This window comes from Triticum dicoccoides, chromosome 2A (assembly GCF_002162155.2).
Source record: "Triticum dicoccoides isolate Atlit2015 ecotype Zavitan chromosome 2A, WEW_v2.0, whole genome shotgun sequence".
NCBI classification, from domain to species: Eukaryota; Viridiplantae; Streptophyta; class Magnoliopsida; order Poales; family Poaceae; genus Triticum; species Triticum dicoccoides.
Genome location: NC_041382.1, coordinates 418,366,759 through 418,438,847, shown reverse-complemented (window position 1 = coordinate 418,438,847; position 72,089 = coordinate 418,366,759).

The window sequence follows — 72,089 nt, the reverse complement described above, 5'->3', positions numbered from 1 at the left end:
GCCGACCTCATCCCTGTGCCGGCTCATTGCTCCGGTTCAGCTATATATTGTCGAGCCGCTGCCACCTTTGCCGAAGGCCTCCTCCATCTCGTCGTCACATGAGTCGTTGCCAAGCCGCTGCCACCTTTGCCGAAGGCCGCCTCCATCTCGTCGTCACACGAGTCGTTGCCGCCCGCGCCTCAGGCCTCCTGACCCTCTGCGGCCGCCTTTCAGCTTGCTTCTCCACAGCCTCTGCTTTGCACGTCTGCAACCTTTTTATATAAATCTCCCTGCCGCCGCATTGAGCCGACCGCTCGACCCCCCAAATTGACACTGCTGCCTCGCCTCGCTCTGCCTTTACAAGACGCCAATGCATCCATGGGAAATAGGCATGAGGTGTTCTCATATATAACTTCAGTGGCTGTGTTTTGAAGAAATTACTTGACGAGAGATGTTCACATGAGCTGTTATCAACATCGAGAGAGTGGTTAAATCACCATGGAAATTACTGAAGATTATTCACGGGTACTATGTACGGATCATCAGTCATCCGGACAAGACAGGTGATATCTATCTAAGTCTATTTTATTAGCACAATACTATTTCTTTTCAAGAACAATTATTCTGGTCCATATTTTGTGCAGGACAATGATTTATTATAAAAGTGGTGCCGTGTCATGCCTGTGGAGTGTGTGTTAAGCGTCATCATGCACTGGCGTCCGCATCCGCTTGTTGTTAAACGGGTGTGCGCAAGCCGCCGCCTGTACAACTTGATCTGCATTGACTCACTGGGATTGGCCCTGAGCCACCTTGCTGCTCGCCTTCGCTTATATTATTGTGACCCGCTGAAGTGCATGCCCGTTTCTTGAGTCGGTTGCTCCATCTCCGATGTGGGTGAGCCGCCCCGTACTCCGTTGACTCGTCATGAGTCGTCACGATTAAATCGCCATTTCCAGTACCGCGCCTGCCGTGTGTTAAGCCGGAGTGATCAAGTGATATTTATCTAAGCTTATTTCATATTGTTTTCATCAAAAGAACAATTATTTTCGTCTATGGCATTTTTTTCACAAGACTATTGTTTATTACAAAGGTGTCGCACAAGAGGTGCACACCAGCATTATTTTTTCACTAGCGCTTGTCCGTGTTGTGCTGCTCAATGGATATGTGCGTAAATCGCCGCCCTCGCTACATCAACACACGTGACTGACTCATCGTCCGCCCCTGCGGCCGAGCCGTTTCCAACGTTGCGGGCAACTCTCTCATTCGCGCCGGCTTACAACGCGGCTACCGACTAACCCGTCTGCGTAGTTTACCGCGCCTGCAATTGCCTCACCCGTCTGCACCGGTTTATAATGTCGCGGCCGACTCATCTATCTATGCCTGTGGCCGACTCAGCCGTGATGGATTTCAACTTCACCATGGTGATCATCAACTCCGCGGTGGGTAATTTCTGGCTTAACATATCAGGTGAAATTCATCCAGTATATTTTTATATTACATATTGCTTTCTTTAAAAGAGTGATTACTCTGGCTTGTAAGTTCTCGAATGTAGGGCAAGTTGTCTACTGCAAAAGGGATTATTATATCACCGAGCTGATTGAATGACTTATGCCGGTTTATATCATCGTCAATATGGAGAATCTCAAAGCCAACTCCTCGAGTCGCCTTGAGACTCGGGGGATATGATGACAGGATTTAGTAAATGATTGCCGGTTTAAAGCAAATTCAAGAGCTCCGGGTCATTGGAGAGAAAAATAACCCGGCCCAGAGGCTACTGCCTTATTGGCGAATATTTAAAGGCCGTCAGAAAATTTCTGGCTTAAAAAGAAGGATTCCGGTTCAAGGGAAATTTGTCTCCCACAAAGTGCTAAAAGCTCTCAATATCCGGTTTAAAAATCCGGCTCAAGGTAAACCTGTCTCCCACAAAGCTTTGAAGCTCTCAATATCCGGTTTGAAATTCCGGTTTAAAAAGAATTCATCTCTTGCAAGTTCGAGTTTTTAGAAAAAATTACAGTGACCAAAGAGAGTTTGTTGCACAGCACAACTCAAACATAGGCACCCGGCGAGCATAGCTCAGAAATATATCACTTGGGGGCTTCCGGCTTATTGAGCTAAGCTATGATTACCCTTTGATCCGGCTCATAGCCACATTTACAGGTCATTTGGGGGCTTCCTGTTCAAACATAGGTCGTATTCGAACCAAAGAGAACATAGCTGTCGGTACCCTCTTGATCGGCACACTGCCAAACTCACTAGGGGGCTTCTTGATCGTATTTGAATCATAGCCTAACCCCTTTTGGGTATGACTTGGATCGTATTCAAATTAGGGTCGTTAAAAACCTCTCAAGGTCATTTGGGGGCTTCTTGTTCAAACATAGGTCGTATTCGAACCAAAGAGAACATAGCTGTCAGTACCCTCTTGATCGGCGCAGCGCCAAAGCCACTGGGGGCTACATGATCGTATTCGAATCCTAGCTTAACCCCTTTGGAACGGTTTACTGATCGTATTCGAATCAGAAACCTCTATTTTTATTTGGTTTAAGTTTTTGCAAACAATCTTTGGTTTTTTCTTGAGACTTTTTTGTACAGATCTAAGTATAAGTGTGGTTTCGTTTAAACCCGGCTTGGCTTTGGACGATAAGTCGCCAGCATGTGACAATCATCATATATTTGGAAGTATTGGCTTCTAAGGATTGGGTTATCACCCTTACTGCACAGGTCATGTAAACCGGCAGTACAAATTCAATATCACAATGGTTATATGTGGGATATTATGACCCGCCCTGCGGTAAACCACCAAGGGATCTTGTGATCTACTTGTGTGCAGGATAAGACTACATTTGGGTGGTTACCCGCCCTGGCTTTTGAAGTTAAGTCGCCAGGGCATATGTTGTTTAAACTCTATGCTGGATTTACAGAGCTATGACTTACATAAATGATTAAAGTTCCAGCCCATCGCCAAAGATTGAAATTGGTGTCTCAAAAGGGTTATCAATTCTTGATTTTCTCAAAGGCTATAAGCCGCCAGGTTATAAAAATTCCAGTTTACAATGGAGGCATATTAAATCGTCATCGGCCAAGAGCACGCCGGGTATTTCAACTCCGGGTTTACTTATCAACAGATGAGGTTTTCAAAGTCGCTTTAGTGCAATGTCTATTATATTATCAATGGATATGATTCATTCTACAATTGAAGGAATAGTCCTGAGTCACTGCAGGCTTACGACCGGCACTTGGGGGCTACATTATTCAAGTTGAGGTTATATCAAATATGCAAGTCTCATGTCATTGCAAGCATGCACCATGACACTTGGGGGCTAATGCAAAGTCATTTTAACTAGCCTTATTGAAGACCCAACTCATCACATTGTAATGAGCCGGCCCTTGGGGGCTACCAATTGCTCCTGTCAACAATTCAAGGTACACAAGCATTAATCCATTAATTGAACGGTCCGCTATTCAGATGGTAGAGTACAAAGCTCTTAACCTTGTGGACGTGGGTTCAAGCCCCATGGTGAAGATCATATTATATGATGTTATTATCAATAAATTATATACAAAGTCCCAGCTCAGTATTATCTTACTAACCGGCCCTTGGGGGCTACACGTTGATGTTCAAGTTTACATGGTTATATCTACAAAGTCTCTGCTCATTATTGCATAATGACTTGGCCCTTGGGGGCTACACTGGTTGAAGCTTTCATAAGCATAAGGCAATTACAAATCCCAGGTTGCTACAAGCATCACAACCCGACATTTGGGGGCTATAGGGGATATGCATATAAGGGGAAACAAATCTTCAAATTCGCAGTTTGGCAAATTTCCAGATTAACCCGGTGTCTGCAACAATCATGACCCGACATCATTTATTTATAACCCGGCAATTTTGGCAATCATAAATCAGCAAGATCTACATCTTTAAGACGGCTAAATATCAGTTGAATATTTCAAGACCAATATTTTTTCAGAGCATTGAAGACCGACTCAAATGGATTATTTCTTATAATATTTTTCTACAAGAGCCAATGTCAGCAAATTGGTTATGAAGATGGCCTATTGACCCAGATTTTTTAGAAGAAGTGCCTGGATTTTTTTGGCATGGGCAAGGTTTGGACATATCTGTTAAAAGAGATTTGCTATAAGATCTTGAGTATGCATCCAGGAGGAAATGACAAGGATTTAAAGATGATCAGGTGCCGGTTCAGGAAAATATTTAACCCAGAGCACAACCTATCAAGTTTGTTTTTGTGTTTATTTTACAGGACCAGTTTAACATGGATAAATCCAAATTAAACTGGGGTCTAATGTTGGGGATATACCCCGCGGTATGACCCGGCCAGAAGTATGACCCAGTCGGGCTTGGTGTTTTCATTGGTAACCCACCGTGGTGGCAACTCATGAACCTGGCGACTCACGGATGGCCATAATGGCGGGTCGGATAGAAGACTAGGACCAAGGCCCAGAAGGCCGGCTCACGTTTATGATGGGCCGGTTTAAGAGGAAAGGCATAAGGAATATTCTCCTACAAAGGAAGCAAGACTAGGACTCCACTTGTAATAGGTTAATCCTAATCCTACTAGGACTAGTCATGTAACCCGCCCCTTCAACATATATAAGGAGGGGCAGGGCTCCCCAAGGAGGAACGAGCAAGAAACAATCTCTAGGGCTAGACACAAAGGGGGGCCGGCTTATGTGGTGACTCTCTCATGAGCATAATGAGATCTAGCCACAAACAACATGTAGGGCTATTACCGGATGATGTTTCCCGGGGCCCGAAGCTGTCTAAATCCTTGTCTTGTGTGTTGATCCGCCCAGCGTCTCTCGTCCCGCTCAACCCCTCTCAAGCTACTACAAAGATGCGTTGGCCTCACGACTAAGTCCTCACACTAGGACATCTGCTGTGACAATTCCACGACAGCATCTGAGCCAGGTCTATGCGTAGATGTAGCGACCTGACCTCAAACAGTCCGATCTCTATGCATCAGTGTCATCCCTGGATCGGTAATGCTGACATGCACAGTACTTGAGGATTTATAACAAAGTAGCAATCACACACTTATTACATCGAATGTCTCAAAAGAGAACTTATTTCAATAAATATGACTTAAGGCCATCTAATACGATAACAACGGAAGGCTTGGAAGATAAAGTGAGTCCATCAACTCCAACGACATCACTGAGTGAAATACCACGACCTAAGGATCCTTACTCATCGTCTAAAAAGTCTGCAACATGATACGTTGCAGCCCGAAATGGGTCAGCACTTGGAATATGCTGGCAATGTAACACAAGAGAGTAATGAACAATGTAAGGCTATCACTACATGCATATATGGCTGATGGAGGCTGTATGGTTAATAGGTTTTGCGAAAATCCAATTTTTCCCTACTGCAAAGGAATAAATTTTATTTAGCTACCAAGTTGGTTGAAAACATTAAGAAGGTAAACCCCCTCTCAATCCCAATTAAAAGTAATCATTAACCCAATCAAATTATATTGAAGAGTGATGATATCCACATGATAATCCAAGAACTAGATACTCAAGATGTCCATAACCGGGGACACCGCTAACCATGATTACTTTGTACACTCTACAGAGGTTTGTGCACTTTTTCCCACAAAAATCGATCTCCTCCGTTGGATTTCTCGCACTACAAGGTGTTTGAGAAACGGATGACCGAGACACAGTCTTTCAGAAGCGTTAGCACCTTACGATGGGTAGACTGGTACACCTACATCCCCTACATTTGCTAGTCTACCACTGTAAGAGTTCACACGACTTAATCAACTATGCTAGAGCCCATAATGCCATGTGGCTGCACACGGAAGTTTCCAGCATGAATAATCTTATGATCCCTTTGAGCCTGGGTGGCGGTCCATAGGAAAATCACACGGTACGCCGGGATTTCCAAAAATACAGGCAATCACTGGGTTCCCCAGGTGCCTCAATCCACCCAGATGTGTATTAATGTTGCCACCTTAAGGTGAACCATTAAGTAAACAATCTCACAATTTGTCATGGAATACACTCAAACCAAACCACGTCTACGAACATAGCATGGAAATATAAGCATAACGTAGAAGTAACTCCCAAGGGTTTGATAATAACAGGGCAATAGATTCTACCTCATCAACTACTTCCCAAACCACATTTTTTTCAGATCCTAACCATGCAAGTGTTTGAGGATTGATCTAATGCAATAAAACTGGGTAGTAAAGAGGTATGATCAAACTGTTACTTGCCTTACTGATGATCCGTGAAACTTAGAGACTCGATGTAGCACGCTTCGCACTCCGGGTACTCTATCGCAATCAAACAAGCATACAATAAGCAATCAAGCAAAGGCACGGGTAAAACTCAAATAAGAGATCTAACCAGAAAGTTCAACTTAAGAATTCTGGTTTGCAAAAAGAATCAAATCAAACGAAGCGACAAAACTCAAACGGCGAAAGAAACAATCTCCGATTACTAATCTGGACTAAAGTCAAATTTTACTGTATCAAAATCTTGTTCAAGTTGATTAAACGGAAAGAGGGTTTCGAGACGAAACTCTCGGCGCTTGAATCGCCTGATTCCGATAAACGAGCGAAAAGATATACTAAAACAAAAATCGGATAAGAAATCGTGATCGAAAATAATCGTGGAAAATCCGATAAAAGAGAAAACTAACAAACAGGCTAACGAACGAACGTTCACTGTCTGCAGCTAAATGGTGAAAACCGTTCATTAAAACAAACATAAAAACGGGCGTTCGCTAATTAACTAAACCGAAGGAAAAAAATAAAGTGATCTAAATAAAAAAACGCGGATCTAAAAAACCGTATGGTTTTCCGAAGAAAACCGGTAGCGGCGGCTACCTCCGGCAAGTCCGGCGAGGGCGGCGGTGGGCGGCTCCGGCGAGGCGGCGCGGGGCGGCGGGTCGGCGGTGGGGCGGGGCGGGCGGCGGCGAGGTGGCGCGAGGCGGCGGCGGCTATGATGGCGGCGCGCTGCAGCGGCGGCGACGGGCTAGGGTTAGGGTTAGGTGGCGGTGGGCTGCGTCAGCTCGGGCTGGGCTTCGGCGGCTCGGGAGTCGTGACTTATAAAGGCCCCACGGGCGGAGCCCCGCTCGGGTACGACCCGGAGTCGGTTCACTTTTTTTAAAAATAATTTCGACGTGCAGAAAAAGAAAGAAAATAAATACTAAACGGACTCCAAAAATCCCGAAATAAATTTTCCTCGTCCTCTAAAAATAAGTCGGACAAGGTGAACATTTATTTGGGCGTAAAAAGCAATTTTGAAAAACGCATATTTTTCCTAATTCAAATAAAATAGCAATAAAACTCCGAATAAAAATCTTATTTGATTTTCATATTAAATCTTCGATATTTCTCTATTTTGAGGAAGTCATTTTATCCTCTATTTTTTATTTATATAAAAGAAATATTCTAAGAGAAAATAATTAAAAATCAAATGATCCTCTTTTCAAATTCGCAAAAACGCGGATATGAAAATAATGAAATCCCCAACTCTCTCCGTAGGTCCTTGAGTTGCGTAGAATTTCTAGGATCAAGCCAAAATGCAATAAAACATGATATGAAATGATGATCTAATGTATAACATTCCAAATTGAAAATTTGGGATGTTACAAACCTATCCCCCTTAGTTGTGGATGGTCCTTGCGTAGGTCTTCTTCTCGTTCCCAGGTGGCTTCCTCTTCAGTATGGTGGCTCCACTGAACTTTACAAAACTTGATAACTTTGTTGTGTGTAACTCGGCTGGCAAACTCGAGAATCTTGACTAGCTTCTCCTCGTAGGTCAAATCGCTATCTAACCGTATTGCTTCCAGTGGCACTGTATCTCTCAGAGGAATATCAGCCATCTCCGTGTGGCACTTCTTCAACTAGGAAACGTGGAACACATCGTGAAATCTTGTCAATCCTTAGGGCAATACCAACTTGTAAGAAACTTCTCCCATACATTTCAAAATTCTGTATGGTCCCACAAATCGTGGTGCTAACTTTCCCTTAACTCCAAAGCGCTTAACTCCTCGGAGTGGTGATACCCGAAGATACACTCTGTCTCCAACTTCGTAAGCTATCGCCTTGCATTTAGAATCTGCATAGCTCTTCTGTCTGGACTGGGCTACCTTGAGTCTATCGCGAATCAGTTTAACCTTCTCTTCTGATTCCTTAATCAAATCTGGTCCAAACAATTGTCGGTCTCCAACTTCATCCCATAACAACGGTGTTCTGCACCTCCTTCCATACAATGCTTCGAAAGGGGCCATCTTCAAACTGGCTTGGTAACTGTTGTTGTATGAGAACTCTGCGTAAGGCAAATTTTTGTCCCAACTAGATCCATAATCTAGCGCACAAGCTCTCAACATGTCCTCCAGAATCTGGTTGACTCTCTCAGTCTGTCCATCCGTCTACGGGTGAAAAGCTGTACTGAACTCCAGTCTGGTTCCCAAAGTTTCATGCAACTGATTCCAAAACTTTAAGGTAAATTGGGTTCCTCTATCTGATACAATTGTTCTCGGAACTCCATGCAAACATAAGATCCTGGTCATGTATATCTTTGCCAACTTAGCACTGGTGTAAGTGGTCTTCACTGGGATGAAATGAGCTACTTTCGTCAAGCAATCGACTACAACCCATATCGAGTCATAGCCTGAACGAGTCTTGGGTAATCCCGTGATAAAATCCATGCCTAGCTTATCCCACTTCCATTCGGGTATCGGCAATGGTTGCAGCAATACTGCTGGCTTCTGATGCTCTGCCTTCACTCTCTGACATACATCACAAACTGCTACATACTCCACAATATCCTTATTCATTCCGGTCCACCAGAATCTATCTTTCAGATCCAGGTACATCTTGGTATTTCCTGGGTGAATCGAAATGGTGAGTCATGGGCCTCCTACAAAATCAGCTTCATGATCTCCGGATCACTTGGTACATATACACGGTCCTCAAACCATTGGGTATCGTGTTCATCCTCCCGAAATCCCTTGGCTTTTCCTTTACTCATCCTTTCTTTTATCTGGTGATCTCCTTTTCCGTTTTCTGCGCTTCTATGATCTTATCCATCAAAGTAGACTGAATCTCCAAAGCTGCTACATAACCTCTCGGAACTATCTCCAAACATAGCTCACGAAGGTCTTCTGCTAACTCCCTGGGTAACTCTCCGGTCATGAGTGTATTGACATGACTCTTGCGGCTCAACGCATCGGCTACTACGTTAGCCTTTCCAAGATGATAGTGCAACTTCATGTCATAATCCTTAATGAGTTCCAACCATCTCCTCTACCTGAGATTCAACTCCTTCTGTGTGAAGATATACTTCAAACTCTTGTGATCCGTGTATACCTCACAATGGTTCCCGATGAGAAAATGTCTCCAAGTCTTCAACGCATGCACTACGGCTGCTAACTCCAAATCATGCATAGCATAATTTAACTCATGGGTTTTAAGCTGTCATGAGGCATATGAAACAACTCTTCCTTCCTGCATAAGCACTACTCCAAGTCCTCGACAAGAGGCATCGCAATACACTTCATAATCCTTGCGTTGATCTGGCAGAATCAACACTGGTGAAGTAACCAAACATTTCTTCAACTCCTGAAAACTGGCCTCACATTCCTCTGTCCATTTGAATTTGGTGTCCTTCTTTAACAACTCAATAATAGGCTTTGCAATCTTCGAGAAAGTCTCAATGAACCTCCGGTAGTATCCTGTGAGTCCAAGGAAACTCTGGATTTCTCCAACTGACGTGGGTGCTTCCCAATTTGTCACGGTGACGACTTTGTTGGGGTCTACTGCTATTCCTTCTCTGGATATAACATGTCCAAGGAATCCAACTTCCTTCAACCAAAACTCACACTTGCTGAACTTGGCGTATAGCTGATGTTCTCTTAGCTTCCCAAGTACCAAACACAAGTGCTCCTTATGCTCCTCTTGATTTTTCGAGTAGACCAAAATATCATCTATGAACACTACGACGAACTTATCCAAAAACTCCATAAACACCTTGTTCATCATGTTCATAAAATAAGCAGGTGCGTTAGTCAACCCAAATGACATAACGGTATACTCATATAGCCCGTACCTTGTGGTAAAAGCTGTCTTAGGTATATCCTGCTCTCGTATCTTCAACTGGTGGTAACCTGATCGCAGATTGATCTTGGAAAACACCTTAACTCCTTGTAGCTGATCAAACAAATCATTGATCATCGACAGTGGGTACTTGTTCTTGATCGTTACTTCATTCAATCCACAATAATCAACAACCATCCTTAACGATCCATCCTTCTTCTCCACTAGAAGTACTGGTGATCCCCAAGGTGACGAACTTGGGCGAATATATCCTTTATCCAGTAACTCCTTAATCTATTTCTTAATTTCCTCTAAATCCTGTGCGGGCATCCTGTACGGTCTGTTAGATATTGGCCTTGTGCCTGGCAAAAGCTCAATCAAAAACTCTATGTCTCTATCCGGTGGCATGCCTGGTAACTCTTCTGGAAATACATCCGGGAAATCCTTTACCACCGGTACTTCCTCCTGTACAACTCCTGTTAAGGAATTTACTTGAGTCCTAATCGGCAAATGCCGGGATACATACTTGATCCTTCTTCCTTCTAGGGTGGTGAGCAAAATTGACTTACTAGCGCAATCGATGTTTCCTCCATACATCGATAGCCAATCCATACCTAGAATCACATCCAAACCTTGCGACTCCAAAATTATCAGGCCTGAAGGGAAAACGTGCCTACCTATGGCCAATGGTATCTGAAAACATCCTTGGCTTGCCATATACTCTGCTCCTGGCGAGCTTACTAACATAGGTGTACTAAGAACTTTGGTGGGAAGTTTATACTTATCCACAAATCCCCTTGATATGTATGAATGCGATGCACCAGTATCGAAGAGTACGATTGCAGTAAAAGACTTAACCAAAAACTTACCTATTACTACATCTGGCTGGGCTTCATCCTCCATGTTAACGTGGTTTACTTGTCCCCTGTTGAAAGGGTTGGGCTTCTTCCCAGAGCTTGCATTATCATTTCCGTTCTTAACTTCAGGACATTCTTTGGCGTAATGTCCAGTCTTCTGGCACTTGTAGCAAGTAACGTGGCTTAGATCTTTCTTGGCGGGCGTTGATGGGTTGGAACGGTTATGTCCGTTGCTTCCTCCATTACCATTCTTGGAGCCACTATGGTTGTGAGAACTTCCTCCATTGTGAGTGTGGCCTCCAGGGTTATGCACAAGTCCTCCCGAGTTCGGGGTGAAACGGGGTCTCTGCTAAGCTCCTGAATTATGCTTCCCTTGTCCATACTTCCTCTTGCGGTTATCAATCTGCTGCTGCTTCCCTTCAATCATGAGAGCTCTTTCTACCAACTGTTGGTAGTTATTAAAGGTTTCTACCATCAACTGCATGCTTAGCTCATCATTCAATCCTTCTAAAAACTTCTCCTGCTTAGCTGCATCCGTAGCAACATCATCTGGGGCATAACGGGCTAGCTAGCTAAAGTCATCCACATACTGGCTAACTATGCGTCCTCCTTGGCGTAATTTGCGAAACTCACGCTTCTTTATGGACATAGCTCCTGCTGATACATGGGTAGTGCGAAAAGCCTGCTGGAACTGGTCCCATGTAACAGTGGCTATAGGATAGGTGATAGTGTAATTCTCCCACCATGAGGCTGCTGGTCCATCCAATTGGTGTGCGGCAAAACACACCCTCTCAGCATCCGTGCATCCTGCAGTGGTTAACTCCCTTCCAATCCTATGGACCCAATCATCTACCACTATCGGCTCAGTGCTACTGGAAAACACCGGCGGCTGCAACCTTAGAAAACAGGCTAAGTTGTCCACTAGTGGTGGTGGTGGTGGGTTGTTGTTGTTGCCTTGGTTCTGAACTAACAACTGCATCAGGGTATTCTGCTGCTGGATCAACTGAGTGAGCTCCGGTGGAAAGGTAAATCCGGGGTCACGTCTTGGAGGCATCTGAGGGTTTAGAGGGAAGAGAATAGAATATAATGAGGTCTGGTGAGAAACACTACCCATATGCACATGAGGCAACCACAATCATATCACTCAATCAATCAAGCAAAGGCATACAATCAGTCTAGAACTATTCGTTACAAAGTGCTTGGACTATACTATTTACATGGTAGACTACTACTATTGTTTTGGTGGTCAACTCGAAACATTGTTCGGTCGAAGACTCCATGATATCTGCTGCATCTTCGTCTTCATAATCATCATCACTATCGTTAGGGTCCGAGTCGGTGTCGTCGATGATGACGTAGTCCTCAGAACGAATCTCCTTAGGTTCATCGTCTTCTCCTCCTGGCGCGGGGTCTCCCATGAATACTCCTAGCTTCTTTTCCAGATCGTCATTCTTCTCCACTAGTACGACGATTTCCTCCTCATAATCTTCGCGAGTTGCCTTAAGTTCTTCCTCAAGCTCCGTGATCCTTGTCATCGCCTTCTTCAGATCTATCATGCCTGCGCACATCTGGTTCTCCTGGCGATGAATGTGCTGGTTTAACTCCTGAATGAAAGCTGCAATTAATCTATCCTTCCTGGTGCTGATCATCTCTCATTGCTCATCTCGGCACCCACAAATCTGGTAGATAGTATCCTTGTGGCAAACTTCTCCAATGTGTCCCATGGTGATGTGAGCTGCCATACTCTTTCCTAGACTCCAGGTTGGTGCATCACAGGAAAACTCTATGGGTTTGGTGACTGGCGCGAATGTCCTCCCTGGAACTTGAAATTGAATCATCCATCGCCCCTCTTCTGGTAAAGTGGCGTTATAAGTCCCGGTGAAGCTTGGTATTCCAATGTTCAGGTACCTAGTGACTTCCTTCAAGTGTCGTCCAAAGGGTGTTTCTTCATCCGGTTGTGCAAACTTGTTCCTTGGTCCGCCATCATAAAGAGTAGAAAATGGAGAGAAGTCAGAAATCAGAAGAGAGTAGTGATCTAGGGCTTTAGCTAGTGGTCATGTCCTACAGTCAGCGTGTGCTCTGATACCATCTTGTAGGACCATACCTCAAACAGTCTGATCTCTGTGCATCAATGTCATCCCTGGATCGGTAATGCTGACATGCACAGTACTTGAGGATTTATAACAGAGTAGCAATCACACACTTATTACATCGAATGTCTAAAAAGAGAACTTATTTTAATAAATATGGCTTAAGGCCATCTAATACAATAACAACGGAAGGCTTGGAAGATAAAGTGAGTCCATCAACTCCAACGGCATCACTTAGTGAAAGACCATGACCTAAGGCTCCTTACTCGTCGTCTGAAAAGGCTGCAACATGATACGTCGCAGCCCGAAACGGGTCAGCACATGGAATATGCTGGCAATGTAACACAAGAGAGTATGAACAATGTAAGGCTATCACTACATGCATATATGGCTGGTGGAGGCTGTATGGTTAATAGGTTTTGCGAAAAGCCAAGTTTTCCCTACTACAAAGGAATAAATTTTATTTTGCTACCAAGTTGGTTGAAAACATTGAGAAGGTAAACCCCCTCTCAATCCCAATTAAAAGTAATCATTAACGCAATCAAATTTATATTGAAGAGTGATGAGATCCACATGATAATCCAAGAACTAGATACTCAAGATGTCCATAACCGGGGACACGACTAACCATGATTAGTTTGTACACTCTGTAGAGGTTTGTGCACTTTTCCCCACAAGACTCGATCTCCTCCGTTGGATTTCTCGCACTACAAGGTGTTTGAGAAACGGATGACCGAGACACAGTCTTTCAGAAGCGTTAGCACCTTACGATGGGTAGACTGGTACACCTACATCCCCTACATCTGCTAGTCTACCACTGTAAGAGTTCACATGACTTAATCAACTATGCCAGAGCCCATAATGGCATGTGGCCGCACACGGAAGTTTCCAGCATGAATAATCTTATGATCCCTTTGAGCCTGGGTGGCGGTCCATAGGAAAATCACACGGTACCCCGGGATTTCCAAAAATACAGGCAATCACTGGGTTCCCCAGGTGCCTCAATCCACACAGATGTGTATTAATGTTGCCACCTTAAGTTGAACCATTAAGTAAACAATCTGACAATCTGTCATGGAATACACTCAAATCCAAACCACGTCTACAAGCATAGCATGGCAATATAAGCATAACGTAGAAGTAACTCCCAAGGGTTTGATAATAACAGGGCAATAGGTTCTACCTCATCAATTACTTCCAAACCCACAATTTATTCAGATCCTAACCATGCAAGTGTTTGAGGATTGGTCTAATGCAATAAAACTGGGTAGTAAAGAGGTATGATCAAAGTGTTACTTGCCTTGCTGATGATCCGTGAAACCTAGAGACTCAATGTAGCACACTCAGCACTCCGGGTACTCTATCGCAATCAAACAAGCATACAATAAACAATCAAGCAAAGGCACGGGTAAAACTCAAATAAGAGATCTAACCAGAAAGTTAAACTTAAGAACTCCGGTTTGCAAAAAGAATCAAATCAAACGAAGCGACAAAACTCAAACGGCGAAAGAAACAAGCTCCGATTACTAATCTGGACTAAAGTCAAATTTTACTATATCAAAATCTTGTTCAAGTTGATTAAACAGAAAGAGGGTTTCGAGACGAAACTCTAGGCGCTTGAATCGCCTGATTCCGATAAACGAGCGAAAAGATATACTAAAACGAAAATCGGATCAGAAATCACGATCGAAAATAATCGCGGAAAATCCGATAAAAAGAAAAACTGACGAACAGGCTAAAGAACGAACGTTCGCTGTCTGCGGCTAAAAGGTGAAAACCGTTCATTAAAACGAACGTAAAAACGGGTGTTCGCTAATTAACTAAACCGAAGAAAAAAATAAACCGATCTAAATAAAAAACCGCGGATCTAAAAAACCGTACAGTTTTCTGAAGAAAACCGGCGGCGGTGGCTACCTCCGGCAAGTCCGGCGAGGGCGACGGCGGCGGTGGGCGGCTCCGGCGAGGCGGCGCGGGGCGAGGCGGTGGGTCGGCGGTAGGGCAGCGTGGCGTCGGCGGCGAGGCGGCGTGGCTGCGGCGGCGAGGTGGCGCGGCGGCGCAAGGCAGCGGCTGCGCCTGCGGCGCGCTGCGGTGGCGGTGGGCTAGGGTTAGCGTTAGGCGGCGGTGGCCTGCAGTGGCTCGGGCGTCGCGACTTATAAAGGACCCTGGGCGGAGGCCCACTCGGGTACGGCCCAGAGTCAGTTCACTTTTTTTTAAATAATTCCGACGTGCAGAAAAAGAAAGAAAAGAAATACTAAGCAGGCTCCAAAAATCCCGAATAAATTTTCCCCGTCCTCTAAAAATAAGTCGAACAAGATGAACATTTATTTGGACCTAAAATGCAATTTTGAAAAACACATATTTTTCCTAATTCAAACAAAATAGCAATAAAACTCCGAATAAAAATCTTATTTGATTTTAATATTAAATCTTCGATATTTCTCTATTTTGAGGAAGTCATTTTATTCCCTCTTTATTATTTATATAAAAGAAATATTCGAAGAGAAAATAATTAAAATCAAACGATCCTCTTTTCAAATTCACGAAAACGCGAATATGAAAATAATGAAATCCCCAACTCTCTCCGTAGGTCCTTGAGTTGCGTAGAATTTCTAGGATCAAGCCAAAATGCAATAAAACATGATATGCAATGATGATCTAATGTATTACATTCCAAATTGAAAATTTGGGATGTTATAGTAGATGTTATATGCACGAGTAGAACACAAAGAGTTGTGGGCGATAATAGTCATACTACTTACCACCAACGTCTTACTTTGATTCGGTGGTATTGTTGGATGAAGCGGCCTGGACCGACATTACTTGACCGCGTTCATGAGACTGGTTCTACTAACGTGCTTCGCACACAGGTGGCTGGCGGGTGTCTGTTTCTCCAACTTTACTTGAATCGAGTTTGATTACGGCCGGTCCTTGTTGAAGGTTAAAATAGCACACTTGACGAAAAATCGTTGTGGTTTTGATGCGTAGGTAAGAACGGTTCTTGCTAGAAGCCCGTAGGAGCCACGTGAAACTTGCAACAACAAAGTAGAGGGCGTCTAACTTGCTTTTGCAGGGCATGTTGTGATGTGATATGGTCAAGACGTGATGAGATATAAAATGTTGTATGAGATGATCATGTTTTGTACAAGTTATCGGCAACTGGCAAGAGCCTTATGGTTGTCGCTTTATTGTATGCACTACAAAAAAATACACTTCCGTGATGATATGTGTTTGTCACAGTAGGTCGCGTTTTTTGTCATGCATGTACATCCATGACGATTTTATGACAGAATCAAGATAGTCATACCTATGCTGTCGTAGAAGTGTTCCATGGCATTACCAAAATTATCATCACGGAAGTGTGCACTTCCATGACGATAAATCGCGCATCACAGAAGTGCTTTCGTCAAGGGTGACCAACACGTGGCATCCACCATAATGGAACGCCGTTAAGCTATCGGGTCAGCTTTTGGATCCGATAACCCGTTAACAGCCCCGACCAATGGAGATTTTCCACGTGTAAAATCATCATTGGCTGGAGGAAACACGTGTCGGCTCATCGTTGGGACAGATGTCATCCACTCATTGGACAGAAGGCGCCTATGATACGTCGACACGTGGCACCGCCCAACAGAGGCCCATTCCTGTGAAAAGGCCGGCCCATTTGACTTGGTCAAAAGGTGGTGGGCCGGCCCATGGAAAGCCTGTTAACGGCCTATTCGTATATAGCCCATTTACAGCCTGCTAACCCAAGGCCCATTATGCCCTATCCGAATTAGGCCCAGTAGCGTCATCTGGGCCATCCAATATGATTCTAGCCCGTTTTCACTTCTGGCCCATGTATGGCACATGACGTCTTTCGGCCCATATGAGGCCCTATGTAACTCTTGGCCTATTAACGGCCCGTGGTGAAACTAGCCCGTAATGAACAGTGTATCACTTTACACCCATTAACGACCCGTGGTGAAACTGGCCCGTAATGAACAGTGTATCACTTTATACCCATTAACGGCCCATTATTCCATTGGGCTGTTTCCAGCCCATGTTATCTTTCGGCTTTCTCAGAGCCCATTTATTCTTGGGCTCATTTCCAGCATTCGTTTACTTACGGCCCGTTACTGTCATTTTCTGCTTTTGGGCCAAATTCAGCCCGTGGTTACAGTCGGCCCGTTTGTGGTCCGTTAATACGTTGGGCCGTTTTCATAGCGTCATCAAATACGGCCTATTAACGATGGCCCGTTATGGTTGGCCGATGAACGGACAATTCCAACTCTAGCCCGTTTACGACCATAATGCGGCCTGTTATTGGCCCATGTTTGGCCAATCGATCATACGGCCCGTACAAGGCCCATTGATGATACGGCCCGTAGAAGGCCCATTGTTTCTACAGCTCGTAGGAAGCCCATTGTTTCTATGGCCCGTACAAGGCCTACTGTTTCTATGGCCCGTAGAAGGCCCACTGTTTTTACGGCCCGTAGGAGGCCCAGTGTCACTACAGTAAATATTAGCCCATGGTTATTGTGGTCTAGTTTTAAAAAATAGGTTATTGCAGCCACTAGCAAACCACGGAAAAAGAACTGCACTGACTACAAGCAAACAAATAAACAGGACAACAAGGAAATAAATAAGCGAGCAACTTATGCTAGGCTATCATGGCTATTACACATATTACATCCACTGGGCATCAAAGTTCGCCACCAGTGCAAATATAGGGAACAAAGCAGCATATAAACGCCGCAGCAAAACAAGTCTAGAACTGAAACCACTTCAGAAGAGTTCAAGAAACAATATCCTGGGTACCCATAATGCTGGCAAGATGCTTAGAATGCTTATTAACTTTCTCTTGTTTGGCGCTTAAATCCTCCAGCGCGTGCTGTTGCACAAGAAAGTACGCATCTGAATTCTGCAGGGACTTCCTCAGTCCTTCGGCTTCTTGCCGCAGCACAGCTGACTGATGCCTTTCATCTTGTAGCTGAGACTGAAGAAGCCGAAGTGATTCAGGCAGCGGGTTCGAAGAGCTTGTGCCAGCGGTACTGGCCAGTAACTCGAACACTACATCAACACAAAACTGTGGGGTTTTCTCACTGTCTACAAGATCGTTTTTATCACCTTTCTTGGAGACCAACAGGGTTGTCTCACTATCTTGAACCTTATCTGCATTACTTCTCTACCATTGCATAGTGGGGTGCTCTTCTCCAATATTTTGTTTGCATACTACAAGAGAAACAAGCAGACACATCACAGGTATAGCTTGTAGTATACGAAACTCATTTTGGTAAACCGGTTCAGTAGTAAGGTGGACATGATAACAGCATGAAACAAACATATATCTATGTACTATGGTCACTGTATTGTCCATATCATTCTAGTTTATGTTCCCTAATCAAGATAGAGACACAGTTCAACTCATATATTTTTAAGACACAGAAGCATAGACAGAATATAAGTGTGAGAAACTACACAACATTGGCAGCACTTGTAATGTGCATCACATGAGAACATAACTGTTTATACAACTTAAACTGAAATCAACATAGAGCAAGAAGTTAGAACAACAATCCAGTTAAAGAAATAGGTTTAAAACATACCTATTGCGCCATTGGAGTTTCAATTGGATCCTTCAAATTCGAAAGTAGTTGGTATGAGAAAATAAAGTGATGCAACAGCAAAGGAGTATGGACCATAGCTACGGAATCTGACATGAGAACAGTTGCTCTTCTGCTTTAAACGTGGAGTTTGGGTTAGCTGTGGTGGTCTTCGTGCTTTGGGCACTGCAATAGCTTTACAAACAGCTCGTGTGGGGGTACTCTGTGGTGGACATGGTGCTTTGTCAACTATAAGTGGGCTACTATCCGCTAGGGTTGCGGTTAGATGGGTTGTAGCTGGTTCTCTGCCCAACAGTGTAAGTGTGCAATCTGGAAGAGTCTCGATTATGTGTGGTGGGGCTAGTTTGTGGGCCAGTACAACCATGGTTCTATCTGCATCAACAGGTAGCACTGTCTTTTTTGAAGAACGGTTTTTGCTCCCTTAGATACTGCCATCACCCCCTCCAATTCAAATGGCTGATAAACAAGAAAATAAATTGAACGTACAGACATTGTATGATAGACAGATGTGGTAATTCACATATATGTTGTCTAACCAAACAGGACAGCATGACACAGTTTCACATATATGATGCCTAACTAAACAGGATAGCATGACACAGTTTCAGATATATGATGGATAACTTAACAGGATATAATGGCATAATTCAACATATGATGAGTACCTAAACAGGATGACATGACAAAACTATATGATGTCTTTCTAAAATAGGTTGGGATGAAATAATTCACATACATGTTGTCTAAGTATACAAGATGGCATGATATAATTGACATAATTGATTCATATACTAAGCAGCTGGCACTCGCATGTATGATCTCTAAACTAAGCAAATAGAATTCAGTATTGTGCATATGATGTCTAAACTAAGCAACGCAAGACACCATATGCATCATATGAGAAATATAAACATCGCAACTTAGAGCATACACCTCAAGTGGGATATAGGACTGGTCATCTGTCTCTGAATCCTCCTCTGAGGAGCTCCCTGTAACCATCGAGATATATGGTTCAACAGGTACCATTACCTGCTCTGAAGACCTTGTTTTCACTCCAGATTTTTCCATAACCGGCTCAAATGGCTGATACACATGAAGAGTAGTTCAATATACACAGATTGTCGACAAATGGAATACGTAATGAAAAAAAGATGGCATGAGATAATTCACATATATGATGCCTGGCTCCATGGCGGTGCATAATTCACATATATGATAACTGGCTGAAAAACATGGCATTGCATAATTCACATATCTGATATAGAAAGCAAACAGGAGGCATTCACACAAAGCATGTCTAATCTAAGCAGATGGCATGGCAATGCAAGACACCATATGCATGATATGAGCAATATAACCCAGCCAAGTTAGAGCATGCACCTCGGGGGGGGGGGGGAATACGACTGGTCATCTCACTCTGAATCCTCCTCTGAGGAGCTATCTGTAACCAGCAAGAAATCTACATCGATAGGTAGCACTAACTGCTCAGAAGATCTTGTTTTCACTCTAGATTTTCCCATGACCGACTCAAATGGCTGATGCACAAGAAGAGTAGATGAATGTATAAACATTGTTGACAAATGGAATACATTATGGAAAAAATATGGCACGATACAATTCACATATACGATGACTGGCTAAACAGTATGGCATTGCATGATTCACGTATATGATGCCTGGCTAAAGAAGATGGCATTGCATAATTCCCATATACTACCTTCGTTCCTAAATATTTGTCTTTTTAGAGATTTCAAATGGACTACCACATACGGATGTATATAGGTACATTTTAGAGTGTAGATTCACTCATTTTGTTCCGTATGTAGTCACTTGTTGAAATCTCTAAAAAGACAAATATTTAGGAATGGTGGGAGTATGATATAGAAACCAAACAGGTGGCATTCACACAAAGCAAATCTAAACTAAGCTGATGACATATAAGATGTATAATGTAAGCAATGCAAGGCGCCATATTCATGATATGACCAACATCAGCATGCCAGGTTAGAGCAAACACCTCAGGTGGTAAACAGGCGTGGTCGGCTCCTTCTGAATCTCCATCTGAACAGTTATCTTCCTCTGGAATACAATCTGGAAATGCAGGAGGGGGGGGGGGCACTTCGCCCACCATGGAGCGGCGTCTGCATGACATTATATTCGCACGCAACAGTCTTCTCTTTTTCTCTACATGTTCAGTACGATTGTGTACAATATCTGACATGCATAATAAAAAAATAGTTAGATTTTGTAAGGCCTAAGGGGTGCATGCAAAAAATCAAGACTGATGGTAGCAAACGAGTGGATGAATCCAAAACTAATGATAGCAGGTAGATTATAGCTTCAGTTTAAAAAGATAGACAATGGATCATCTATTGTTTGTTGCCCACCCAACATGAACCACATAGAAGAACCCAGATGAACCAGATAGTAGACATATACTATTCGTTGCTGGCTCGATATGAGACCCATGGGCAATTCAAAACTCAAGATTGAACGATAAAGTAGCAGGTAATAATAGCCGATGTATAACGTAAGCAAACACGAAAGACAGCGACCTCTCTTCCGGAACTGTGTAGTCCTCAGGTTCATCTGCTCAGTCGATGATGGTAATGCAGTTGGCGTGGCTACTGGCAACAGGGAAGATGATCTGAGGTGGTGAAAGGAAGTTTGCAGGGGGGATCTCTGTTGCAGTGAATGTTTCTGTCGATGGTGCACCTCAGGTGGGGTGGATGACGGCACGGCAGGAGCAGGACATAACACACAGAGTTTTCTTTGACGCCTATCTGAAAATGAAGTAAATCTTTAAGGGCTCCTTAGAATTGGAGGATTCTATAAACGCAGGGACAGGAAAAACACAGAAATAGGATAGGAATGCACATGCAAAATAGAGCATTTGGAAACATAGGATTTCAGTCAACCTGGGTGTTTGGCTCACATGAATTGGAAGAACAGAGGAATGGAGAAACAAAGTGATGCGACGAGTGTACAACCTCTTTGGCATAGCCTTGTGCACCTCAGCATCATTGGGTTGGATGTGGAGGATGGTGATGATGCTGGTGTGACTATCGGAGGCGGGGAAGAAGATCCGAGGCCTCTGGAAACGGTGCTGAGGGTACTGCTCTGCTGTGATGGACGGTTCCGTCGTTGGAGCAGCTCCGCTAAGGTGTACGGCAATGAGGCTGAAGCATGACAAGACAGACAACGTTAATCTGAAGTGGGACCCTAATATCATCTGCAATAGATGATGTAAAATACATCACCAAAAAGTGCTAGATGTAAAACGCATCAGCCGCACCACGGCCGCTCTGACAGATGTTATAAGTACTGTTCACTTCGAACTTAACTGAAGAAAATGAACTTCACAGTCGAAACTGAATTTTACTGTCGAAACTGATTAAACTAGTAACAGAGCATTGCAATAGATGTTTAGGGTGTTCGAGCACTAGTAGCAGAGAAGCAGTGATCTAAATCAGTAGACGCTCGAGCAGGGAATGCACTAGTAGAGAGAAAGTCGTGCAGTAGCACCGCGAGCGAGTGCTAAAGCAGCAACTCCTGTAGCTGCCGGAGGTCGTGCAGTAGCAGCAGCGCAAGCGAGAGCAAGAGCAGAGCAGCAGCACGAACGAAAGCAGGAGTAGTGCAGCAGCACGACCGACAGCAAGAACAGAGCTGCAACGCGAGCGAGAGATGGAGCAGCTGCAGCTAGTGCCATTGTGGAAGTCGCTGCCAAGGAAGCAACGACATGGGGGAGAGACACCGTGGATGATGTGGCCAGCGACAGCACCGTCGATGGAGACACGCCATGTCTGCTCGGTATCGAGCACCGGCAGCCCAGTGAGATCGAATAAAAGATAAAATGCAGCGGTGAGTACAGAACCTCCTTGGTGGCGCCGAGTTGGCCTCAGCTTCATCGGAGGAATTGGTGAGGGTGATGCGGTTCTGGTGGGGCAGGTCAAGACGGCACTATGGGGATTGAGGTGGCGCGATAGACGAGGCGAACATCGGGGCAGCTCCTTGGAGGTGGAGGACGGGGCGGCTGATCCGGCGGGACGACGAGATCGACAATGGATCCTCATCCGGTGCAGTGGATGAGGGACGGCGAGCTGTTGCGGTGGACGACGTAGTCGAGGAAGAGTCTCCGGCTGGGCGGCGGTCGGTAGGCCGACGGAGGAGCGTGGGGTTTCGCGGGTTATGGCGGCCTCGGTGTACGAATGGGGGGCGAAGGGGGAGGGGCAGCCAAGCTTAGGGACGCGCTTGTCCGATATGTAGGGTAAGTTACCAGCGTACCCCCACCGGTTTTGACACCGCGACGTGGAGCTTCATTTCCGGCTGAGGGGTAGAAGGGGGATTTCACGTGTCTGGGCTGCAGGAGCGATTTCGGATGAGGAGGGAGTTCTCGCGTGCGTCCAAGTTTCGGGATAACAAGGCGCGGCGCGGGTTGAAGAAGCCGGAGTTTCAAAGCAGGTGAGACAAAAGATACTCGAGCTTGAAAATTTCGGGATAACAAGGTGCGGATTCCTTGTTCGGGAGAACAAACTTAATGTGTAAAAAAACAATTCATACAAGACACAAGAGAGTCATGTCCCCTTTTACTATATTGCTATAGATGCCATTGAAAAAACCACAAGAAAAATGTAAAAAAAATCAGGAGAACAAGATTACCCTGCACAGTACCAAATCGATTCGCACTTCCCTCAACAACAACAAAAAACAAATCAATTCCCACCAAAGAAAGAGTAATGTCCCTTTTTATATGATTACAGATGCCATGATCTCGAATTTCAATTTTTGAATCCACATTATGTTGAATTCGAATATATCGTTAGGTGACCTTGCAGTTTATAATTGATGTAGTCGTACATTTTGATCTTCCATCATATATGAACATTTTACTCCACCATGTGAACATATATATTGTCGTCTACCATATGGACTAAATTTGAATCAATTTTCCTTATTTGAATATGATTGTTGTCAAGTTACACAATAATTTAAATATTATCTTGATAACAAAAAACATACATATAGCAGTAATCATATTTCACTACGAACTACATGTACCATACGCTCTCCAATTCAAATATTTGTATCCATTTTATGTTGAATTCAAATCATAGTACATTATTGGTCTAGGTAGCGAGATGTTTGGGATAATCTAAACCCTGTTTTCATACGTATATTTTTTGGCTGAATTGGGACAAGTTTTGATATAAGCCTCTTGCAAAACCAGAGATTCTCTCAACAAGCCTCGTGGTTCCGAGAGGGAACGTGTCACCTTTGTGTGCGAAAGATATACGCTGCCTCCCCCCTGATTTTATTTACAGAGGCAACATAGAACTATATCAGTGCCCTATTAAATTTTGGAATTATTTCGGGTTCATCTGGCTTTTTTATACATTAATTGAGTTTCTGGACTTTTAATGTGCATAATCTAAATATGAATTGCATGCACACGCTCCGGTGCACCAAAGTGGGTTGAAAAATCACATGTGTGTCCTTAGTTGAATTTCTAGGTCCCATGGAAGAAATGACAATGAAATTCAAACATCTGGGCGTCATGACTCGGCCGAGAACATCGAGAAACTTTGATTTTAAATTCATGTAAATCCAAAACTCGCCTGGAAATCATGAAACTTGGCATGGTGTCATGTCATGGCACTAACATGTTCTGGTAAAAAAATTGGGCCGATTTGGAAGCTCATGGTTCTAAGAGGGAACGTGCCACCTTTGAGTGTGAAACGATATACGCTGCCCCCCCTTGAGTTTCTTAACAAAGGCAACATAGACCTACATTAGTGCCCTGTTAGATTTTGGAACTATTCCGGGTTCGTTTGTCGTTTTTTATACATTAATTGAGTTTCTGGTCATTTAATGTGCATAAGTCAAATTTAAACTACAAGCACATGCTCTCGTGCACCAAAGTTGGTTGAAAAATCACATTTGTGTGCTCGGGTGAATTTCTAGGTCCCATGCAAGAAATGAGAATAAAATTAAAACATCTGGGCATCGTGGCTCGGCCGAGAACATTGAGAAACTTGGTTTTAAAATTCTTGTAAATCCAAAACACGTCTAAAAATCATGAAACTTGGCATGGATGTCATGTCATGGTACTACCATGTTGTGGTAAAAAAATTGGCCAAATAGGAACAGATTTTGGTATAAGCTTTTGCAAACTGAAGCTTCTCTCAAGAAGGCCCATGGTTCTGAGAGGGAACGTGCCACCTTTGAGTGTGAAACGATATACATTGTCCCCCTTGAGTTTATTTACAAAGGCAACATAGAACTACATGAGTGCCCTGTTAAATTTTGGAATTATTCCGGCTTCGTTTGGCCTTATTTACACATTAATTGAGTTTTTGGTCATTTAATGTGCATAATTCAAATTTGAACTACAAGCACATGCTCCCGTGCACCAAAGTTGGTTGAAAAATCACATTTGTGTCCTCGGGTGAATTTCTACTCCCTCCTTCCATCTATATAGGTCCTAATGCGTTTTTCGAGGCTAACTTTGACCAAACATTAGAGCAATAATATATGACATGCAACTTACACAAAGCATACCTTGAATTTTGTATGTCAAAGGAGCTTCCAATAATATAATTTTCATAGTATACATCTCATGTGCTATTAATCTTGTCAATAGTCAAAGGCTGTCTTGAAAAACACATTAGGCCCTATATAGATGGAAGGAGGGAGTAGGTCACATGCAAAAAATGAGAATAAAATTCAAACATCTGGGCATCGTGGCTCGGTCGAGAACATTGAGAAACTTGATTTTAAAATCATGAAACTTGGCATGGTGTCATGTCATGGTAGTACCATGCCGTGGTAATTTTTTTTGGCCAAATAGGAACAAATTTTGGTATAAGCTTCTTGCAAATCGGAGCTTCTCTCAAGAAGGCTCGTGGTTCTGGGAGGGAACGTGTCACCTTTGTGTGCATAATTCAAATTTGAAATACAAGCACATGTTCCAGTGCACCAAAGTTGGTTGAAAAATCACATGTGTGTCCTCGGGTAAATTTCTAGGTTCCATGCAAGAAATGGGAATGAAATTCAAAATTCTGGGCGTCGTGGCTGGGTTGGAAACATTGAGAAACTTAGTTTTTTAATTCCTATAAATCCAAAACACGCATGAAAATAATGAAACTTGGCTTGGTGCCATGACATGGCACCAACATGTTGTGGTAAATTTGCAGTCCGATTTGCGAAGGCGCACACATTAACAATCAACAAAGTCGTTTTGGAACAAGTGATGTCACGTTACAATCGGAAACACAAGTATTATTGAAACCGTGGGCGTTCTACTTACTAGTACCGTTTACGTGCCGCCATGCGTCCCCATTTTTTATTAGCTAGGATGCGCCGTGCAGGGTAGCTATTTGAGTACGAGAGGCGTGCGATCAGACCCCTGCGCGTGCTTATCGGGAGGAGAGCCCTTTCACCTCCATCTGCCGTCCACCTCTCTCCCAAGGTCTCCATTAATGGTGACCGAGCCTCTGTTTAATGGCGTGGCTATGTCTCACTCGACTGAGATTTAGGAGAGAGAAAAGAAAATCTGAAAGCACAGATCTTGATGTAAGATCCGATGGACCTATATAGCATCTACTGCGACTTATAGCAAGACTGATGAATATATAAGGACGATTAATTTTTTTTTGATCAAAGAAGGGCTTGCCCCTTCCGATTTTCATTACTGAAAACCACCACAATTCACAAGAAGTTTAGCACAACTCCAGCCTAACACGAAGGACTAAAAGCTACCAGATTGAAATCGCAACATCCCAAGAGGCCAATAAAGGCCAAACATCCGCGCTAGAACCCAACATTTCACAACCGACGACACAATCCACATCCTAAACGATTATTACATCAAAAGAAACCAGGAAACTAGTCTCCGCGACGAGCTGCGGTGAGCTCTTTCGTGTCCTCAAGACGCTGCTTGAGAACATCCACAGATTCCTACACTAGCCTTTAGCGCTCGTTGCGGACCATGTCATTCTCGTCCATAAGTTTCTTCAACAAGGCACTGGTCTCCTCCTGCAGGTCTGCACTTCGGACGATCTTCTCCCTCAGCAGGTCGCGCTCGGCCCGGAGCCTCTCATTGCCCTCCCTTAGTTGCCGGATGATGCCGGTAGCTTGTTCAAACGAGGCTATCATGTCATCCTGCAACCTCGTCGAGCCGGAGATCTGATCCATATGGCTATGGACGATCGCATGCATGCACCTGTAATAGTCGTTGCCTGCCCGTGAGAAATTTTCCTAGGCCACCGCGGCGCGGCGGGACATCGCTGCTGCTTCCGTGGCGCGGCCGGACCAATCTGCTGCATCGACGGCGCGGCGGGACCTCCGTGCTACTTCAGCGGCGCGGCGGGACCTCTGTGCTGCTAATTCCGCGTGGCGGGACATGTCGGCTACTCTCGCAGCGAAGCGGGACATCTCTCGTGCTTCCGCTTCCATGCTTGCCTCTCCCTGGTGGCAATTTCTCGACCCAGAACTCACGCTGGCCATGGCAGACAGAAGGGAAGGATGTTGAATGACTTGTTTATTTTTGTGGATGAGGAGTTGAGGAGGAATGTGCAGTCATCTTGGCATACTAGTATTTATAACCGAGTACTAATACGCTCCTAAGTGGGAAACCGTTTAGGTTGTGACCGGTGTGAATAGGTTTGCAATTCAATATAGCATGGAGTAATTTGGAATGTGACGAGACGCAAGCTCAAAATTTATTGACGGTTCTAGTTTCGAAGTGCAGCACTATTCCCAGATGGAGTACTTCTTTTGCTACTCCCTCCTTCCCGATTTTATAGGGCTTATCTCAAAATTTTAGTTTTTCCATTTTATAAGGCTCAATTTGGTTGTTCCCCAACACATGTTCAGATTCCAAGGTGCATTAAATCATTGCATGCAAGTATTAAGAGAAAATTGACCAATGCATGTACTTTATGCATGCATGCATTGCAACTAATGCATTAAACCTATCTCTCGGGACTTCTCGCACGCACCATCGTGCCACCCACAAAAACTTGTACTCTGAGTTTAGTAGTACGTTATACAGGAAGAGAAGAGGTGCACACACGCACTCGTCCTCTCACACACGCGTCTGTTTTTTCTCGAAAAGGAGGATGATGACCCCGGGCCTCTGCATCTAGGAGTCACACACGCAAATTATTGAAATATATCGAGTGCAGTGCTTTGATGTGTCGTGTCAACTCATACATCAACGAGAAGTTTGATTATCCTCTCCCTCGCGGACTTAACTGCACCTGCCTTTGGCTGTATGACAGGTTGGCCACACAGCTGTAGGGCCCACCTGTCATACACACAAAGGCAGGAGCGTCCCTCCCTCGCCCATGAGCATGGTGGCTGGCAAGACTAGGAGAAGCTTTCGCTACACGCTCTCCCTCCCGCACGCGGTGGACATGCAGCAGTTCAATCGGTGTCAGATGGCCATAAGCGTACTGTACTCCTCCTCCAGTGCAGTAGTATTCCATCATTGTTTGACTTCCCGAAGAGGCGAAGAGCCAAGCGCAGCTCAGACGCGCGTGTGGCAGTTTCATGTGTATAGTAGTCTAGGATAGCGTGTACCGTGCCTGTAAGCTTAAAATCATTGGGGTCGGCTCCATGCTATGTGGCCGTCTCGAAGTTTAAAATAAATAAATTAAAATAGTCTTCTGGCCCTAACCAAAAACTGCCGCGCGTACTGCCCGGGAAAAGCCCCGCCCTCAACTTTTAACTACACGAAAATAGTTCGAGCTTGTTCGTACTATATAAATACAGTACTTATTGTATGTTTATTCACCCGTGGGGTTGTTCAATGAATGGAGGGGCAGGGAGCACAAGTGAACAATATTGTAGTACTACTAGTAGTAAGTAGGAGTCGTATAGTAGTCACCTTAAATAGAGAGTTTCTTTTCTTTAATGCCACGTACACAAATTGAAACGCTTGTTGTGGAGAGAGAAAAAGATAATCACTCCACTATATATGGACGCAGGGGCCTGATCGCTTGCTTTACTAGGGTTGCTCTCTTCATTCTCTCATCCTCTCCAGATATAAACAAGATGGCAGTAGCGACATTTTCTCGCTGCTCACCGCTGGTCACAGATCCGGCCGGATCCCTTCGGCCGGTGTGTGTAGAGGACTAAAAGGTGCATCATTCATGCGGTCATCACCGCCGAGGGAGGAAACCCACAGCTGTCGGAGGGGCCCGATCCTCTACCCGTGCCGTTCTCTTCAACACATGGCCGGCTCGGGAGGTCCTCCGAGCCTTCTTCCTCCCTGTCGTATTGTCCGCAGATCCGACCTGCCGCCGCCGACATCCCGGTGACCCTCAGGTATAAGTTCTTCGAAAGCGGCCTTGCTCTACTGCCCCAGCTCCCCACGTGTCCGCATGTGCATCTTTTTCTACTCCCATCAGCTCTTCCAAAGCCACCTAAATCTTTAGTATTATTAGAGGTAAAGCTACTTCATGTATTCGAATCTAGGGCTTTGTTCAAACAACAAAGAAAGGGGGGAAAGTTGTAGCATGAATCTAGGACTTGATTCAAAGAGGAAATAATATGGTGAAAGTAGTAGAGACCGGATACCCAACCGATCTCTTGGTTGAAAAGGGAAATAATGGGAAAACGCAGTACAAACTGGAAAAGGAACAGATCTATTATTGGTTGAAAAAGGGATAGAAAGTGGCGGCTCGTGGACAAGTCAACAGAGTATGTCCAGGATTAGATTTGCTTCCATCACATAGTAAAAGGTCTCCAGGATTAGATTCGCTGCCCTCACATAGTAAAAGGTCTCAGGATTAGATTTGCTGCCCTCACATAGTAAAAGGTCTCCAGGATTAGATTTGCAGCCCTCACATAGTAAAAGGTCTCCAGGATTAGATTTGCTGCCCTCACATAGTAAAAGGTCTCCAGGATTAGATTTGCTGCCCTCACATAGTACAATGGCACTCCTGTTGTTTTCCCTAGTATGATAAGTAAGTTGCTCCTTTACGCTACTGAGTGTCCTGGTGTCCCCACGGTCCCATGCCCTTAAACCAACTCTTTAGCTGCTATTGATTTACTGTGTCTAGTAAACAAGCAATGCCACCATTAAAGTAATCCCATATTTGAGGAATCTCATTGTTGATCGTAATGCTTCTGGTAACATGAAGCATTGCTGACGTTTTAAAATTTCTACTGTCCTTGCGTGATTGCCATGAACATAATTAAGATGCTTCTTTTCATTTTGTATATGTTTCGTATATTCTTATTGACCAGCAACTGCTTACTTTCTATCTTTTTGTGCAGATAGGGATATCCATGTTGCTATTGTGACCTTTTGGTGAACTGCACAAAACAATTTTTTTGGAATGAGTGTCTTGTGCAGTTCAACTAAAATGTCACATGGGCAACATCTCTCAATTTTGGTGGAACTGCACAAAATGGTGATTGGAGTTTCCAAAATCTCCGTCAAGTTCTGCTGGTAATCTCGTGCAACATTTTATTAGCCTTTGCAAGATGGAGCCGTCACTGTCACCACAATGGAACTTTATTTTAGTGGAACTGCACAAAAGGATAAGAAAATTATAGTTGCACCTTACATGAGTCGGACAATCAACCTTAATGTTCCTCAATTTTAGTGCAACTACTAAAGAAGAACCTGACAGCTCACAAGAGCAAGTACTTCTTGCTAGCTGAATGATGCAATCTTTGCTTCATTTCAGGTGAACTGCAGAAAAAGGCGCATGAATTGAATCATGGAACTCCAGGCAAACCTCATCCAAGTAGAGCTAGAGGTTGAGTTCAAGGAGGCCGCTATTAAAGCGAAATCATGCTCTCCTGTCTCCTTGTTTGTGCTGTGCAAACATGCTGTGCAAACAGGAATACTCAACTACAGATGTTGTGACGGTCAAGAGCATTCGCCAAGTTCTTTGATTGTATGACATGGCTAGCCAAGATGGATTTAATCCCGATATTCACTTTATCAAAAGGCTCTAATGGGTTGGTTCTGAATCTTGCAAGCTGGGAATCAGTGAGATGTGTAGGCATCTTTGTTGTACTTATTATTTGGATCTTATTTGTTGGTTCTGAATCTTGCAAGCTGGGAATCAATGAGATGTGTAGGCATCATTGTTGTACTTATTATTTGGATCTTATTTGTTGGTTCTGAATCTTGCAAGCTGGGAAACACGGCATGATGATGCAGAGGATAACAACCATAACAAACAGTTCAAAATTGGTAGTATTATCTTTGTGAAAGTGCGACAAATGTGCTGATCGTGTGCGTCCTGAGAATAATAATTCTAATTGTTGTGCATGTTGATCCTGTGGCACTGATAGAATGAGCGAATGCATTGCTTGTTTTAAGTACAAATTTCTATTAAAGCTAATTAAATTTAAGTAAACTGACCACTAACTCAAGTTATTACAGTACCAATACAGACCCGCTCATGAACCGACGTGTGGCCGAGGGTGAATCTTTTGCTAGGCGTGCAGCGGACGAGGGAGGGGTAGTAACTGTTGTCGCATGTACCCACTCAGCTTACTGTTGAATCCAGTTCCCCAAGAGCTGAAAAACGAACTGCTGCCGCCGCCTACACACTCGTTCACTCGAAGAGACTCCAATGGCGACCCGAGGGGTGAGCCTGCTGGATATGGACTTCAGCAAGGAGTTCCCCTTTGAGTTCGCCGTTCAGTCCTATGGCTGCACCAAGTTGAATGTGATGTACACCAACGATACGGACTCGGTGAAGCTCTGCCTCGCCTCAGTCCTATGGCTGCACCAGGTTCTGGAGCATTCGCCCGTTTCATCAGCAGCGCCGACTGCACCTTTGCTATGATGGAGATAAGGAAGAACGTGACAATTCGGCCATCTGGTGCAACAAGCTTGTCGACATCCAGAAGCAATACAAGATCATCAGCAACAGGCAGGAGAAGGACTCCGTGGTTGACCTCACTGAGACCATCATCGACCCCTGATACGCCAACATGAAAGAAGATGACCTGAACACATGGGAGGTATCTCTGGATCTAGCCTACATAACCTACGCGGCCAAGGACGCATACGCATGCTAAGACATGTACATGCAGATCTTGGACATGAGGGCGTGTCTGCTTCCCGTAACCGACGAGTACACGGACAGCCGCAACGTCATGATCAAGCGTGCCAGGAAGGTCTAGATGTTGTACTTTATCTGTTTATAAGCACCTTTATCATCCGAGTGTTTCATGCATTAGCCTATGTATCGTAATTATCTGTTTTGTCCGAAATATTTATTTTAAGAACCCATTAACCTGATTGCTTTTTTTAGTGGCTATTTGCTTATGTATGTAAACTAGTTCACTTGTCCGTAAAAAAACTAGTTCACTCGACTGCGGTGCTTTGAATCTCCTTCCTCCCAACATATTCCCCTCCTCAGGTGGACCCAGCAGGTCTCTGAATTTTCTCCCACTTTCTTTTTCGATGTAAACTAAGTTTTATCCCAGTACTTTCCCCTAGAACCAACTCAAATGTCCCACGTCTAGCCTAAAAAATAATAATACCCCACGTACTATTAACTCATCAAATTAAAATGATATTTTATTTCGTAAGTTGAAAGTTCTTACAAAATAATAATAATAATTGTATATATATAACTTGGCAAGTTAACTCCTAGTGATTGCGTACATAAGCTTGCAAAGATTTTACTGACGTGCAATCATGTGTTTATGTTTTTATAACATTTCTCCGTCTAGCCCAACATGATATTTTCACCCAGCCCAGCGAGTCTACGGATTTTGAGAAAAATGCAAATGGGATTTAAACAGGCTGCATAGATGCTACATCATTGTTTCACCAAGCCCACCAAATGGACTAAAAAACAAATGGACTAACAGCTGGGTCCACGGCTACAGCCCAGTTTTTTTGTGATTTGCCAAGTAAGTCACTTTGTCACGCCTGTTGGGCTGCAAATCTTTCAAGACGAGGAGAGCTTTCATTCGGCTGGCCGACAAAATGGCCCATCAGTAATGAGAAATGGGTTGTACATTTTTAAAACACATCAAACCGGCAATTAGTTTCAAATATCTTTTTTTTCATTTCGAGATTTTAAATTACATTAATTTTTATGCGTGGAGAATTTGTTGGATTTTATATTGATATACATTTATTTTTAAAATCAGTTTGAATGTGAGTCAAAATTTTGGGATTAAAAACAGTTCAGACCGCACCGAAATATGCAAAATTTCGTATAATGTTTTAACAGTGGCCACAATATGGGTTGTAATGCTAACAAAAAGAATATGGGATCCAAAAAAACCTTAAGAATTAGCAAATGGGATGTATGCTGTTTTCCACAGATTTGAGGCTTTCCTAAAAAAAGGTTGACGCACAAGCAGTGACTGTTGGATGTCCATCGAATGGCCGTCGTGCTTCTTCAATCTCTGCTCTTCCTGCTCCAGCTGCTCAAACAAGCGTCGGTGGGAGGACTGCCTGCTCCCTCCTCCCCGCGACCGGCTGTGTTGCCGCGCAGGCCTCACCGCCCCACCGTACTCCCATCGTTGGCCTAGCCATCCCTCTACTCAACCACACCTGCTGTTATTCTTCGGCGACGGCAGACGAACCAGTAAACCCTCGTACAGTCGTACTCCCCTCCGCGTGGGAAACAACTGCCGAGTCTTCCCTGCCTCCGTCTCGTTCCCTTCCTAGGCCTCGCTGTCGTCCACCGCCCTGGTGCTCTCGGCGCGGCCTGGTCAACATGGTCAACGACCGACATGCATCTGAAGTGGACTGTACGTGGAGAGGCCAACAGCTGGGTCCACGGCCGCACGCAAGGAAATGCCTCCTTATTACGCGCAAAATAATGATTCCTCCACTTGACATCTGGGACCCATCGAAAGGGCCTCTATATTTCGTGAAAAAATGTTACCGCCGTTGATAGCTCGGACCCACCAGTTATATCTTCGCACGCAAGGAAGTGCCTCCTTATTATGCACAAAAAAATGAATACTCCCCCTGTTAGCTGGGACCCAGTATAGTGGCAGGCTGACTTGTGGGCCTACTAAGTTGACGGGGACAGAGGGCTTTGTCAACTTAGTCAATATATGCACGATTCTAGCTCCAGTGACCGTACGATGCCCATCCAACGGCCGTAGTGCTTCTTCAACCTCTGGTCTTCTTGCTCCAGCCGCCCAAACCAGCACCGGTCGTGCCTCGTGCTCCTGCCTCCCGTGGCCGGCTGCGATGCGGCGGAGGCCTCACCGCCCTACTACTCCCACCGCTAGCCAGGCCATCCCTCTACTCACCCACACCCCCTGTTATTCTGCGGCGACGGCAGCCTCACACCGCAGCGAACCACTGAACCCTCGTACTCCTCTACGCGTGGGCATCCACTGCCGCATCTTCCCCGGCTCCGCGCCGTCCCCTTCCTAGGCCTCGCTGTCGTCCACCGCCCTGGTGCTCTCAGCGCAGCGTGGTCAATGTGGTCAAGGAACGGCTTCCATCGGACGTGGACTGTACGTGGAGAGGCTGACAGCTGGGTCCACGGCCGCAACAAGGAAGTGCCTCCTTATTACGTGCAAAATAATTATTGCTCCACCTGACAGCGGGGACCCACCGGACGGGCCACCGTATTTTGCGAGAAAAACGTTTCCCCCTGACTGCTGGGACCCACCAGCTACACCTTCGCACGCAAGGAAGTGTGTCCGGGAAAAAAAACGATTCGCCCCCCTGACTGCTGGGACCCACCAGCTACATCTTCGCACGCAAGGAAGTGCCTGATAGTCGGGACCCACCTGGTCGAAGCGTACGTAGCGTTGTCATTCTGGTCGCGAACGTGTACGTACATATATATTGGTCGATGTAGAGGCGCGCACGTATCGTAGTAGAGGCGCGCACGTGTTTTAGTAGAGGCGCGCACGTAGCATGTACACGTACGTACATACGGGCTGGGTCTCGAACGCCTACTCACGCATACGTACGGCTAGGGCTCATGTACATGGCTGGGTCGGAACGGAGAAACAGCGTCGTCGTCGTGTTCATCGGGAGGCAGCATCGTCGTCGTGTTCATGGGGAGGCAACAAAATGCGTCGTGTTCATCGGGAGGCAATGAAACGCGTAGGAGCCAACCGGATGGGTCGGAACGAAATGTGTGGTCGTGTTCATCGGGAGGGCTTGGACGGAATAGGCGATGGAAACGAGGCCTGAACGGGGTCCTGTTGATCGGGAGGGGTCTGGCGTACCGCAAAACGGAGGAAACGGACCTCCTACGGTCGAAACGGGGGTCCTGTTGATCGGGAGGGGTGTGGCGTACCGCAAAATGGATGAAACGGACCTCCTACGGTCGAAACGGGGGTCCTGTTGATCGGGAGGGGTGTGTCGTACCGCAAAACGGACGAAATGGACATCCTACGGTCGAAACGGTGGTCCTGTTCATCTGGAGGGGTGTGGCGTGCCACAAAACGGGACTCCACGGGATACTGTTCATCTCCACCGTCGACCTCCTCCAGCCTCCACGGGCTACCGTTGACCTCCTCCAGCCTCCACGGGCTCCTATTCATCCAGCCTCCACCTCGCGCTACTCCACCGGCTACTGTTCAACCACCCCTCCACCGTCTACTATTCATCCAGCCCTCCACACCACGGGTTCCTATTCAACCACCCCTCCCCGGGCACCCCTCCACCGTCTACTGTTCATCCAGCCCTCCACCACACCATGGGGTCCTGTTCATACAGAGGCAATGCCACCGCTCACTGTTCATCCAAACCCCCCGCAATGCTCACTGTTCATCCCAGAGGCAGCATCGATCGGCTTCAGTTAGCAGCAGTAGCGAAGGAATCGCTCGATCAGGTTCAGTTAACAGCCATCGATCGATCGCTCGGGTTCAGTAATGCATAGCCTGCAGTGCAATCGCTCGGGTTCAGTAACGCATAGCCTGCAGTGCAATCGCTCGAGTTCAGTTAGAGCCCAACGCCTCGCTCGGGTTCAGTTAGAGCCAACGCCTTGCACACGCGCGCGTACGTGTACGAGAGAAACACGCATCGCTCGGCCCCCGACCTCCCACCGTAACCGGGAACTCCCCGAAATTTTCCTCCCCCTCGCTTCTACCACGGTTTTTCCGTCATGGACGGCCCAAAGAATGTCATGCAGCTGCGTCTCCGGCCCGCCCAGGACGAAAAGCCCATTTTCTGTCATGATTTTCTGTCATAGAAGTAGGAGCCCACCACATCTATGATGATACCGGGTTTTGTCACAATTATCGTCATAGAAGTGTCATGTGTATGACAAAAAAATTCCGTTCTGCCCAAAATGTCACAGATGTGTCTTTTTTTGTAGTGATGAAATGCAACCGCCATGTAATTGCTTTACTTTATCACTAAACGGTAGCGATAGTCATGGAGGCAATAGTTGGCGAGATGACAACGATGCTACGATGGAGATCAAGGTGTCAAGCTAGTGGCGATGGAGATCATGACGGTGCTTTGGAGATGGAGATCAAAGGCACAAGATGATGATGGCCATACTATGTCACATATTTTGATTGCATGTGATGTTTATCCTTTATGCATCTTATTTTGCTTAGTACGACGGTAGCATTATAAGATATCCCTCACTAGATTTCAAGGTATAAGTGTTCTCCCAGAGTATGCACCATTGCTATAGTTCGTCGTGCTGAGACACCACATGATGATCGGGTGTGATAACCTCTACGTTCACATACAACTGGTGCAAGCCAGTTTTGCACATGCAGAATACTCGGGTTAAACTTGACGAGCCTAGCATATGCAGATATGGCCTCGGAACACTGAGACCGAAAGGTCGAACGTGAATCATATAGGAGATATGATCAACATAGTGATGTTCACCATTGAAAACTACTCCATCTCAGGTGATGATCGGGCATGGTTTAGTTGATATGGATCATGTGATCATTTAGATGACTAGAGGGATGTCTATCTAAGTAGGAGTTCTTAAGTAATATGATTAATTGAACTTTAATTTATCATGATCTCAGTACCTAATAGTTTTTGCATATCTATGTTGTTGTAGATCAATGGCCCGTGCTACCGCTGTTGGGGAACACAGTATTTCAAAAAAATTCCTACGATCACGCAAGATCTATCTAGGAGATGCATAGCAACGAGGGGGGAGAGTATGTCGACATACCCTCATAGACCGAAAGCAGAAGCGTTATGAAACACGGTTGATGTAGTCGAGCGTCTTCGCAGTCCAACTGATCAAGTACCAAACGCACGCACCTCCACGGTCTGCACACGTTCAGCTCGGTGATGTCCCTCATACTCTTGATCTAGTTGAGGCCGAGGGAGAGTTTCGTCAGCACGGAACGAGGGGGGAAGAGAAGGAAGGAGGGGCCGCCGCCCCTCCCCATAGTCCAATTCGAACAGGGCTCATGGCGGGGGTTGATACGTCTCCAACGTATCTATAATTTTTGATTGTTCCATGCTATTATATTATCAACCTTGGATGTTTTATATGCATTTATATGCTATTTTATATGATTTTTGGGACTAGCCTATTAACCTACAGCCCAGTGCCAATTTCTGTTTTTTCCTTGTTTTTGAGTACCACAGAAAAGGAAAACCAAACGGAGTCCAATTGACCTGAAATTTCACGGAGATCATTTTTGGACCAGAAGAATCCCACGGAGTACCGGAGATGGACCATAAGAGTCCCGAGGCCACCACGAGGGTGGGGGCGCGCCCTACCCCCTGGGCGCGCCCCCTACCTCGTGGCCGCCTCGGGGACCCCCTGACTTGTTCCCAACTCCAACACCTCTAATATATACCCAAACTTCCAGAAAGAAACCTCAATCGGGAGTTCCGCCGCCGCAAGCCTCTGTAGCCACTGAAAACCAATCTAGACCCATTTCGGCACCCTGCCTGAGGGGGGAATCCCTCTCCGGTTCCCATCTTCATCATCTCGGCGCTCTCCATGACGAGGAGGGAGTAGTTCACCCTCGGGGCTGAGGGTATGTACCAGTAGCAATGTGTTTGATCTCTCTCTCTCGTGTTCTTGATTCGGCACGATCCTGATGTATCGCGAGCTTTGCTATTATAGTTGGATCTTATGATGTTTCTACCCCTCTACTCTCTTGTGATGAATTGAGTTTTCCCTTCGAAGTTATCTTATCGGATTGAGTCTTTAAGGATTTGAGAACACTTGATGTATGTCTTGCATGTGCTTATCTGTGGTGACAATGGGATATCATGTGATCCACTTGATGTATGTTTTGGTGATGAACTTACGAGTTCCGTGACCTCGTGAACTTATGCATAGGGGTTGGCACACGTTTTCATCTTGACTCTCCGGTAGAAACTTTGGGGCACTCTTTGAAGTTCTTTGTGTTTGTTGAATAGATGAATCTGGGATTGCGTGATGCATATCGTATAATCATACCCACGGATACTTGAGGTGACATTGGAGTATCTAGGTGACATTAGGGTTTTGGTTGATTTGTGTCTTAAGGTGTTATTCTAGTACGAACTCTAGGATAGATTGAACGGAAAGAATAGCTTCTTGTTATTTTACTACGGACTCTTGAATAGATCGATCAGAAAGGATAACTTTGAGGTGGTTTCGTACCCTACAATAATCTCTTCATTTGTTCTCCGCTATTAGTGACTTTGGAGTGACTCTTTGTTGCATGTTGAGGGATAGTTATATGATCCAATTATGTTATTATTGTTGAGAGAACTTGCACTAGTGAAAGTATGAACCCTAGGCCTTGTTTCAACGCATTGCAATACTGTTTTTGCTCACTTTTATCATTAGTTACCTTGTGGTTTTTATATTTTCAGATTACAAAAACCTATATCTACCATCCATATTGCACTTGTATCACCATCTCTTCGCCGAACTAGTGCACCTATACAATTTACCATTGTATTGGGTGTGTTGGGGACACAAGAGACCCTTTGCTATTTGGTTGTAGGGTTGTTTGGGAGAGACCATCTTCATCCTACGCCTCCCACGGATTGATAAACCTTAGGTCATCCACTTGAGGGAAATTTTCTACTGTCCTACAAACCTCTGCACTTGGAGGCCCAACAATGTCTACAAAAAGAAGGTTGTGTAGTAGACATCAAGCTCTTTTCTGGCGCCATTGCCGGGGAGGCGAGTGCTTGAAGGTATATCTTTAAATCTTGCTATCGAATCTTTTAGTTTCTTGTTTTATCACTAGTTTAGTCTATAAAAGAAAACTACAGAAAAATGGAATTGAGGGTACCTCATATGCTTCATCTTTTTAATATCTTTCGTGAAAATAAGGATTCCGATAATTGTGTCCAAGTGTTAGAAGAATGCATTAAAATGTTTGGCACTAAATATTTGAATGATGAGCATGATTGCAATGTTGTTAGTACGAATTCTTTGAATATGCATGATGCTAATGATATGCAAATTCACAAGCTTGGGGATGCTATGTTTGATGAAGATGATATTTTTTGCCCCCCTAGTTTTGATGAGCAAATTTATTATGATGAAAGCATCCCTCCTATCTATCATGATTATTGTGGTGACACGTATGCTAGAAAGAATAATGATATCCATGAAACTTGTCATCACGATTTTAACTTTCAATTGGATTATGCCTCACATGATAGTTATTTTGTTGAGTTTGCTCCCACTACTATTCATGAGAAGAAATTTGCTTATGTGGAAAATAGTAAATTTTCTATGCTTGTAGATCATGAAAAGAATGCTTTATGTGATATTTATATTGTTGAATTCATTCATGATGCTACTGAAAATTATTATGAGGGAGGAATATTGCTGGTAGGAATTGCAATAATATCAAGTTTCCTCTCTATGTGTTGAAAATCTTGAAGTTATCCTTGTTTTACCTTCCTATGCAAGTTGATTCTTGTTCCCACAAGTTGTTTGCTCACAACATCCCTATGCATAGGAAGTGGGTTAGACTTAAATGTGCTTGTCATATGCTTCATGATGCTCCCGTTATGTTTCAATTCTTATCTTTTATGTGAGCATCATTGAAATCATCATGCCTAGCTAGGGGCGTTAAACGATAGCGCTTGTTGGGAGGCAACCCAATTTTATTTTTGTTCTTTACCTTTTTTACTGTTTAGTAATAAATAATTCATCTAGCCTCTGTTTATATGTGGTTTTATGTTTTAATTAGTGTTTGTGCCAAGTAGAACCTTTGGGAAGACTTGGGTGAAGTCTTTGGGATCTTGCTGTAAAAAACAGAAACTTTTGTGCTCACGAGATTAGCTGCCATTTTTTTACTCGAGAGTGAGTTTAGGTTGATTATTTTTGAAGATGATTAATAGACAAATTCCTCGGGTCCACCAATTTATTTCAGAATTTTTGGAGTGACAGAAGTATTCGAAACCTCCAGATTGCTACAGATTGTTCTGTTTTTGACAGATTATGTTTTCATTGTGTTGTTTGCTTATTTTGATGAATCTATGAGTAGTATCTGAGGGTATGAACCATAGAGAAGTTGGAATATAGTAGATATTACACAAATATGAATTTAGAATGAGTTCACAATAGTACCTAAGTGGTGATTTATTTTCTTATACTAACGGAGCTTACGAGTTTTCTATTAAGTTTTGTGTTGTGAAGTTTTCAAGTTTTGGATAAAGATTCAATGGACTATGGAATAAGGAGTGGCAAGAGCCTAAGCTTGGGGATGCCCAAGGCACCCCAAGGTAACATTCAAGGACAACCAAGAGCCTAAGCTTGGGGATGCCCCGGAAGGCATCCCCTCTTTCGTCTTCGTTCATCCGTAACTTTACTTGGAGCTATATTTTTATTCACCACATGATATGTGTTTTGCTTGGAGCGTCATTTTATTTTCTTTTGTTTTGCTTGCTGTTTGAATAATATACCAAGATCTGAAATTCTTAAATGTTAGAGAGTCTTCACATAGTTGCATAATTATTCGACTACTCATTGATCTTCACTTATATCTTTTGGAGTAGTTTGCCATTTGCTCTAATGTTTCACTTTATATCCTTTTAGAGCACGACGGTGGTTTTATTTTGAAGAAATAGATGAACTCTCATGCTTCACTTATATTATTTTGAGAGTCCTAAACAGCTTGGTAATTTTCTTTGGATATGAATTTAGTCCTAATATGATGGGCATTCAAGATGTGTATAATAAAAAAATTCATATAAAGTGCATTGAATACTATGAGAAGTTTGATTCTTTATGATTGTTTTGAGATATGAAGATGGTGATGTTAGAGTCATGCTAGTTGAGTAGTTGTGAACTTGAGATATACTTGTGTTAAAGTTTGTGATTCCCGTAGCATGCACGTATGGTGAACCGTTATGTGATGAAGTCGGAGCATGATTTATTTTTTGATTGTCTTCCTTATGAGTGGCGGTCGGGGACGAGCAATGGTCTTTTCCTACCAATCTATCGCTATAGGAGCATGTGCGTAGTACTTCATTTCAATGACTAATAGATTTTTGCAATAAGTATATGAGTTCTTTATGACTGATGTTGAGTCCATGGATTATACGCACTCTCATCCTTCCACCATTGCTAGCCTCTCTAGTACCACACAACTTTTACCAGTACCATAAACCCACCATTTACCTTCCTCAAAATAACCACCATACCTACCTATTATGGCATTTCCATAGCCATTCCGAGATATATTGCCATGCAACTTTCCACCATTCCGTTTATTATGACACGCTCCATCATTGTCATATTGCTTTGCATGATCATGTAGTTGACATCGTATTTGTGGCAAAGCCACCATTCACAATTCTTTGATACATGTCACTCATGAGTCATTGCACATCCCGGTACACCGCCGGAGGCATATAGAGTGATATTTTGTTCTAAGTATCGAGTTGTAATTCTTGAGTAGTAAGAAAATATAAGTGTGATGGTCATATTATTAGAGCATTGTCCCATGTGAGGAAAGTATGATGGAGACTATGATTCCCCCACAAGTTGGTATGAGACTCCAGACGAAAAATGAAAAATAAAAAAAGAGAAAAAGAGAGGCCATAAAAAAAGAGAAGGCCCTAAAAACAAAAAAATGAGAGAAAAAGAGAGAAGGGTCAATACTACTATCCTTTTACCACACTTGTGCTTCAAAGTAGCACCATTATCTTCATGATAGAGAGTCTCCTATGTTGTCATTTTCATATACTAGTGGGAATCTTTTACTATAGAACTTGGCTTGTATATTCCAATGATGGGCTTCCTCAAAATGCCCTAGGTCTTCGTGAGCAAGCGAGTTGGATGCACACCCACTTAGTTTCTTTTTGAGCTTTCATACACTTATAGCTCTAGTGCATCCATTGCATGGCAATCCCTACTCACTCACATTGATATTTATTGATGGGCATCTCCATAGCCCATTGATACGCCTAGTTGATGTGAGACTATCTTCTCCTTTTTGTCTTCTCCACAACCACCATTATATTCCACTTATAGTGTTATGTCCATGGCTCACGCTCATGTATTGCGTGAAGATTGAAAAAGTTAGAGAACATAAAAAGTATGAAACAATTGCTTGGATTGTCATCGGGGTTGTGCATGATTTAAATATTTTGTGTGGTGAAGATGGAGCATAGCCAGACTATATGATTTTGTAGGGATAACTCTCTTTGGCCATGTCATTTTGAGAAGACATCATTGCTTTGTTAATATACTTGAAGTATTATTATTTTTATGTCAATATTAAACTTTTGTCTTGAATCTTATGGATCTTAATATTCATGCCACAATAAAGAGAATTATATCGAAAAATATGTTAGGTAGCATTCCACATCAAAAATTCTGTTTTTATCATTTACCTACTTGAGGACGAGCAGGAATTAAGCTTGGGGATGCTTGATATGTCTCCAACGTATCCATAATTTTTTATTGTTCCATGCTATTATATTATAAACCTTGGATGTTTTATATGCATTTATATGCTATTTTATATGATTTTTGGGACTAACCTATTAACCTAGAACCCAGTGCCAGTTTCTGTTTTTTCCTTGTTTTTGAGTATCGCAGAAAAGGAAAACCAAACAGAGTCCAATTGACATGAAATTTCGCAGAGATCATTTTTGGACCAGAAGAAGCCCACGGAGTACGGGAGATGGGCTAGAAGAGTCCCGAGGCCACCACGAGGGTGGGAGGCGCGCCCCCTACCTTGTGGCCGCCTCGGGGACCCCTTGACTTGTTCCTGACTCCAACATCTCTTATATATACCCAAACTTCCAGAAAGAAACCTCGATCAGGAGTTCCGCCGCCGCAAACATCTGTAGCCACCGAAAACCAATCTAGACCCTTTCCGGCAAACTGCCGGAGGGGAGAATCCCTCTCCGGTGGCCATCTTCATCATCCCGGCGCTCTCCATGACGAGGAGGGAGTAGTTCACCCTCGGGGCTGAGGGTATGTACCAGTAGCTATGTGTTTGATCTCTCTCTCTCTCTCTCTCTCATGTTCTTGATTCGGCATGATCTTTATGTATCGCGAGCTTTGGTGTTATAGTTGGATCTTATGATGTTTCTCCCCCTCTACTCTCTTGTGATGAATTGAGTTTTCCCTTTGAAGTTATCTTATTGGATTGAGTCTTTAAGGATTTGAGAACACTTGATGTATGTATTGCATGTGCTTATCTGTGGTGACAATGGGATATCATGTGATCCACTTGATGTATGTTTTGGTGATCAACTTGCGAGTTCCGTGACCTCGTGAACTTATGCATAGGGGCCGGCACACGTTTTCATATTGACTCTCCGGTAGAAACTTTGGGGCACTCTTTGAAGTTCTTTGTGTTGGTTGAATAGATGAATCTGAGATTGTGTGATGCATATCGTATAATCATACCCACGGATACTTGAGGTGACATTGGAGTATCTAGGTGCCATTAGGGTTTTGGTTAATTTGTGTCTTAAGGTGTTATTCTAGTACGAACTCTAGGATAGATTGAATGGAAAGAATAGCGTCATGTTATTTACTACGGACTCTTGAATAGATCAATCAAAAAGGATAAATTTGAGGTGGTTTCGTACCCTACAATAATCTATTCGTTTGTTCTCCGCTATTAGTGACTTTGGAGTGAGTCTTTGTAGCATGTTGTGGGATAGTTTTTTGATCCAATTATGTTATTTGTTGAGAGAAGTTGCACTAGTGAAAGTATGAACCCTAGGCCTTGTTTCAACGCATTGCAATACCGTTTTCGCTCACTTTTATCATTAGTTACCTTGCTGTTTTATATTTTCAGATTACGAAAACCTATATCTACATCCATATTGCACTTGTATCACCATCTCTTCACCGAACTAGTGCACCTATACAATTTACCATTGTATTGGGTGTTTTGGGGACACAAGAGACACTTTGCTATTTGGTTGCAGGGTTGTTTGAGACAGACCATCTTCATCCTACGCCTCCCACTGATTGATAAACCTTAGGTCATCCACTTGAGGGAAATTTGCTACTGTCCTACAAACCTCTGCACTTGGAGGCCCAACAACGTCTACAAGAAGAAGGTTGTGTAGTAGACATCAGGGGCGTGGGGCCAGCCCTTGGCAGCCCCTCTCTCTCCCCCTAAGCCCAATAAGGCCCATTACTTCTCCGATGGTTCCGATAACCCTTCTGGCACTCCGATATATATCCGGTGACCCCCGGAACTCATCTGGTGTCTGAATATAATCATACAATATAACAATCTTTATGTCTCGACCACTTCGAGACTCCTCGTCATGTCTGTGATCACATCCGGGACTCCGAACTGCCTTTGGTACATCAAAACACATAAACTCATAATACCGATCGTCATTGAAAGTTAAGTGTGCGGACCCTACGGGTTTGAGAACTATGTAGAGATGACCGAGACTCATCTCCGGTCAATCACCAATAGCAAAACCTGGATGCTCATATTGGTTCCTACATATTCTACGAAGATCTTTATCGGTCAAACCGCATAAGAACATACGTTGTTCCCTTTGTCATCGGTATGTTACTTGCCCGAGATTCGATCGTTGGTATCTCAATACCTAGTTCAATCTCGTTATCGGCAAGTCTCTTAACTCGTTGCGTAATGCATCATCCCACAAGTAACTCATTAGTCACATTGCTTGCAAGGCTTATAGTGATGCGCATTACCGAGAGGGCCCAGAGATACCTCTCCGATACACGGAGTGACAAATCCTAATCTTGATCTATGTCAACTCAACAAACGCCATCGGAGACACCTGTAGAGCATCTTTATAGTCACCAAGTTACGTTGTGACATTTGATAGCACACTAAGTGTTCCTCCGGTATTCGGGAGTTGCATAATCTCATAGTCATAGGAACATGTAAGTTATGAAGAAAGCAATCACAATAAACTAAACGATCATAGTGCTAAGCTAATGGATGGGTCTTGTCCATCACATCATTCTCTAATTATGTGATCCCATTCATCAAATGACAACTCTTGTCCATGGCTAGGAAACTTAACCATCTTTGATTAACGAGCTAGTCAAGTAGAGGCATACTAGTGACACTCATTTTGTCTATGTATTCACACATGTACTAAGTTTCTGGTTAATACAATTCTAGCATGAATAATAAACATTTATCATGATATAAGGAAATATATAAATAACAACTTTATTATTGCCTCTAGGGCATATTTCCTTCAGTCTCCCACTTGCACTAGAGTCAATAATCTAGATTACACAATAATGATTCTAACAACCATGGAGTCTTGGTGATGTTCATGTTTTGCTCGTGAGAGAGGCTTAGTCAACGGGTCTGTCACATTCACATCCATATGTATCTTGCAAATCTCTATGTCTCCCTCCTTGACTTGATTGCGGATGGAATTGAAGCGTCTCTTGATATGCTTGGTTCTCTTGTGAAATGTGGATTCCTTTGCCAAGGCAATTGCACCAGTATTGTCACAAAAGATTTTCGTTGGACCCGATGCACTAGGTATGACACCTAGATCGGATATGAACTCCTTCATCCAGACTCCTTCATTTGCTGCTTCTGAAGCAGCTATGTACTCCGCTTCACACGTAGATCCCGCCATGACGCTCTACTTGGAACTACACCAACTGACAGCTCCACGATTCAATAAAAAATACGTATCCGATTTGTGACTTAGATTCATCCGGATCAGTGTCAAAGCTTGCATCAACGTAACCATTTACGATGAGCTCTTTATCACCTCCATAAACGAGAAACATATCCTTAGTCATTTTCAGGTATTTCAGGATGTTCTTGACCGCTGTCTAGTGCTCCACTCCTGGATTACTTTGGTACCTCCCTGCTAAACTAATAGCAAGGCACACATCAGGTCTGGTACACAACATTGCATACATGATAGAACCTATGGTTGAAGCACAGGGAATGACTTTAATTTTCTCTCTATCTTCTGCAGTGGTTGGGCATTGAGTCTGACTCAAATTCACACCTTGTAACATAGGCAACAACCCTTTCTTTGCTTGATCCATTTTGAACTTCTTCAAAACTTTATCAAGGTATGTGCTTTGTGAAAGTCCAATTAAGCATCTTGATCTATCTCCATAGATCTTGATGCCCAATATATAAGCAGCTTCACCGAGGTCTTTCATTGAAAATTCTTATTCAAGTATCCTTTTATGCTATTCAGAAATTCAGTATCATTTTTTATTAAGGATATGTCATCCACATATAATATCATAAATGCTATAGAGCTCCCACTCACTTTCTTGTAAATACAGGCTTCTCCAAAAGTCTGTTTAAAAACATATGCTTTGATTACACTATCGAAGCGTATATTCCATCTCCGAAATGCTTACACCTGTCCATAAATGGATCACTGGAGCTTACACACTTTGTTAGCACCTTTTGGATCGACAAAACCTTCTGGTTGCATCATATACAACTCTTCTTTAAGATATCCATTAAGGAATGCAGTTTTGACATCCATTTGCCAATTTTCATAATCATAAAATGCGGCAATTGCTAACATGATTCGGACGGACTTAAGCATCGCTATGGGTGAGAAGGTATCATCGTAGTCAACTCCTTGAACTTGTCGAAAACCTCTCGCAACAAGTCAAGCTTTGTAGACAGTAACATTACCGTCAGCGTCAGTCTTCTTCTTGAAGATCCATTTATTCTCTATGGCTTGCCGATCCTCGGGAAAGTCAACCAAAGTCCATACTTTGTTCTCATACATGGATCCCATCTCAGATTTCATGGCCTCAAGCCATTTTGCGGAATCTGGGCTCATCATCGCTTCCTCATAGTTCATAGGTTCGTCATGGTCAAGTAACATGACTTCCAGAACAGGATTACCGTACCACTCTGGTGCGGATCTTACTCTGGTTGACCTACGAGGTTCGGTGGTAACTTGATCAGAAGTTTCATGATCATCATCATTAGCTTCCTCACTAATTGGTGTAGGAATCACTCGAACTGATTTATGTGATGAAGTACTTTCCAATAATGGAGCAGGTACAATTACCTCATCAAGTTCTACTTCCCTCCCACTCACTTCTTTCGAGAGAAACTCCTTCTCTAGAAAGGATCCATTCTTAGCAACGAATAACTTGCCTTCGGATCTGTGATATAAGGTGTACCCCACAGTCTCCTTTGGGTATCCTATGAAGACATATTTCTCCGATTTTGGTTCGAGCTTATCAGGTTGAAGCTTTTTCACATAAGCATCGCAGCCCCAAACTTTAAGAAACAACAACTTGGGTTTCCTGCCAAACCACAGTTCATAAGGTGTCGTCTCAACGGATTTATATGGTGCCCTATTTAACGTGAATGACGCTGTCTCTAAAGCATAACCCCAAAACAATAGCGGTAAATCAGTAAGAGACATCATAGATCGCACCATATCCAATAAAGTGCGGTTACAACGTTCGGACACAGCATTGCGTTGTGGTGTTCCGGGTGGCGTGAGTTGCGAAACTATACTGCATAGTTTCAAATGAAGACCAAACTCGTAACTCAAATATTCTCCTCCATGATCAAATTGTAGAAACTTTATTTTCTTGTTATGATGATTTTCTACTTCACTCTGAAATGCTTTGAACTTTTCAAATGTTTCAGACTTATGTTTCATCAAGTAGATATACCCATATCTGCTCAAATCATCTGTGAAGGTCAGAAAATAACAATACCCACCACGAGGATCAACACTCATCAGACCGCATACATCAGTATGTATTATTTCCAATAAGACTGTCGCTTGTTCCATTGTTCCGGAGAACGGAGTCTTAGTCATCTTGCCCATGAGGCATGGTTCGCAAGCATCAAGTGATTCCAAAAGTCCATCAACATGGAGTTTCTTCATGTGCTTTACACCAATATGACCCAAACGGCAGTGCCACAAATAAGTTGCACTATCATTATTAAACTTATATCTTTTGGCTTTAATACTATGAATATGTGTATCACTACTATCAAGATTTAGTAAAAATAGACCACTCATCAAGGGTGCATGACCATAAAAGATATTACTCATATAAATAGAATAACCATTGTTCTCTGATTTAAATAAATAGCCGTCTCGCATCAAACAAGATCCAGATATAATGTTCATTCTTAACACTGGCACCAAATAACAATTATTCAGGTCTAAAACTAATCCCGAAGGTAGATGTAGAGGTAGCGTGCCGACGGCGATCACATCGACTTTGGAACCATTTCCCACGTGCACGTCACCTCGTCCTTAGTCAATCTTTGGTTTATTCGTAGCCCTTGTTTCGAGTTGCAAATATTAGCAACAGAACTAGTATCAAATACCCAGGCGCTACTATGAGTATTAGTAAGGTACACATCAATAACATGTATATCAAATATACCTTTCACTTTGACATCCTTCTTATCCGCCAAATACTTGGGCAGTTCCGCTTCCAGCGACCAGTCCCTTTGCAGTAGAAGCACTCAGTCTCAGGCTTAGGTCGAGACTTGGGCTTCTTCACTTGAGCAGCAACTTGCTTGTTGTTCTTCTTGAAGTTCCCCTTCTTCCCTTTGCCCTTCTTCTTGAAACCGGTGGTCTTGTTGACCATCAACACTTGATGCTACTTCTTAATTTCTACCTCCGCAGCCTTTAGCATTGCAAAGATCTCAGGAATTGTCTTATCCACCCCTTGCATATTATAGTTGAAGGAAATATGCCCTAAGGCAATAATAAAGTTGTTATTTATATTTACTTATATCATGATAAATGTTTATTATTAATGCTAGAATTGTCTTAACCGGAAACTTAGTACATGTGTGAATACATAGACAAACTGAGTGTCACTAGTATGCCTCTACTTGTCTAGCTCATTAATCAAAGATGGTTAAGTTTCCTAACCATGTACATGAGTTGTCATTTGATTAACGGGATCACATCATTAGACAATGATGTGATTGACTTGACCCATCCTTTAGCTTAGCACGAAGATCGTTTAGTTTGTTGCTATTGCTTTCATCATAACTTATACATGTTCCTATGACTATGAGATTATGCAACTCCCGAATACCGGAGGAACACTTAGTGTGCTATCAAACGTCACAACGTAACCAGGTGACTATAAAGATGCTCTATAGGTAAATGGGCCTTACTGGGCCTTAGTGAGAGAGAGGAGGAGGCGGCCGAGGTGGGGGCGCCCCCCTCCCCCCCAAGCCCAATCCGAATTGGAAAGGGGGCCGACCCTCCTTTCCTTCTCTCCCTCACCCTCTTCCTTCTTCTCCTACTCCATCTAGGGAAGAGGGAAAACCTACTCCTACTAGGAGTAGAACTCCCCCCCTTGGGCGTGCCACGAGAGGGCCGACCCTCCCCTCCTCCACTCCTTTATATACGGGGGAAGGGGGCACCCCATAGACACACAAGTTGATTGTTTAGCCGTGTGCGGTGCCCCCCTCCACAGAATTCCACCTCGGTCATATCGTTGTAGTGCTTAGGCGAAGCCCTGTGTAGTAACTTCATCATCACTGTCATCACGCTGTCGTGCTGACAAAACTCTCCCTCGGCCTCAACGGGATCAAGAGTATGCGGGACGTCACCGAGCTAAATGTGTGCAGATCGCGGAGGTGTCGTGCATTCGGTACTTGACCGGTTGGATCGCGAAGACATTCGACTACATCAACTGCGTTTCATAATGTTTCCGCTTTCGTTCTATGAGGGTACGTAGACATACTCTTCCCCTCTCGTTGCTATGCATCTCCTAGATAGATCTTGCGTGATCATAGGATTTTTTTGAAATATTGTGTTCCCTAAGAGTGGTACCAGAGCCAGGTTTATGTGTAGATGTTATATGCACGAATAGAACACAAAGGAGTTCTGGGCGTGGGTATATACATATTGCTTGCCGTCACTAGTTGATTCTTGATTCAGCGGTATTGTTGGATGAAGCGGCTCAGACCGACATTACGCGTACGCTTACGCGAGACTGGTTCAACCGATGTGCTTCGCACACAGGTGGCTAGTGGGTGTTTGTTTCTCCAACTTTAGTTTAATCGGATTCAATGAACAGGGTTCTTTCTGAAGATCAAAAAGCAATCACTATACCGTGTTGTGGTTTTTGATGCGTAGGTAAGAACGGTTCTTGCTAAGCCTGTAGCAGCCACGTAAAACTTGCAACAACAAAGGATGTCTAACTTGTTTTTACAGGGCATGTTGTGATGTGATATGGTCAAGACGTGATTATATAAATTGTTGTATGAGATGATCATGTTTTGTAACACAGTTATCGGCAACTGGCAGGAGCCATATGGTTTTCGCTTTATTGTATGAAATGCAATCACCATGTAATTGCTTTACTTTATCACTAAGCAATAGCAATAGTCGTAGAAGCAATAGTTGGCGAGACGAGAATGATGCTTCGATGGAGATCAAGGTGTCAAGCCGGTGACGATGGTGATCATGATGGTGCTTTGGAGATGGAGATCAAAAGGCACAAGATGATGATGGACATATCATATCAGTTATTTGATTGCATGTGATGTTTATCCTTTATGCATCTTATTTTGCTTAGTTCGGCGGTAGCACTATAAGATGATCTCTCACTAAAATTCAGGGTACAAGTGTTCTCCCTGAGTATGCACCGTTGCTACAGTTCGTCGTGCTGAGACACCACATGATGATCGGGTGTGATAAGCTCTACGTTCACATACAACGGGTGCAAGCCAGTTTTGCACACGCAGAATACTCGGGTTAAACTTGACGAGCCTAGCATATGCAGATATGGCCTCGGAACACTGAGACCGAAAGGTCGAGCATGAATCATACAGTAGATATGATCAACATGGTGATGTTCACCATTGAGAACTACTCCATCTCACATGATGATCAGACATGGTTTAGTTGATATGGATCACGTGATCACTTAGATGATTAGAGGGATGTCTATCTAAGTGGGAGTTCTTAAGTAATATGATTAATTGAACTCTAATTTATCATGAACTTAGTACCTGATAGTATTTCGCATGTCTATGTTGTTGTAGATAAATGGCTCCTGTTGTTGTTCCGTTGAATTTTAATGCGTTCCTAGAGAAAGCTAAGTTGAAAGATGATGGTAGCAATTACAGGGACTGGGTCCATAACTTGAGGATTATCCTCATTGCTGCACAGAAGAATTACGTCCTGGAAGCACCGATAGGTGCCAAACCCGCTGCAGGAGCAACGCCAGATGTTATGAACACCTGGCAGACCAAAGCTGATGACTACTCGATAGTTTAGTATGCCATGCTTTACGGCTTAGAACCGGGACTTCAACGACGTTTTGAACGTCATGGAGCATATGAGATGTTCCTGGAGTTGAAGTTAATATTTCAAGCAAATGCCCGGATTGAGAGATATGAAGTCTCCAATAAGTTCTACAGCTGCAAGATGGAGGAGAATAGTTCTGTCAGTGAGCATATACTCAGAATCTCTGGGTACCACAATCACTTTACTCAGCTAGGAGTTAATCTTCCAGTTGATAGTGTCATTGCCAGAGTTCTTCAATCACTGCCACCAAGCTACAAGAGCTTCTTGATGAACTATAATATGCAAGGGATGGATAAGACGATTCCTGAGCTCTTCGCAATGCTAAAGGCCGCAGAGGTAGAAATCAAGAAGGAGCATCAAGTGTTGATGGTCAACAAGACCACTAGTTTCAAGAAAAATGGTAAAGGGAAGAATGGGAACTTCAAGAAGGCAATCAAGTTGTTGCTCAAGTGAAGAAGCCCAAGTATGGACCTAAGGCTGAGACTGGGTGATTCTACTGCAAAGGGACTGGTCACTGGAAGCGGAACTGCCCCAAGTATTTGGCGGAGAAGAAGGATGGCAAAGTGAATGGTATATTTGATATACATGTTATTGATGTGTACCTTACTAATGCTCGCAGTAGCGCCTGGGTATTTGATACTGGTTCTGTTGCTAATATTTGCAACTCGAAACAGGGGCTACGGATTAAGCGAAGATTGGCTAAGGATGAGGTGATGATGCGCGTGGGAAATGGTTCCAAAGTCGATGTGATCACCGTCGGCACGCTACCTCTACATCTACCGCCGAGCTAAGTTTTAGACCGGAATAATTGTTATTTGGTGCCAGCGTTGAGCATGAACATTATATCCGGATCTCGTTTGATGTGAGATGGTTATTCATTTAAATAAGAGACTAATGGTTGTTCTATTTATATGAGTAATATCTTTTATGGTCATGCACCCTTGATGAGTGGTTGATGTCTACTACGCAACTTTATTCTTGTAGACATGTGTTGGGCCTCCAAGCGCAGAGTTCTGTAGGACAGCAGCAATTTTCCCTCAAGTGGATGACCTAAGGTTTATCAATCCGTGAGAGGTGTAGGATGAAGATGGTCTCTCTCAAACGACCCGGCAACCAAATACAAGAAATTTCTTGTGTCCCCAACACACCCAATACAATGGCAAATTGTATAGGTACACTAGTTCGGCAAAGAGATGGTGATAAAAGTGTAATATGGATGGTAGAAATATATTTTTACAATCTGAATAAATAAAAACAGCAAGGTAGCAAATAGTAAACGGGCACGAAAATGGTGTTTCAATGCTTAAAACAAGGCCTAAGGTCCATACTTTCGCCAGTGCAATCTCCCAACGGTGCTAACATAGTTGGATCATATGATTATCCCTAAAAGTATAGCAAAGAATCACTCCCTACTTCCTATTAGCGGAGAACAAAAGGTAGGAATTGTTTCTAGGGTGTGAAGCCACCTCAAAGCTATTCTTTCTGATCGATCTATTCAAGAGTTCGTACTAAAATAACATAAAGCTATTGTTTCCGTTCGATCTATCCCAGAGTTTGTACTAGAATAACACCAAAGCATATTCATATTCATAATACTCAATCCACACAAAGAACTATAAAGAGACCCCAAAGTTTCCGTCGGAGAAAAACATGCATCAACCCCTATGCATAGATTACCCCAATGTCATCGCGGGAATCCGCGAGTTGAATGCCATAACATATATCGAGTGAATCAATAAGATACCCCAATTTTCACCTAAAGTATTCATACCGCAAGACATATATCATGTGTTCTCATCTCTGAATATTCAACCCGACATGACAAAACTTCAAAGGGTAAAGATTCAATTCATCACAACGAGAGTATAGAGGGGAGAAACATCATATGATGTGACTATATTAACAAAGCCCATGATATAGGTCATGAGAGAGAGAGAGATAAAACACATAGCTACTAGTACAAACCCTCAGCCCCGAGGGTGGACTACTCCCTCCTCATCGTGATGGCCGCCGGGATGATGAAGATGGCCATCGGAGATGATTTCCCCCTCCGGCGGGGTGCCGGAACGGGTCTAGATTGGTTTTCGGTGGCTACGGAGCCCTACAGCGGTAGAACTTCTGATCTAGGTTAACCCCCATGGGTTTCGGAATATTTGGGAATTTATAGTGCAAAGAAGGGGTGCAGGAGGCCACCGAGGTGGGCACAACCCACTTGGGTGCGCCAGGGGGGCTGGCGCGCCCTGGTGGGTTGTGCCCCCCTCGGGGCACTCCCTAGGTGCTGCTCTGGCCCATCGGGAGTCCTTTGGCCCATAAAAAATCCACAAAAAATTTCGCGGTGTTTGGACTCCATTTGAAATTGATTTTCTGCGATGTAAAAAACAAGCAAAAGACGGCAACTCGCACTAGGCACTAGGTCAATAGGTTAGTCCCAAAAAATGATATAAAGTTGCTATAAAATGATTGTAAAATATCCAAGAATGATCATATATTGGCATGAATCTATACCTACTATTAAAGGGAGGTGATATTCTTGGTTTCGTCCCGCTTTGTTTGGTCCCGCTTCAATTGATTTCACGTACGCTATTTGGTTCCGTTACTTGCCACCCATTTTGGCCCAATGGAGAAAGCCCACCTCATGACGCACGGTGGCCCACGTCCGGAGATCTGGCAAAAAATAAAATAGCTGATGGTAGGGTTTGACCTCATAACCCGCCAACCGGCCACGCACAGGTTGTCGAACTGACCCAGCTAGAGATACGAGAGCATATTTTTTCCCGTTGCAACGCACGGGCCTTTTTGCTAAATTATAGATACGTTGGAGACATATCAGCATCCCCAAGCTTAATTCCTACTCGTCCTCGAGTAGGTAAATGATAAAAGAAATAATTTATGAAGTGTGAATGCTAGCAAAGTGCACAAGTTTGATCAATGATAATTTCAATCACTTTTCCTAGCATCATAACAGCAATTCTTTCTTATGAAACTTCTCATGTCATAGTGGTAACCAATTCACATGTTAGGGTTCAAACAATGAATTCTCTTGAAACCCAACAACCTATGTTCTTAGTCCCGAAGCAATTGCAATTCAACTTATTCAAGAGAGTTTAAGTAAGAGCTCCACATACTCAACCATCATATAGTCTTCTATGATTGCTAACACTCACCGCATACACATGAGCAAAACGTTTCAACCGAACACATAGAAAGATAGGGGCTTATTGTTTTGCCTCCCAACGTATTCACCTCAAGGGTGATGTCAACAATAATAACTCATGCTACCCATATTCAACTGGGCATATGTGCCTAGAACTTTCCTCACCACATGATGCTTACCAAAAGAGAAAATGAAAAGGAATAGAGAGGAATACTTTGACTCTGTGCATAAAATAAATACTAAAAAGTAAAAGATAGGCCCTTCACAGAGGGAAGCAGAGGTTTCCATGCACATATTTATTTGTATGCTCAATCCCTTAGTGCAAAAGAACGTCACGTTATATTGCCCCTTATGATAGCAACCTTTATTATTCAGTCCGTCGCTTTTATTACTTTTCCATCACAAGTTCGTACAACGCTCAATTTTCTCTTACACTAAATGATCTCACACTTTTAGAAGCACTTTTTATTGCCTTATTGCACCGATGACAACTTACTTGAAGGATCTTGCTCAATCCTTAGGTAGATATGTTGGACTCTTGAAAATAAGATTTGGGTTTAAGGGTTTTTGGATGCACAAGTAGTATCTCTACTTGGTGCGGAATTTTTGGCTAGCAAAGACGGGGGGCAAGCACCACATGTTGAAGGATCTATGACAATATAACTTCTATGTGAATATGAACAAACATAAACCATTAGTTGTCTTCTTTGTCCAACATCAACAATTTTGGCATATAATATTTTGATGGGGGCTCACAATCTCAAAAGATTTCCATGATAGTATATTTATGTGTGACAGTTCTCTTCCTTATACTAATCATTCATGAATTGCTTGTATGACCAATATTGTGATTGTCAAGCCTCAAAAGATTTCACTTTCTAAACCCAATGTGAAGCTACCACTAGGCATGATATGATTTCAACTTCAGGACGTTCAATTTATTCAACAATTTACTCATAGGATATAAGTGAAGCACAAGAATAAATGACATAGAAAAGAGCTTTGTTGACGGGATGTGAATGCCGCTTACTTAGCCTCCTTGGCAACCATTTGAGGACTCTATTTTATTTAAAAAACTTTCAGATCTTAGTATTTTATTAAAACAGCAAGCAGAACAAAATAAAATGGCATTCCAACAATAGCACAACTAATGTGAAGAAGCAAAAACTTAGGCTCAACCGATACTAACCGATAATTGTTGAAGATGAAAGGTGGGATGCCTACCGGGGCATTCCCAAGCTTAGATGCTTGAGACTTCTTGAAATATTATCTTGGGATGCCTTGGGATCCCCAAGCTTGAGCTTTTGTGTCTCCTTAATTCCTCTCATATCACGGTTTTCCTAAATCTCAAAAGCTTCATCCACACAAAACTCAACAAGAACTCGTGAGATAAGTTAAGATAAACCAATGCAAAAACCTTATCAATCTCTACTGTAGCAAATCACTAAAATTATTACTCAACATTGCATACTAAATGCCTCTGCATATTTAATACTCCTATCCTCAAATAGAATCATTAAACAAGCAAACATATGCAAACAATGCAAACATAACAGCAATCTGCCAAAAGAGTAAAGTCTGTAAAGAATGCAAGAGTATAAATACTTCCCTAACTCCAAAGGTTATGAAAATTTACCACATTGTAGAAGATTTATCAGAGCTCATTTTGCAAGGAGTTTCAACATTTTATCGCATTCTGACTTTTCTAGGGAATTTTTGCAACAGCGGTAAACTTTCTGTTTTCAAACATCAACATGTATACTTGCAAAATAAGCATGGCAAAGGCTATCATTGCCACTTTTATTGAAATAAAAGATGCAAAACATTATTCTAAATAACAGCAAGCAAATCCTAACAAAATAAAATGATGCTCCAAGCAAAACACATATCATGTGACAAATGAGAACATAGCTCCAAGTGAGGTCACCGATAATGTTGGAGACGAAAGAGGGGATGCCTTTCGGGGCATCCCCAAGCTTAGTTGCTTGGATCTTCCTTGAATATTACCTTGGGGTGACTTGGGAATCCCCAAGCTTAGGGTCTTGTCACTCCTCATTCTCCTTATATTGACATCTCACCCAAAACATGAAAATCTCAATCACACAAAACTTAACGGAACTTTGTGAGATAGGTAAGTATGATAAAGAGCAAACCATTGCTTTTGGTATTGTCAAAGACAAGATTTATAATTGTTTCCAGACAATGCCTACTGTAGCATATCATTTCCACAACTTATATTGAGCAATATAAGCCATGAAAACTAGAAAACAAGCAAACTATGCACTGAAAACATAATCTGTCAAAAATAGAACAGTCTGTAGTAATCTGTACTCAAACCATACTTCCGCTACTCCAAAAATTCTGAAAAATTAGGACAACCTGATAAATTTGTATATTAATCTTCTATCAAATGAATTAGCATTTTATCACACTTCTGTTAAAAATGAGAACTATTTTCCTGAGTGCAAAAGTTTCTGTTTTTCAGCAAGATCAAATCAACTATCACCATAAGCCATCCCAAAGGTCTTACTTGGCACTTTATTGAAACAAAAGCAATAAAACATGATTACTACAATGGCCTAATCATGTGAACATACAAAAACAGTAGGTAGAAGTGTTGGGTTGTCTCCCAACAAGCGCTTTTCTTTAATGCCTTTTAGCTAGGCATGATGATTTCAATGATGCTCGCATAAAAGATAAAAACTGAAACATGAAGAGAGCATCATGAAGCATATGACTAGCACATTTAAGTCTAACCCACTTCCTATGCATAGGGATTTTGTGATCAAACAACTTATGGGAACAAGAATCAACTAGCATAGGAAGGCAAAACAAGCACAACTTCAAGATTTTCAACACATAGAGAGGAAACTTGATATTATCGCAATTCCTACAAGCATAAGTTCCTCCCTCATAATAATTTTCAGTAGCATCATGAAGAAAATCAACAATATAACTATCACATAAAGCATTTTTTTCATGACACAAAAGCATAGAAAACTTATTACTCTCCACAAAAGAAAATTTCTTCTCATCAGTAGTAGTGGGAGCAAACTCAACAAAATAACTATCATGAGAGTGAAAATTAAAATCATGATGACAAGTTTCATGGTTATCATTATTCTTTATAGCATACATGTCATCACCATAATCATCATATATAGGAGTCATGAAATCATCATAATAAATTTTCTCATCAAAACTTGAGGGACTAAAAATATCATATTCATCAAATATAGCGTCCCCAAGCTTATGGCTTTGCATATCATTAGCATCATGGATATTCAAAGAATTCATACTAGCAATATTGCAATCATTCTCATGATTCAAATATTTTGTGCCAAGCATTTTATTGAATTCTTCTTCTTACAATTAAGCACAATTTTCCGAACCATCATTTTCAAGAAAGATATTATAAAGATGATGAATAATATGATGCAACCTAAATTCTTTTTTTTGTACTTTTCTTTTTATAAACCAAACTAGTGATAAAACAAGAAACTAAAAGACTCAATTGCAAGATCTAAAGATATACCTTCAAGCAATCACCTCCCCGGCAACGACGACAGAAAAGAGCTTCATGTCTACTATTCAACTTTATTCTTGTAGACACGTGTTGGGCCTCCAAGCGCAGAGTTTTGTAGGACAGCAACAATTTTCCCTCAAGTGGATGACCTAAGGTTTATCAATCCGTGAGAGGTGTAGGATGAAGATGGTCTCTCTCAAATGACCCTGCAACCAAATACAAGAAATCTCTTGTGTCCCCAACACACCCAATACAATGGCAAATTGTATAGGTGCACTAGTTCGGCGAAGAGATGGTAATAAAAGTGTAATATGGAAGGTAGAAATATATCTTTCTAATCTGAATAAATAAAAACAGAAAGGTACCAAATAGTAAACAGGAACAAAAACGGTGTTTCAATGCTTAAAAACAAGGCCTAGGGTCCGTACTTTTGCTAGTGCAATCTCCCAACAGTGCTAACATAGTTGGATCATATGATTATCCCTCAAAGTACAGCAAAGAATCACTCCCGAATTCCTATTAGCGGAGAACAAAAGGTAGGAATTGTTTGTAGGGTGCGAAGCCACCTCAAAGCTATTCTTTCTGATCGATCTATTCAAGAGTTCGTACTAAAATAACACAAAGCTATTGTTTTCGTTCGATCTATCCTAGAATTCGTACTAGATAACACCAAAGCATATTCATATTCATAATACTCAATCCACACAAAGAACTATAAAGAGACCGTGAAGTTCCCGTCGGAGAAAAACGTGCATCAACCCCTATGCATAGATTACCCCAATGTCACCGCGGGAATCTTTGAGTTGAATGCCATAACATATATCAAGTGAATCAATAAGATACCCCAATTGTCACCTCAAGTATTCATACCGCAAGACATATATCATGTGTTCTCATCTCCGAATATTCAATCCGACATGACAAAACTTCCAAGGGTAAAGATTCAATTCATCACAACAAGAGTATAGAGGGGAGAAACATCATATGATCCGACTATATTAAGAAAGCCCATGATATAGATCACGAGAGAGAGAGAGAGATAAAAGACATAGCTACTGGTACAACCCTCAGCCCCGAGGGTGGACTACTCTCTCCTCATTGTGGTGGCCGCCGGGATGATGAAGATGGACACCGGAGATGATTCCCCCCTCCGGCAGGGTGCCGAGACGGGTCTAGATTTGTTTTCGGTGGCTACGGAGCCCTACGGCGGCGGAACTTCTGATCTAGGTTAACCCCCAAGGGTTTCGGAATATTTGGGAATTTATAGTGCAAAGAAGGGGTGCGGGAGGCCACCAAGGTGGGCACAACCCACCTGGGCGTGCCAGGGGGCCTGGCGCGCCCTGGTGGGTTGTGCCCCCCTTGGGGCGCCCCCCAGGTGCTGGTCTGGCCCATCGGGACTCTTGTGGCACATAAAAAATCCACAAAAAGTTTCGGGGTGTTTGGACTCCGTTTGATATTTATTTTCTACGATGTAAAAAACAACAACTAGCACTGGGCACTGGGTCAATAGGCTAGTCCCAAAAATTGCTATAAAATGATTGTAAAACATCCAAGCACTACTGCAGGATGCTGCTAACGCAACACTACAATCAGAGACCCTTTGAGAAACTATGTGTGATGCCATAATCACAAATGGTGTTGTATGAAAACCGTCAAAAAGGTGAAAACGTTTGCGATGGAGGATGCATTAAGCATGATTCAGATTTTAGTTGCGTGTGCGATCCAGGGCATATGGTTCAGTCCAATGAACTATTTGCGATGAGGTGGAACAAAAGAAACTGGCAGTCTAATGAAGGCGTGTGCAATATAGAGTATATGGTTCACTCGGATGAACTGTTTGTGATTAGGCAACAGAAAAGAAACGGGCAACCAGATGAAGGTGTGTGCAATATACAACATACGGTTTAGTCGGATGAACTATTTGTGATTAGGCAACACAAACGAAACGGTCAGCCAGATCAAGGTGTGTGTGATTGAGGGCATACGCTTCAGAAGGATTAACTGTTTGCGATTAGGCAACGGAACAGAAACGGGTAAGCCAGATCAAAGTGTCTGCGATTGATGGCATACACTTCACATGGATGAACTATTTTCGATTAGCCACAACAAACTGAAATAGTTAGACAGATCAACGTGTGTGCGCTAGACGGGCACACCCATTCTAATTAAAAGATGTGTGCTGACATTGCCTATTGCAGTGCACCCTATGGTGCAAACGCCACGTATGCGGCCGAGAAGGCATATGTGCCCACGTTACGCCTTCCGGGAATAGTGCCGCACTTATAACCGTCAGTAAATTTTGAGCATGCGTCCCGTCACATTCCAAATTGCAAACATGTTCACACTGATCAAAACCTAAACGGTTTCCCACTTAGGAGTGTATTACTACGCGGTTATAAACACTACTACTCCAAGATGACTGCACATTCCTCCTCAACTCCTCATCCACAAAAAGTCAAAAACAAACAAGTCATTCATCATCGTTCCCTTGTGTCCGCCATGGCCAGCGTGAGTTTTGGGTCGAGAGATTGCGACCAGGGAGAGGCGAGCCTGGAAGCGGGAGCACGAGAGATGTCCTGCCTCGCCACGATAGCAGCCAACATGTCCCGCCGCATGGCCGTAGCAGCAGAGAGGTCCCGCCGTGCCGCCGAAGAAGCACGGAGGACCCGCCGTGTCGTTGATGCAGCAGACTGGTTCGACCGCGCCGCAGAAGCAAAAGAGATGTCCCGCCGCACCGCGAATGCAGCAGAGATGTCCTCCCTTGCAGCGGCAGCCTGGGAAAATGCCTCGCGGGCAGGCAAGGACTCTTACAGGTGCATGCGTGCCCTCGTCCATAGGCAGACGGATCAGATCTCCAGGTGGCCGAGGTTGCAGGATGACCTGCAAGCCTCATTTGAATAGTCTACCAACATCACCCGACAACTAAATGAGAGAAATACGAAGCTCCGAGCCGAGCGCGACCTATTGAGGGCGAAGATCGTCGGAAGTGCAGAGCAGCAGGAGCAGACCACTGCCTTGTTGAAGAGGACCGGCGTCATCGCCGAGAAACTTATGGACGAGAATAACAAGTTGCGCATCGAGCGTAGAAGGCTGGTGGAGGAATCTGTGGATGCTCTCAAGCAGCATCTTGAGGACAAGAAAGAGCTCGTTGCCGCTCGCCACGGAGACTAGTTCCCGCGGCCTGCATCAACGCATCAAGAAAGTAGAGATCAGCGAGCCAGATTGTTGTCTTCTTTCTTCTTTTGCCCTTGTATTTCGGGCGTTGCCGCATGTGGATTTTTTTAATTATGTTTCTAAATATGTAAGACAATTATTATCCACTGTCATCGTTCTTATATTCATCATGCTTTCTATAAGTTGCAGTCGATGCTATATAGGTCTGTTGGATCTTACATCAAGATCCGTGCAAAACTTTCTTTTCAGATTTTTATTTTTCTCTCTTAAATCTCAGTCCAGTGAGACATATAGCCACGCCATAGAATAGGTGCTCGCACGCCTCTCGTACTCAAATAGCTACCCCGCACGGCACCTCCTAGACAATAAAAAAAGGGACGCATGGCCGCACGTAATTGGTAAGTCGAACACACACGGTTTCAATAATATTTGTGTTTCCAATTTGTGACATGACAACACTTGTTCCAAAATGACTTTGTTGATTGTTAATGTGTGGGCCTTCGCAAATCGGAGAGAAAAATTACCACAGCATGTTGGTGCCATGTCATGAGACCATGCCAAGTTTCATGATTTTCAGGTGTGTTTTGGAATTACAGGAATTAAAAAACCAAGTTTCTCAATCTTTCCGGTCGAGCCACGGCGCCCAGATGTTTGAATTTCACTCCCATCTCTTGCATGGGACCTAGAAATTCACCCAAGAACACACATGTGATTTTTCAAATAACTTTGGTGCACTGGAGCATGTGCTTGTAGTTCAAATTTGAATTATGCACATTAAATGCCCAGAAACTCAACTAATGTATAAAAAAGGCGAAACGAGCCTAGAATAATTCTAAAATTTAGCATGGTACTTCTATTTGGTCTAATCTGGCTGTGTAAAAAAATAAGGCGGGAGAAGGCAGTGTATGTATGTCGTTTCGCATACGGAGGTGACTCGTTCCCTCTCGGAACCACGAACCTTCTTGAGGGAAGCTCCAGTTTGCAAGAAGTTTACACCAAAGCTTGTCCCAATTCGGCCAAAAATATTACCGCAGCATGTTGGTGCCATGTCATGACACCATGCCAAGTTTCATGATTTTCAGGCGTGTTTTGGAATTATAGGAATTAAAAAACCAAGTTTCTCAATATTTCCGGCCAAGCCATGACGCCCAGATGTTTGAATTTCACTCCCATCTCTTGCATGGGACCTAGAAATTCACCCAAGGACACACATGTGATTTTTCAAACAACTTTGGTGCACTGGAGTATGTGCTTGTAGTTCAAATTTGAATTATGCACATTAAATGCCCAGAAACTCAATTAATGTATAAAAAAGGCGAAACGAGCCCGGAGTAATTCCAAAATTTAGCACGGTACTTCTATTTGGTCTAATATGGTTGTGTAAAAAAGTAAGGTGGGAGAAGGCGGGGTACGTATGTCATTTCGCACACGGAGGTGACACGTTCCCTCTCGGAACCACAAGCCTTCTTGAGGGAAGCTCCGGTTTGCAAGAAGCTTACAGCAAAGCTTGTCTCAATTCGACCAAAAATAATACCGCAGCATGTTGGTGCCATGTCATGACACCATGCCAAGTTTCATGATTTTCAGGCGTGTTTTGGAATTATAGGAAATAAAAAACCAAGTTTCATAATCTTCTCGGCCGAGCCACGATGCCCAGATGTTTGAATTACACTCCCATCTCTTGCATGGGACCTAGAAATTCACCCAAGGACACACATGTGATTTTTCAAACAACTTTGGTGCACTAGAGCCTGTGCTTGTAGTTCAAATTTGAATTATGCACATTAAATGCCCAGAAACTCAATTAATGTATAAAAAAGGCGAAACAAGCCCGGAATAATTCCAAAATTTAGCACGATACTTCTATTTGGTCTAATCTGGTTGTGTAAAAAAATAAGGCGGGAGAAGGCAGTGTACGTATGTCGTTTCGCACACAGAGGTGACACGTTCCCTGTCGGAACCACGAGCCTTCTTGAGGGAAGCTCCGGTTTGCAAAAATCTTACACCAAAGCTTGTCCCAATTCGGCCAAAAAATTACCGCAGCATGTTCGTGCCATGTCATGAGACCATGCCAAGTTTCATAATTTTCAGGCGTGTTTTGGAATTACAGGAATTAAAAAACCAAGGTTCTCAATCTTTCCGGCCGAGCCATGACGCCCAGATGTTTGAATTTCACTCTCATCTCTTGCATGTGACCTAGAAATTCACCCAAGGACACACATGTGATTTTTCAAACAACTATGATGCACTGGAGCACGTGCTTGTAGTTCAAATTTGAATTATGCACATTAAATGCCCAGAAGCTCAATTAATGTATAAGAAAGGCGAAACGAACACAGAATAATTCCAAATTTTACCACGATACTTCTATTTGGTCTAATCTGCGTGTGCAAAAAAATTAAGGCGGGAGAAGGCAGTGTACGTATGTCGTTTCGCACACGGAGGTGACACGCTCCTTCTCGAAACCAGGAGCCTTCTTGAGGGAAGCTCCGGTTTGCAAGAAGCTTACACCAAAGCTTGTCCCAATTTGGCTGAAAAAATTACCGCAACATGTTGGTGCCATGTCATGAGACCATGCCAAGTTTCATGATTTTCAGCCATGTTTTGGATTTACAGGAATTAAAAAACCAAGTTTCTCAATCTTTCCGGCCAAGCCACGACGCCCAGGTGTTTGAATTTTATTCCCATTTCTTGCATGGAACCTATAAATTCACCGAAATACACACATGTGATTCTTCAGCAAACTTTGGTGCATTGGAGCATGTGCTTGTAGTTCAAATTTGAATTATGCACATTAAATGCCCAGAAACTCAATTAATGCATAAAAATGCCAAACGAACTCGGAATAATTCCAAATTTAAACACGACACTCATGTAATAGTTGCATGTTCACTGTACGTAAATGTTCTAGCAATTCAAACACCATCCTTTCCCTCTGTAACACCATTTTGTCTCTCAAAACATAATGAAAATATCTGGTATATCACAAACAGTTTACTAGAAAGAAACGTGTGGGATGCTATATAAAATGTCTTGGCGCACCGTCTTGTCTGGCTTGCTCAGGAAGCTTCATCGTCTACGGTGCACCGCCCTCGCTTGAACCACACATGCGCGCCAGTTTCTCGCGGCACTGAGCAAAAAAAATTTGCCACCGCGGAAATATCTATCTCCCCGCCCCCTCCCTCCTACCAAAAGCCACATTTCCATTGTTCCTCCTTGCTTTCCAAGTTCAAAGCTTCACTGTTGCTTACTGGCAGCTCAGCCTCCTCGCCGGTGACCCTTCTTCTTGCAACGCCGCCTCCTCGCCGGCTACCTTTCTTCTTACATCTCAGCCTCCTCGTCGGCGACCCTTCTTCTTGCAGCGCCGCCTCCTCACCGGCGACCCTTCTTCTTGCTGCGCGGCCTCCTCGCTGCCGACCCTTCTTCTTGTTGCGCGGCCTCGTCGATATGGTCAGGTAATCCACACCCCACCCACACCATCCTCCTCATTTCCCGTCCCACATGCCCCGACTGACGGAGTGACACCTTCCACCAAAATCACTGCCCCCTCCTCCAATTAAGCGCCGCCCACAGCCATTTTACACGCAGTATAATGTGGAGCCGAGTAGCATGCGGCTGCACGCACGAATGAGGTTGCTATGGCTAACATGTGTGTCGACCGCGAGATCTTGGAGGGGCACCTCGTCTTCGAGGCCACCGTCGACACCGCCGTGCGGTTGTCTACTTTAAAATACAGTTCGTGATGCTTTCTCGAGGCCACCGCCAGTGCCTTCTTGTGATTTGTCCTCTGTAATGTTAATATGCAATTTGATGTTCAGTTAACAGTTTGGTCCTATGAAATGTAATGTTCAGTTAACACTTTTGCCGTGGGTTTGTCACGGCATATGTCCTTGCGAAAGGACTTAGTCGTGGAGCCATCGCTACGGGTTAGCTCAAAGGGGTTAAACTGGACAAGGGGACACAAGGAGTTTTATACTAGTTCGGCCCCTTCAAGGAAGGTAAAAGCCTATGTCTAGTTGTGATTGGTATTGCTAAGGTTTCAAAGGCCAGGGAGCGAATCCGCTTTGTCTGGCTCTCGAGTTGTTGTCTGTCCCTAAACCGCTGCCGGGTCGTCCCTTTATATACATAGGTTGACGCCCGCCAGGTTACAGAGTCCCAAAGCCGGATCATAAACGTGTCCAGTTCGGTCTCTATCCTTCCTATCTTACAATACAAGTTACATGACTAGGTCGGTTTACATTTACAGGCTTTAACCCGCCTTTGGGCCTTGGGCCTTCGTAAAGCGCCATCATCCTTGCATCTTCATGGGCTTCTAATCTTCAAGGAGTTAACCCGGCTACACCTAGCCGGTTTACATCCAGTAATAATATCCCCAACATTAGGCCCCAGTTGGTTTGAACTTGTTCATGTCAATCTTCTACACTTAGAAAAATTCCTCTCTCATATCTTCACCTTGATCTTCTAAACCGCCGTGACGTCATACTTCAAGATTATGATAAACCGCCCAGACGTCATCTATCCGTAGATGTCAAAGATTACCTTCATTTACTATGTATTCAGTCACCGAGGCGACACCTTTATTAATTTATCCATTTTTTGGGCTCCTTGATTCCCGCACTTGCCGTTTTATCGCTTCGCCTTATAAATAGGGGCAGAAAACCCCTTTCCTTTCCTTCCGCTATCCTTTCATCCCTTCTTCTTCCTCGCGATGCCTCCGTACCTGAGCGCCGCTGCCATCATCAAGCCTCGCCTCTGCTTCACCATCGGCCGCTGCATCGACCTGTTCGCACCAGAGTTCTGCAGCACACCTCCGCTGCTTCCGCGGCCGCAGTAAGTCCTTCCCCCCTTCCTTTCTAGATCCATTAGGGTTTCCCTGCTCTTCGTGGTTCTTGAAGTTCATCGGAGCTTTTGGTGATGTTCTTCCTTGGCCTGTAGATGAATGCTTCGCACTTATCGTATCCCTTGCCGTGGCTAATCTTCTGTTACCACCATAAATCCTTATGTGCAAAAGCTGATGTAGTCCTCATAAACTGTTTCGGGTCTTACCCTTTTAGGTCAAAATATTTTTTATTTTCTGTCTTACCTTAGATCCGAAATTTTCATATGTCTCTGTGAAATCTGTTTCTCCTCACGCCAACATAGGCGGTTTAACCTTGTATAAGAAATCTATACCATTAGCCCTTTGATAAACCGGAGGATCCTTTTACCTTCATAGTTATACTCTGGTTTAACAGTGTCTGAGTACTCCTGTCCTGGTATTACCTTTCATCCCTTATTGCATTGGTCTCCGGTTTATGCCATTTCGCAGATCAGTATGTTTCTTACTCCATTGTATCTTGCATATCATCATGAGTGATTTATAAACCGGCCTTTCATTTTTAGCTTGTTTGTTTCGCAATGGCCAAACAATTCATTGCTTGCAACTGGGCTCGTTCCCGGGTCACTGAGACTCAGTTGAATGAGATGGTCAGCATCGGCTCCTTGCCTAAGAAAACTGAAATTAAATGGCGAGTTCCAGGAACAGAAAATCCTCCAACCCCAAGGCAAGGTGAGGTGGTGGTCTTTGTTGACCATATAAGCCATGGCTTCAAACCGCCAGGGTCAAAGTTTTACTGGGATGTGCTTGCCAATTTCCAACTCCATCCCCAAGACATTGGGCCCAATTCACTATCCAACCTATGTAACTTCCAGGTCTTCTATGAAGCGTATTTATAGGAAGAACCAACTGTAGAACTGTTCCGGGACTTCTTTCACTTAAACCGGCGCACAGAGTTTATAAATGGCCCGAACACTGAACTTGGTGGTGTCTCGATTCAAAAGCGGAAAGAAGTTGAGTTTCCTCACGCCAAACATCACAGTCACCCAAAGGAGTGGAACCAAACTTGGTTTTATTGTAGAGACACTTCACCTGAAGATGAAAATCCCCTTCCAGGCTTTCGTGATCACCGTCTTTCCAACACCCATCTGATGCCGCAACGCTTAAGCTCCGCCGAAAGGGCGAAATATGCCCCTCAACTCGCCAAACTCTGGGCCTTTATGGCTAATGGTTTAACAGGTGTGGATTTCGTGTGCTGTTGGATATCTTGGAGCATCTTGCCTCTAAGCCGGCGTCCCGGTTTAATGTGTGAGTATACCGGCGAGGTTGACGACCCTCAACGCCATTGCAATCTTGAACTATCTGATGAAGAAGTCACTGAAGGTGTAAAGAAGATTCTGAATGAATCGGAACTGGTCTGTAGCCAAACCAGTTTGAGTCCCTTCTATGCCAAGAACAAACCGCCTGCTGTAAGCATTATACTTCCTTTTATCTCTAATGTTTTCATTTTGTGCAACATGTAATCCTTTTTCTGTGTATGTATGTATAGGGTGATGACCCCTTCTGGAAACAGAAAACCATAGAAAAAGCGGTAAAACCAACTATGGACAAAGCGGTCAAACCATCTCGCCCCAAAACCAACGCCGTCAAACGGACGTCAAAACGGAAAATGGCTGACCGGATCAACATGGAGCTTGATGACGACACTAATGATCTGGAAGTTGAGGTAGAACTTGACTCACTTGGCTCTCTTTTCATGCATCTCATTAACAATGATATTCCTCAGGAGGACGTAGAAGGCAGTCAAGCTGATGATGTAGAGGTAATTACCCTTTCCTCCGGTTCAGACTCTATGCCAACACAAAAAACCCGCCAAGCAGTCCGAAAAGTAAGCTTTTTTCATCCTCTTGCTCACTTGGATCCAACATTTATTTTGAAGACTCAGCAGCATGAAGCTCGCCGGACAACCCGACACAGTGGCCAACATGTCACTTTAGCCGGTTTACCTGATACCCCGGTTCAGAAGCGCCGGTCCGAGGTCTCTCCTACTTCTAACCATTCTTACCCCAAGGCAGGTTATTTCAGACAACCTCTTAATCCGTCCGATTCAAATTATCAGGTGACACCTCCCTCATCATCTGGCGAGTCAACAGCAACTCAACTCCCTCCTCTGAAAACTGTAGTCGGGTAAGTTGTAAAACCTTTTCCTTCAATGCATTATAGAACTTGAATAAGATATTAATCCTTTTGTTTGCAAGGCCAAAGCCAGACCCAGCAAGAAAGCTCGGGTCACCAATCCGCCCGAAGATCCGGCCACTTTTGAAGAAGAACCCAGAGGTGAACCGGAACAAACTTGTGAACTGGAGGGCCTTCATCCTGAAGCCGCCTCTGGTGAACTGCCCCTTCAAGGCCAAAACACCGATGATCCAGCTGACGCTGAACCTGCTGCACCTGACGTTGAACCGGCAGAGCCAAACCGGGCTAGTCCGGTGAGAAATGCTGATACTCCATTGTCACCAGCCAAACATACTGAGGGTCAAGGAGACGATGTTATCATTACTGGAATGGGGCATAGCTCTCCTGGCCATCCTATCATCTTGGGTCAACATAGTGCCAAAGAAGAGCAAGCTGCTAAGGAAAAAGGCAAGTGGAGCGGCGATTTATCAAGGTATGCTCATTTGAACGCTGAAGAGCTTCACTCTGGCTTCTTGAACCATCTACACTCAAACCGGGACTATGAAGCCGGTTTGGTGAACTTGATGAAAGAGCGACATGAGGTAAATTCCTCTCCCTTTGTTTATTGATTTATAGCCGAAACACTATCCTGAGTAGCCCCCAAGGGTCGTTTTATGATGTCAATCATAAACCGGGTCTTTGTAATAGGTCAAGTTTCTCATAATTGATCCTCACAATGGCAGGTCTCTAAGAAGAGACAAGACTCATCTGTTAACAATTAAATAACTTTCTGCAGCATAGCCCCCAAAGGCCGGTTTAACTTGGCAAGTTAATTCAGATTTTAATCCATACATCCGTTTTAGAACAGACGCACATTAGCCCCAAAGTGTCAAGGATAATGCTTGCATTGTTCTGGAGACTTTGTATAAAATGTAGCACTTTAGAGAAAATAGGCATTAGCCCCCAAGTATGAAGTACATAACTTGTTATATGCTTTGTACTTAGAACATATATAACCTGTTGCTTAATATGCCTTCAATGTTGCAGGCTGAACTGAGAAGCAAAGATGCCCGAAACTCTGACTTGCAAGAGAATGTAAAGTCACAACAAGCAGAGGCTGCAAAAGCCAAAGAGGAGCTGATCCAAGCCCTGGCCGTAATGGAAAAACAGAAGGAAACTTTCGCCAAAGATCGTGCTAACTGGGAATCCGAAAAGTCCGGGTTAACCAAACTAGCCCTAAAACCAGTTGTAGATGAACTAGCTGGTTTGAAGGGCCAAATCAATGCTATGACTTCCGCTATCTATGGTAAGTGTCTGCTTATGTGTTTTGCGCAAGTCAATGAACCTTATCACTAACCAGAATGTTGATAAAAATCTTTGGCAGGCACTCGGATCGCTCATCTTGGCACAGGCATGCGGATGAAGCTCAAAGCGGCATATACATTGGTTGACAGCTGTACTCTAGGTCTCAGCGGGATATTGCGCGGCAGCTTACAACAAACCGGCCCCAACTTTGATTAAAGAAACACTTGAGAAGTTGTCCATGTTACCAGCCCGTATTGCCGAATTGAAGAGGGCAGCTGCCAGGTCCGGAGCTTTAACCGCACTTATTCGAGCCAAAGCCTGGATTCCAGACCTTGAAGCGGATGATATCATTAAAGGATACCCAGGTGTGAAGGAAGACAGTTCAAACTTTGATAACGATGACCTCCGGCGGCTGACCAAATAGATGCGGTCAGTAGCCAGCAAACTGGCCAATGATACATACTTGTCCCATTTTCAACCGGTTTATGACGCTGAAGAGAAAAGACAGTCGGCCGACATCCATGAAGTTGAAGAACTTGTGCCTCCGATTCGTAAGCACACTTATGCTCCTGATATTAACCCCTCTAATCTTATCCATGAGGAAGCAGTATTTCAAGCTTTAACTGGAACCGATTGGTCGACGGTTGATTTCCAGCGTCTGGGGAGGGATGAAGAAGTTCCCACACCAACTGACCCTCAACCATCAAACCGTCCAGACAAAACGTCCTAAACTGGTCGCCGGGTTTACTGGCCATTGTGTGCCGATCTTGTGAAAAACAATTATGCCATTGGAGCCGCTTTGAAAACTTCTTGTAATAGGATAGCCAAAACTCCGTTATTTGCCATGCCATCGAGCATGTTCTGTAATGCCTCATGACAACTTTTGCCACCTTTTGGGATATATTTATGCATAACCCATGATGAATTGTGTTCCTGGGTACAACAACTTAAAAGTATCTAGCAGTTTACCGCTAGACGGGTCATAATGTCCAGGAAGTGGACAATTATATAGATGAAATAATCGAAGTGTTTGTACAAAAAGCAATATGCATAACATACCTCATTGGTTGACCAACGGTGTATACGGCAAAGGTGTTAATACCAATTTGGAACGCTAATAACCCCATCTTTGTAATGCCGGTCTATATATTAAACCGGACTGGGATAACTACTGGGTTTTCTTTATAACACTGGTGATTTAGTTAAACCAGGTCGGGTCAATAAACACCGGTTTATAACTGATCATGTGCCGAAAACTTGTAGTTGAAAAGCAAGTCAGGTCAAGGACGCCGGATTATCAAAAGAAACTTATGAACTTAAACAAATAAAACTCAAAAAGAAAAATATGCAAGGCTTTTTATGAGCTGCCAGGCTCCAAATCGAGGCTTTTCATGGGCTGCCAGGCCTCTGAGTTAAACCATTTAACAAAGCCTTTTAAGATGGGCCTCCAATTAACCAATCATCATTTTAACTTTGACAAGTTCAGGGTCTATAAAAGATTGACATGTCAAACGTTCGATGGGTCATAGCAGGATTACCTGGACAGGAGTGGCTTACTTGATGAAGGCAGGTTAACCCAGGTTTTTAGGTGAATACACCAGGCTTCCAAGCCGTGGCTTGATAGCCAATTACAAGGGTCCTTTCAAACTCTTTGTTGCTTTGCAAAAAGAGCCCCCAAGTAAATTTGTGAGTTATGCTCAGTGTGTGCCCATGTTTGAGTATGTGCTTTTGTGCAACACTCTCTTTGGCTCCACATATTTTTCTTTTGTGTCCTAAATGCCTATCAAGAGGTGTAGCTATGGTGTGATAACAACCTAGCCCCCTAGTGATATCCCTTCGTGGTTTCAAAACCGATCAAGAGGTGTAGCTGTAGTTCAAATATGACTAAGCTCCCTAGTGATTTTCTTTATATCCATGCAGCTGCTAAGACCGGTTTAACAAAAACTCCGCTTTGTCAGTTAACTTGTATAAGCACACACATGATATAAAAAGAACAGATACCCCGCTTATAATGGAGGCTCCAGTTTATTATATGATATATATACACTGTCATAAATATGTGCAAAGGAAGAGCCTATGGCTTCAAGTATAGTAAGGCCAAAGAAGAGCTATGTTCCATGGCCGCTTGGTCGCCTCCTCCGATTGACGTGAGTCTTTGTGCTCTCGAACATCAATGAGGTAGTAAGACCCGTTGCAAATTTTTGCTGACCACAAAGGGTCCTTCCCAAGGTGGGGATAATTTGTGCATATCAGTCTGATCCTGGATGAGCCGGAGCACCAAATCGCCTTCTTGAAAGGTTCTGGTTTTAACCCGGCGGCTGTGATAGCGTTGGAGATCTTGTTGATAAATCGTCGATCGTGCTGCTGCAAGTTCACGTTCTTCATCCAACGGGTCCAGAGAATCTTGACGTGCCTTCTCATTATCAGCTTCAACATAGGCTGTCACACGGGGCGAGTCGTGACGGATATCACTAGGAAGAACTGCCTCCGCTCCATAAACCATGAAGAAAGGTGTGTAACTCATAGACCTATTGGGTGTGGTGTTGATGCTCCATAATACAGAAGGTAGCTCCTCAACCCAACAACCCGGTGTCCGCTTTAAAGGAACCATAAGCCTAGGTTTGATACCTTGTAGAATTTCTTGATTTGCTCTCTCTGCTTGACCATTAGACTGGGGGTGAGCCACCGAT